At 45.5% G+C, this 71,432-nt stretch overlaps 1 protein-coding gene across 4 annotated transcripts; it reads left to right on the top strand.

Moving 5' to 3' along the window:
* Positions 1 to 11,971: 11,971 nt before the first annotated feature.
* XPNPEP1 (X-prolyl aminopeptidase 1) lies at positions 11,972 to 65,566 on the top strand (the record flags this gene model as incomplete). 4 transcript variants are annotated; one of them, XM_079703175.1, is made up of 21 exons in its annotated part: positions 11,972 to 12,003; positions 18,262 to 18,350; positions 23,214 to 23,338; positions 35,319 to 35,382; positions 36,585 to 36,689; positions 40,401 to 40,493; positions 40,747 to 40,890; positions 43,116 to 43,211; positions 45,345 to 45,426; positions 46,995 to 47,205; positions 51,103 to 51,192; positions 51,809 to 51,859; positions 53,062 to 53,120; positions 53,255 to 53,332; positions 55,225 to 55,296; positions 57,025 to 57,085; positions 58,573 to 58,642; positions 59,523 to 59,696; positions 60,313 to 60,389; positions 61,603 to 61,701; positions 65,297 to 65,566. In XM_079703175.1, 21 exons carry the CDS (start codon positions 11,972 to 11,974, stop codon positions 65,423 to 65,425), a joined length of 2,001 nt encoding a protein of 666 aa, XP_079559301.1. In that variant the 3' UTR covers positions 65,426 to 65,566. The 4 variants fall into 4 exon arrangements, with proteins under 4 accessions (XP_079559301.1, XP_079559303.1, XP_079559304.1 ...); XM_079703176.1 differs by lacking the exon at positions 11,972 to 12,003 and adding an exon at positions 12,525 to 12,541; XM_079703177.1 differs by lacking the exon at positions 51,809 to 51,859.
* Positions 65,567 to 71,432: the final 5,866 nt, after the last annotated feature.

The following is a 71,432-nucleotide window of genomic DNA, read 5'->3' as shown; positions in this document are numbered from 1 at the left end:
GTCTGTCTGTTGGCTGTGCAGACATAGGAGAAGAAAATCTTAATCATTCTTCACTTGATATTAGAGTCACCAAATGCTAGAGCAGGGACAGGGCTTGGAGGGCATCCATTCTTCCATATTTCAGATAAGGGGATTATGGCCCAGTGGGGACAATGACCCCTGAGGTCACACAGTTCAGCAATTGGCAGAAGCAGGTCTCCTAAGACCCTTTCTCCTTTCAGTTCATCCTGTTGCTTCTCTTGAGAGATCAGCTGGATCCTCTTTTCTTTAGCTCCGTGCCAGTCTCCCCTGCCCCCTAACACACACACACACCTGGGAGCAGAGTTGCTGTTCCAGGGAACCTGCAGCCTCTTAGGGCATTCACAGTGTGCAAAGGTCCTGAGACACAAGGGAAGGTCCCTTTGAGGAACTGGATGGTGAGGCTGGAGCCCAGAGAGAGGGGCATTGGTGAGGTGGAGGGTTGGACAGAGTCTTGCCCAGCATAGCAGCTTAAGGTTTTTAGACTTTTAAAGCCCATTTGCAGTTGACAGGTGATCATGTCATACAACAAAATCTTCTTTAGAGAGCTTTAATCTATTACATTTATTTTTTATTGCTTAACACCCACATGATTCCAATTCCACCTAACTTCAAAGAAAGGAAGAAAGACTTGGCTGGTGATGAGGTCATACAATAGAAACGTTTTGTTTTACTCTCTCTCCGTTGAAGAGCAGTTCCTCCTTTGCTCCTACTTCCTGAAGCCACTCCATGGCTTCTTTGTGCCAAAGAGCTGGGGGAGGCCAGTGGGACGGGCTGTTTTTACAGCTGTGCTGAACTCCAACCTGAGAGCCCTCCATCCCACTCCTCACACACTCGGGCAACTCCAGCAAAGAGGGAAAGGACGTAAATCATGCCCTCCCACATGTGTTCCGAGCTCATTTGTCTCTGAGCCTCACCCAAGGGCCTCTTAAGTCCTGACTGTTAAGGAGTGAGCCAACACTGCCAGGAAAGGTGACTCTCCAGCATAACAGTGAGGCCTACCCCATGGGCAAATGGACCCTGGAGTCTACAGGTGTGCCTTGCTTTACACAATAGAGGCACTGACAAAACCCTAGACTGATGGGACCACACACTGGTCAGGGCCACCACCTCATCTGAGGGAAGAGGAGACTGCTTTTCTCATAAGTTTAGTGAACTAGATGGTCTCCACAACTCCTGCGGTTTTGACAGTCGTGATTCTATGAAGATGTATAGGTATCAGATTTTTAAAATGCACTGTGGGAGTTCACCAGTAATAATAGAACTAACGTTTCTTGTGTTCTTTCTGGACTCCAGACACAGTGCAAACTGCTTGTCTTGTGTTCTTTTGTTTAGTCTTCAGAATCGCCTTTAGGGTCTCAGGTATTCCTTTTCCCCCGGGTCACCAATTAGCAATTGATTAGAAGAGCTGCCATGCTGCACGGCAGAGCAAACTAGATGGCAGTTCCTGGAAACAAGCAAAGCCCAGCACCTCATACCTGGAGAGGTGAAGGGTCCCAGCTCACAAGGCGGCATGCTGTTCCCAGACTTTCTCTTGTGGGGACTTGTGCTATGAGGCTACATGCTGTCTTGATTTCTCTTTGAAATCTGTGGCGGCCTTGCAGCATCTGCTGCTTCTTTTGTGAACTGTGGCTGAAAGGAGGCCCCGCAGAGGCCCAACATCTTCTCCCAGCACTCTGGTGTTCCTGTTTTGATCATCTGCTGCCCTGATAAGCCTTGCAGAGATCTCAGTTGCCCACCAGTACGCGGCCGTCTGTCTGGTGTCTGTCTGCTCTCTTTAACCAGGGCCATACAGAGTGGGAATACTCCTGCAGATAGCAAACGCACCAACGCCTCACCCACGTCTCAGTCATCTGGATCAAGAGCCCTAAATTCAAATACATTCATGAACATGGCATGTGGCCTGATGAGTGGGGCCCACTAGGTGGGCCCTTGGTGGTGCCGCTCAGCTCCAGCCTGTTTGTTGCAAAAATTAAGCAGGAACCACAGGCCCAATGTTAATAGATCTTTGGGGGAGGGGTGAAATCTCTTCATTTTTATGAGTTGGCAACTATTTTATTTTTAAATCTTAAAAAACCATGTAGCCTAAGCTAAACATACCTATGGGCTAGGCTCAGTCCTCAAGTACCCGATTCACAACTTTCGATCTAGGTTTTGACTTGAGTGTTTTTTTTTTTTGTTTTTTTTGTTTTTTTTGCGGTACGTGGGCCTCTCACTGTTGTGGCCTCTCCCGCTGCGGAGCACAGGCTCCGGACGCGCAGGCCCAGCGGCCATGGCTCACGGGCCCAGCCGCTCCGCGGCATGTGGGATCTTCCCGGACTCTGGCACGAACCCGTGTCCCCTGCATCGGCAGGTGGACTCCCAACCACTGCACCACCAGGGAAGCCCCTTGAGTGGCTTTTGTCTGGGAATTATCCAGGAAATCACCTAATTCTTCACTGTGCTTGGTGTGTGTATGGATGCAGCCCTTGCTCTTGAAATTATAACTGCCCCAGTGTTTGCTGAGCTGGGTTTGCTCAGATTACTGAGTGACTGGGTTGCACTGACAAGACCAATAGTAGAGAATCATCAGAGCTGGGTTCCAGTCTTATTCTACAAGAAACCGACTATGTGGCATCGCTCACATGAATCTCCTGGTTTGAGCATCCTCATTTATGAAACGAAATCTTTGGTGGGAGGCTCCTTCCAGTTCCAAAATTCCATAAATCTATGGCTGTAATTTACGTGATTGAATTACTTTCTTTTGTTTGTATCTAAAATATGTAGACTAGGTGCTTAGAGACTCAGGTTTATGGCACACTGTAGAAATAAATCTGATTTACTAGAGTAATGGGGACCTTTGAAGTATACTTTTTCCAATGGCTTCCCTGAAAAGAGAGGCTAAGTAAGGCTTCTCTCTAAAATGAAGTGCCACTTCACTTCCCCAGTGGCAAAAGTCATTTAGAATTTCATTGAAATCTGGGGAAAGTTGATGGAGGAAGGAGGACAAACATATCAATCAAGAATAGTAAGAATAGGGCTTCCCTGGTGGTGCAGTGGTTGAGAGTCCGCCTGCCGATGCAGGGGACACGGGTTCGTGCCCCGGTCCGGGAGGATCCCACATGCCGCGGAGTGGCTGCACCCGTGAGCCATGGCCGCTGGGCCTGCGCGTCTGGAGCCTGTGCTCCGCAGCGGGAGAGGCCACAACAGTGAGAGGCCCGCGTACCACAAAAAAAAAAAAAAAAAAAAAAAGAATAGTAAGCATAGCCAAGGTTGTAGAGGAATTGCAGCTCTTATTCATCACAGGTGGGCATATAAAATGGCACAGACACTTTAGAAAACAGTGTGGAAGTTCCTCAAAATATTAAACATAGAGTTACCGTGTGACCCAGTAATCCACTCCTATATATATAACTAAAAGAAAGGAAAACTTATATCTACCAAAAAAACCTTATACATGAATGTTCATAGCAGCATTATTCATAATAGCCCCAGAGTGGAAACAACCCGCATATTGATTAAAAATTTAATTAATTAATTAATCTTTGACAAAGAAAAATTATATATACTTAAGACGTACAATGTGATGTTTTGATATATGTATACATTGTGAAATGATTACAACAATCAAACTAACATATCTATCACCACCAATAGTTACCTTTTTTGGTGGTAATAACACTTGAGATCTATCTTCTCAGCAAATTTCAACTGTATAATACATTATTATTAGCTATATTCATCATGCTGTATATTAGGCCTCTAGAACTTATTTATCTTATAACTAAGATACCCTTTGATCAATGTATCCTCTTTTCCCTACCCACCAGCCTCTGGTAACCACTATTCTATTCTGTTACTATGAACTTGACTTAAAAAAAATTCCACGTATTAGTGAGATCATGTGATATTTGTTTTTCTGTGTCTGGTTTATTTCACCTAACATAATGTCCTTCAGATTCATCCATGTCTCAAGTGGGAGCACTTCCTTCTTTTTTGAAGACTGAATAATATTCTATTGTGTGTATATACCACATTTTCTTGATCCATTCATTCGTCAGTGGATGCTTAGGTTGTTTCCATATCTTGTCTATTATGAACAATGCTATAATGAACAATGCTATAATAAACATGGGAGTGAAGATTTTCTTTGAGATTGTGATTTTATTTCTTTTGGCTATACACCCAGAAGTGAGATTGCTGGATCACATGGTAGTTCTATTTTTAACTTTTTGAGGAACCTCCACACTATTTTCCAAAATGGCTGTAACAATTTACATTCCTACCAACAGGGTACAAAGTTTCCCTTTTCTCTATATCTTTGCCAACATTTGTTATCTTTTTAATTTTTTAAAATCATAGCCATCATAACAGGTGTGAGGTGATATCTCATTGTAGTTTTGTTTTGTATTTTCCTGATGATTAGTAATATTGAATACCTTTTCATATATCTGTTGGCTATTTGTATGTCTTCTTTGGAAAAATCTCTATTCAGGTCCTTTGCCCAATTTTTAATTGGATTATGATGATGATGATGATGATGATGATGGTGATGCTCCTGCTGCTGCTGCTATTGGTTTGTATGAGTTTCTTATATATCCCAAATGTCCATTTGAATGGATAAATAAAATGTGGCATATCCACACAATGGAATATTATTCTGCAATAAAAAGGAATGAAGCACTGATAAGTGCTACAAAATGGATGAACATTGAAAGCATTATGCTAAATGAAAGAAGCCAGACACAAAAGATGTCATATTGTGTGATTTCATTTATATGAAATGCTCAGCAGAGGCAACTCTACTAAGACAGAAAACAGATTAGTGGTCTCCCAGGGCTGGGGAAAATGGGAGAAATGAGGACTGATGCTAAAAGATAAGAGGTTTCTTTTTGGGGTGATGAAAATGTTCTGGAATTAGATAGTGTTGACGGTTGCACAGCTCTGTGAATATAATAAAAACCACTTATTTGTACACATTAAATGGGTGAATTGTATTGTATGTGAATTATATCTCAATAAAACTGTTTTAAAAAAGAATAGTAAGGATAAACATATTTAAATGAAGGAATGGATGAGTAAAGAGTTAAACAAAGTTTGATGAGAAACAGGGGAAAAGAATGTTATATGACTAGGTTAAGTTACTAATACATCTCTTTAGAGATTCTCATTTTATTCTAAGAGGGGGCTGCTTTTGGAAGGCAAATTATGATTAGGGAAAGGGATGGTCAACAGTCAGAAATTGTGATTTTCACTCCTGGCTATTGTCTTAAGCACAAAATTGTTTTTCTGGTATTTTTAGGCAGTACTTTGAAGCTCAGGCAGCGTGTTATTGTATTTTTCAACTCCATTTGTTTGAGTTTAACTGATTTGAGTTAGTAATGAGGATGCATTATGGCAAAAGGGACACTCATAACATCAGCACCAACAGGGCTGCCAAAACCTTGGAGGCCTTGCCAAGCCCCAATGAGTTGCCTCACACCTTACAAAATCCAAATCACAAAACAGGAAGAGAGGGGGACTTGCTTGTTTGTGCTAAGTTTGGGGGAGTCTGTGTTTAAGTGCCAAAGGTGAAAACATTCTAGCAAGAAGTAGTTGATTCAACTCAATTACCAGGGCAATTTCAGTGGAGTGGAAATTCAGTCCGTGCTTTGTCAAATTCTCTAGGAGAAGGAACCACAAACTGGGATGTGTACAGAGGCCTAGCAGGTAAAACAGAAAAGACAACGTGGTCAAATGGAGGGCTCCCTGTCCCATCTCAAGGGAGTAGCCCCTGCTCCATTCATGCTGGTGTTGCTGAAACAACCAGCAACAAGAAGGAAGGACCAGTGTGGCTAAAACCAAACTTCTGGTCTTCCAGAAGAAACTGAAGATGTGGATTCTTATTTTTATTTGTTTTTTAATGAATTTACATCTTTTTTTTTTGGCCGCTGCGCCACATGGCTTGTGGGATCTTAGTTCCCCCACCAGGGATCAAACCCGGCCCTCGGCAGTGGAAGTGTGGAGTCCTAACCACCGGACAACCAGGGAATTCCCAAGATGTGGATTTTTAAATAGCGAACATCTCCTTTTTAAATGTTGCTGTCTCATTAGAATAAAAAAAGCAACGACCCACAGAATGGGAGAAAATATTTCTAAGTCATATATCTGATGAGGGACTTCCATCTAGAATATATAAAGAATGCTTAGAACTCAATAATAATAATCCAATTTAAAAATGGGCAAAGCATCTGAATAGATATTTCTCCATCAAAGATATACAAATGGCCAAAAAAGCACATGAAATGCAGCTCAACATCATTAACTACCAGGGAAATGCAAATCAAAACCACAGTCAGATACCATTTCATATCCACTAAAATGGCCAGAATCAATAAGAAAAATAATAACGCATGTTGGTGGGGATCTGGAGAAACTGAAATCCTCATACACTGCTGTTAGGAATGTAAAATGCGTAGCCACATTGGAAAACAGTTCAGCAGTTTCTCAAAATGTTGAACATAGACTGATCATATGACTCAATATTTCCATAGGTATATAATCATGAGAAATGAAAACATATGTCTACAAAAAAACTTATACATGAATGTTCATAGCAGCATTATTCACAATATCCCAAAAGTGGAAACAACCCATGTGTGCATCAACTAAAGAATGGATAAACATTATAGGGAATATTATTTGGCAATAAAAAGGAATCAAGTTGATACATACGACACCATAGATAAACCTTGAAAACAATATGCTAAGTGAAAGAGGCCAATCACAAAAGACCGTATATTATGATTCCATTTATATGACATGTCCAGAAGAGGCAAATCTACAGAGACAGAAAGTGGATTCGTGCTTGCCTAGAATGGAGAGGATGAAGGGAATTGGGGAGTGATGCTAAAGGGTGTAGGTTTCTTTTTGCTGTGATGAAAATGTTCTAAAATTGATTGTGGTGATGGATGCACAACTCTATGAATATACTAAAGAACTGCATATTTTAAAGAGGTGAATTGTATGGTATGTGAATTATATACCCATAAAGCTATTATGAAAAAAGAATACAGTGAGGACCACACAAAACTTATCTGCCAGGCTGCCAACTTCAAGTCCTCTTATTAAGGCTTGATCAAATGCATAGCAGGTCTGGAAGGGGCTGGTCCAAGCCAAATTCTTAGGAAACCAGAGAAGAGGGTGCTCTGCTAGTTCTAAAGTCACATGACTTTTCAATGGCTGAGCCAGGGCCAGAACTTGTCTCTTGACCTTGACCTCTAGGCCATGCTACCTCTATCCAAAGCCTAGGTTTTAGGGCATAGCCAGGAAGGGACTGTGAGAAGTCAACATCAGGAACAGCTGGATATACTCTCTTTCTTTTGCTACATTTTACAAAGGTCCCTCAAAGACTTCTTGAGAAAGGGATAAAATATGGTAAAAAGGAATCCTCTTTAAGGGAAGAGACAAACATAGTGCTTCCCTGAGTGCTACGTTTTTTGTATAGCATGGGAGGGGGTGCGTGTTTTAGATTCCCTTACTCTGTATGTTTCTGATTCATTTACACTTAGCTCATCAATATGTTGTTTGTGCAAGAAACTTTTGATGTCCAAGAAAACCTCTGGGCCTCCTGAGGTTTTTTTTTTTTTTGAACCAGAGAACTGAACTTTGCCAAGAGTAAATGGAACTCAGATATCAAAGGTCTGAGTTCAGTTTTCATTGAATACAAAGGGTGAGTGGATTCTGAACTGAGCCAAATGCATTCTCCCACCCTTAATTTACAGTACATTGTTTTGGCAGACTCTACAATCCTGAAAGTTGGCTTTTCTTCTCTGATTCCTTTCTAGGGTGTAACCACAAGCCTATCTTTCAGTTAACTTTACAGAAAATAAGACCATATTATAACCATTTATGAGAGCCTCACTCATCACTGTTCCTGTAACTATCAATTTTATTAGAACAGATTGAAATGTTTGAAAAGGTTAAAACCATCCTCTGAAGTTTGTAATTGTGTTTGATAGCTTACAGGAATCTCTCTTTTTTCAGTCCTCTCATCTGGGTGTTTACGAAAAAGGATGTTGCCCCTCGCCGCAATCATTGGTCCAGGCATCCACCAGTTATCAAGTTGAATATTGAAGGACTACTATTGCTTGTGGTGCTCAGATTTGAAGGATGGAACAGGCTCCCCATTCTCTCGTCAAAGTTGAAAAGCTCAGAGAAATGATTAGTACTTTGAATTTCTTTTCAATTAAAAAATAAATCTCACAAAAAACCAAAGATGCAGAGCAAAATTAAGATCATCTCAAATTCTGCCACCTTGAGATAAGCATTATTAATATTTTGTGGATCGTTTTCTTTTTATTCTAAAAAATAAATCTATATCAGTATTGACATATTTATATAAAATTATAAAAATGGGATAGTACATTGTTTTACAATCTATCAATACTTGTTCCATTTCTTAGTTTAAAATGATCAATATTAATACAATTATATCTACTTCATGCATAAAATCCAGTTGTATAGATGAAACATAATTTACTTAAATGATTCAGTGAGGAGTCTTTTGATTGCAAGTGACAGAAAATCCATATCAAACTGACTTAAACACAAAAGGAAATTTTTTGGCTGACATCTGAAAAGTCTAGTGGGAGATCTGGTTTAAGGCATGGCAGGATTCAGGGATCAAATGATGTTATGAGGTTTCCGCTTCTCTTTCTCTTTGCTCTGCTTTCTGCTGCTTTGGTGCCATCCACATGCTGCACATAGAGGCAGCAGTTCCAGAGTGGATACATCCAGGTTTTTGCCTGGCAAAGGCAAACAAGGCTCTCTTCCAGCACTCACCATGGAAATTATGTTGCACCGGTCCCAAAGCAATTTCTGAGCCTATCCCTGTGGCTTGTGCCTGGAATCCAAGTGTTTCACCAAATAACACAGACTGAGAATGAGAGAGGGAGGGATGGAAGAAAAGATGGGTCCTTAGAGGGAAATAGGAGGAGGGTTACCAGAAGAATAATGGATGAATGTTGTGTGGCCAAAATAACAGTTCTGCAATTCATACACTTGAACATTTAGAAGTCATCTTGCATTGTTTCCTACGGCTTTTGTAACAAACTACCACAAACTAGGTGGCTCAAACAGAAATTTATTGTCTCACAGCTCTGGAGGCTGGAAGTCCAAGATCAGGGTATCCTCAGTGTTGGTTCCTTCTGAGGGCCAGGATGGAAAATCTGTTTCATGTCTCTCTCCTAGCTTCTGGTGGTTTGCTGGCAGTCTTTGGAGTTCTTTGGCTTGTAGATGCATTGCCCTGATTTTTGTTTTCATCTTCACATGGCATTTTCTCTCCAAATTCCCTCTTTTTATAAGGACATCAGTAATTTGGATTAGGGGTCCACTCTGCCCCAGTACAACCTTATCTTTACTAATTACATCTACAACAACCCTATTTCCAAATAGTGTCACATTTTGAGGTATAGGGGGTTGAGGCTTCAACATATGAATTTTGGGAGGACACAATTCAACCCATAACATGTTTCCACACAATGTTTCTGGCTACATTTAAAACCCATCCAGTCTGAGTTTGAATGATGAATCCAGTTGCCTCCCGTTTTCCACTGTGTAGACTAGGAGGTTGGATGAGGTGACCTCTAGGGTCCCTTCCATATAATTTAGTGATGATTAAGTGTTTGGGGGCTAGGAATCCATCCTGCTGCCTGAATGTATACAACACTCCAACCACTTACTAGCTTGCGGACTTTGGACAAGTGACTCAACCACTGTAAATCTGTCTCCTCAACCAGTAAAATGAGGATTACAGTCCTTTGCTCATTGGGTTGTTGTGGGCTAGGCACATAGCACTCAGTAAATGTTAGTGTGACTGTTCTACCTCTTCAAACATGTGAGGACTGCAGAGATAGGAGAAAAGCCTGACATAACCTCAGTGTTCTCACCCTCTGCTGATAATTCGGCTCAATAATTTCTCCCTGAGGCTCTCCTGAAAGAAATTCAAGAAGGGGAGGGATGCTTTGTTATCCTGCAAACAGAAATTCAAATCCAGTTCAGAGAACACAAAGTATTTCTCTTTCTCACCTAAAGCCAGATGCGATAAATCTTGAGCAGCCTCCTCTTAGGCGATGTGATTACGAAATACCTGTTCCCTTTAGGTCCCACTTATCTGTCTCTCAGACATCTCCTTTCTTTCCGTACAACTTGATCTTTCCCACCATCTTTTAGATGTGGGCTGGAACCAGTCATTATATTTACATTCTTTTTTTTTTTTTGGCTCCATAAATTTGGGGAAATGAAGCAGACGGTCTGCTGCTTTCCAAGGTGCCACATCTTTTAGTTCTTTTATACTTTTTCTACAGGGTCTAATTTAGCTTGTCTAAATGTTGATTGAATAACAACTAGAACTCTAAGCTCTTGCAGGCAGCATAACCTACTTGTGATACAGGTGTATGAGGGGTTCACCAAGGTCAAAGCAAGAGGTGCAGATAGCTTTTAAAAATGTGGTCACTTTCATTTAGCAAGTATTTCTGAAGTGCTGACTCTGTTCTGGGAGCTGTTCTAAGCACCAGGGTCTAACAATGAACAAGAGAGCGACCATCCCTACCCTTGAGTACTGCACATTCTGGGGACATTCACTGATGCAGAAAATATGTAATGAGAACTTACGGCATGTCAGGTATTGTTCATCATTAAACAACACAGATACCATTCCTGCACTGATGGCTATGGGGTGTGTGTGTGTGTGTGTGTGTAAAGTAGGGGGCAGAATACAATACATATAAATACATTTTTTAAATCATGTTAAATGATAATAAGTGCTACAGTAAAAAACTGAGCAGGTTAAGGGGGATTAGGAATGTTGGGGGTGGTTTACAATTTTAAATAGGGCGATCAGGGTAGGTCTGTTGAGAAGGTGATACTTTGAGCAAAGATTAGAAGGCAAGGGGAGGGAAAGGTGAGGAAGGGACCCTGGATTTGGGGGAAGAGCAAGTCCAAGGGCCCTGGGGCATGAGTGTGCCTGGCTTTTTCAAGGAAAGCAAGGAGGTCAGATTCACTGGAGCAGAGTGATCAGTGTGAGAACAGCAGGAAATGGTTAGGGGCAAATCAAGCAGAGATTTTAGCCTGAGTGAAATGAGGAACCATCGGAAAGTGCTAAGCAGAGCAGGGACAAGATCTCAGAGTTAAAGGACTGAGCTGGCTGCTGTGCTTAGACTAGACTGTGCAGGTGCCCGTGGCATTAGGGAAGCCTGAGTAATCAATCACAAGGGTGAGAAGGTAGTGACGCAGACCTAGAGGGCGGACAGGTGTGGGTAGTGAGGAGCGGTTGGATTAGGGATCTGTTTTGAAGACACGGCCGACACGATTTTCTGACAGACTGGACGTGAGGTGTGAAAGAGGAGGCAGGGGTGACTCCAAGATCTAGCCACTGATTGTTTGGTGGAGCACAGTTTTGTTTTGGTGCATTGGGCCAGGAGTGCCGTTCGGACATTGTAAGTTTGAGGAGCCTATTGGCTATCCAAGTGGAGTGAGCAGCTGGATTTTGCCTGTGTAAGTGATCTGGGGGGTATAGTAAAGCTTCAGGAAGTGAGGTCGTGCTGAGGTACTTCCAGAACCGGCCACGTCCTCCTAAAAGCTAGAACATCCCTGAAGGGCAGCTCATCGCGCCGCAGCCCCTTTAGCCGACAAAGCCCTTCTTCTTCCTCTTTGGGGAATGGCGAGAAAAATGAACAGAACTGACGCGCCGCGGCACAGCCTCCACTCTCTCGCTCGCCGCAAGGAAAGACGCGATGCGGGTTGGGATGGGAACGCAGTCGGGTCCCGGGGGGTGGGGCGGTCTGGGGGGCGGGGGGGGGGCTGAGGGTGGGCGGGACCGCAGCGCGGGTGCACGTCACGGAGGGGGCGTGGCCGGCCTCCTTCCCTCCCGCAGGTCCACGGGAGATCAGCTGGTCTGCGCTGCCGTGACGTGGGCCGGGCACGTCACCGCCGAATGGCAGCCTCCAGAAAGGCACCGCGAGTAAGGTGAGGGCACTCTGCCGCGGAGCCGGTGTCCGGGCAGCGCGCGCCACCCCCGGCCCCGAGCGCGCATGTTGCACTCGGGAGGGCAGGGACGAGCGGGTGAGGAGCGGCGGGCTGCCCACCGCAGTCGGGCGCCGGCCGGGGCTGAGCGGAGTCCAGCGAGCGAGGCCACGGGGAGGGAGCCATGCAGCCGGGCAAGTTCCGGTTCGTTTCCGGCGGGGTCGCGGGCACCCCCGGGCAGCCCGAACCTGGTGCCCGGACGAGTGTGTGTGCGGAGATACGGCGCTCGGCTTGAGGGGGCAGTGGCCATCGCCGCCCCCTCCCCGGCCCGGCCAGAGGCCCCGCTGTGGCAGGAAGTGAACCCCTCCTGGCCCCTCCCGGGGTTCGGGGAGGCGGGCGAGCCCCTGCCCTCGCCCCTCTACCCTGGGAATCTAATTCTCAAATTACAGTATGACAGTATGACACCTGCAGTTCGTCTTCCTGATCTGTCACTAGGATCGGCAGCTGCTGCCCTTCCCACCCAGATGGTTTCAGAGGCTGTGTACGGGAATACTTGGGCATAATCTCCAGGAAGATCCCACCAGTAACCTGCCCTGGGTTCTCCCTGGATTCAGGGAGGTGAGAAGGATAATCCCCTGGTTTCACATTAAACAGCGTTCAGCCTGTGCTTCCGCCACAACCAGGGTATACTTACCAGAGCAGCTGACAAAATGGGAGACTGAGAGATACGTTGAGAGGTCACAAAGGCCAGAAGCCAAACTCCCTGGCAATCCACACGGGATCAGCTGCCCTCTGACCAGTTGCAGCTTGAATGAAGAGGCTGGACAGCATGGCCAGACTCACTTGCTGAACACAGACCATGGCTTGTGCTTGCGTTTGTGAGTGGACAGATCCCAAGCTGACCTTGACTTGGACTTGGCCTTGCCACAGCATTTTGGGGATGAGTAGAGGACCTTCCCGCTCGGTGGAAGGATGTCTGATGTGCGGCTAACCTGCATGGGGAAGGAGCTGCCTATGTGTTAAGTGCTGGAAGTGGGGTCTGGCAAGTGGATAATGAGTTCTCTTTCTAGAAACTTCTAGGCCGAGAAGGAGCCTTTGAGGACCAAGTTGGTCTTTGCTGGATTCATAGAATCACAACATTTTAAGGGTAGGAGGGTCTTTCAGCATCAGCTGAGAGAGCCTCCTTACCTCACACAAGAGGCAATTGAGAGGCTGAGAGAAGGGAGGCCATTTGCCCCAGGCACCTCCCATAATGGCAGGATTTGAGTGCCATTCAGTGTAAACATGACTTAGTTTAGGTGATGGAAACTAAACTCAAATTGACTTATGTAAGGGGGTGAGCTGGCTTCTAGTGCAGCTGAGTCCATGAGACCACACTGGCATCAGACTTGGCTTCTCTCTTACACCTCTTGGCTCTGATTTCTTCAGTGTTGGCTTCATTCTCAGGCAGACTTTCTCCTTTGGCAGGTTATGACAGTTCTAGTCTGACAGCCCCCGCAAAAATAGGGCCCTTTTACCCAATGGTTGGAGCAGAAATTCCAGATGTGATCCTCACTGGACTGATTTGATCCTTATGTCCATCCCTGAACCGATCATTGTGATTTGGAGGGATGGATTGAGCAGGTCTGGGTCCCAGTACTTGGTGAGTGAGCGGGTGAGACTCATTCCAACTCTGTGGACTGAAAGTGGAGAAGAGACGTTCTCGGAAGGAAAACCTAGGTGCTCTGATCAAAAGAAGGAGGGTTGGATTCTGGGTAGGCAAAATAACATTGCCCACTTCTTCATCCTAGAACTTGTTCCATTCTACCCTTGTCTCACCTCACAGGGCACGATTGAGCATTTTGGTCCTTGTTTTGCCCCATCCTGAGTGATATACATGTACGATTCTCATCATGGACTGGGGGAAGGGGGAGGGTAACAACACTGCTGGGATTTCTTTAAAAAGAGAGAGGGAGAAAAATGTGCCATAACCATCTTATAGACAGATTGAATAGGAAGTTCTCTGCATGCGTTTCTTTCTTCTTACCCATCTCATGGCACATCATGACACTGAGAAGGTGTAGGCTGAAGAAGTCCTGGGCAGAAGAGCACTGAGCTGGAAGTTGGGAGGCCTGGACCCCAGTTCTAGCTGTGTCATCCTGTAGCCCTGAGGCCTTGAGCCAATTGTTGGATCTCTGTTTCTCAGTTTCTTTCTAGAGGGGGGAGCTGAGCTGGATCATCCCTGAGGTATATTCTAGCTCTAACATTTAATGATAGCCCTGCTTTGACTGAGAGTCTGAGAATGTGTCTGTCCAAGTCAGTGAAGGGTAGATGGATCTTGGACTCTACAGAGACCAGGGTATGACAGGAGCATGACCATTTTCACGTTTAGCTGCTTTGTGGCTCTTTTGATCCTTACAGGCAGGTGGAGGTGGTGATGCTGACAGAGAGAGCTTAAACTCAAGTCCTCTGTGAGCATCAGCTGTCAGACCTGATTTCTGGTCTTGGCTTTGCAGCTCCTGATGTGTATGGCCTGTGGCAAGTTATCTTTGTTTCTTCTCTTGTGAAGTGAATGAATAGGGCTACTTCTGAATAACCTCCCTCCAGCTCTCTTGTCCTGTGTCTGAAGCAGTCACTGGCACCAGTTAAATTTGAATAGATAGAGAAATTGACTTCCTTGGCTCACCATCTTGTAAATGTGCCTAAGTCAAGGGAGATCAGGTGAGAATGTGACTTGTATCGCCGTCCAAGAAAAGGAGGTTTCTTACTTTGTAAAATATAACAGCTTTATTGAGATATAATTCATGTACCACACAATTCACCAATTAAAAAGTACAATTCAGTGGTTTTGAGAATATTCCCAGAGTTGTACAGCCATTACCACGGTCAATTTTTAGAGCATTTGAATCCTCCCCAGAAGAAACCCTGTACACATTGCAGTCACTCCTCATTTCCCCAACTCTACCGCAGCCCTAGGCAACCATTAATCTACTTTCTGTCTCTATGGATTTGCCCATTCTGGACACTGAATATGGAATCAAACAATATATGGTCTTCTTTGACTGGCTTTTTTCCACTTAGCATAAAATGTTTTCCAGGTTTACTGTGATGTAGCATGTATCAGTAATTATTCCTTTTTATTGCCAAATAATATTCCATTGTGTGTTTAGACCAGTTTTATTTATCCATCAATTGATGGACGTTTGGGTTGTTTCTACTTTTTGGCCATTATGAATAATGCTTCTATGAACATATGTGTGTAAGCTTTTTTTTTTAAGTTTCATTTTTGGCATTTTAACATGGAGACAAAGGTGGTAACAATAGCAAAGCAAAAAAAAAAATAATAAAAAAGACCAATATTTAACTTTCCCATCACCCAAGTCTCACACTGAAGTTCTATTTCCGTGTCCCCCATAAGCACCACTGAACTAAAAAATCTATTTTAAAGCACCCAAACCCTCTCAAAACCAAGTCCAGACCCTCTCGAAACCAAGAGCCCCAGCCAGAGCTGTCGCCTCTCTTGGGTCCAAGCGAGAGGAAGGTTCCGGGAAAGGCACCTCATAACTTACGCAGCGCAACACAAGGGACGGGTTCGGGCACAGGGCACTTGGCGGAGAGCTGGGGTGGCAGTCACAGCCTCTGTGCTGACACACAGGGAAGGGGACTTCTTCCGTGATCCCAACTATTTGGTTACACAGCCAAGCAAACGTGACTAGAGAGTTGGGTTAGCGGAACAGGAACCCGGGCCTCAGAAACAGACTGGGCCCCTTCCAGCAGGATCCAGTGGGGGGAAGGGGGTTGGAATACAGACAGAAGCACAAAGGCGATAAAGGCTGGTTGTGTGTAAGCTTTTATGTGGACTTAGTTTTCTTCGGTACGCACTTAGGAGTGGAATTGCTGGGTCATAGGCTAATTCTGTATTTAATCTTTTCAGGAATGCTAGACAGTTTTCCAAAGCTATTATACCATTGTACATTCCCACCAGCAATGTCTGGGTGTTCCAATTTTTCCACATCCTTGCCCATACTTGTTACTGTCTGTTTTTTTTTGTTGTTGTTTGTTTTTAATTATAATCTTCCTAGTGGATGTGAAGTGGTATCTCATTGTGGTTTTGATTTTCATTTCCCTAATGAATGATGATGTTGAAAATCTTTTCATGTGATTATTGGCCATTTGTATATCTTCTTAGGAGAAATATCTATTAAAACCTTTGACCATTTAAAAATTGTAATATTTGTCTTTTTATTTTTGAGTTGTAATAGTTCTTTATATACTCTGGATACTAGAATCTTATCATATATATGAGTTGCAAATATTTTCTCTCATTTTATGGGTTGTCTTTTCACTTTCTTTATGGTATCCTTTGAAGCATAAAAGTCTTTAGTGAAGTCCAGTCTATTTATTTTTCTTTTGGGGCATGTGCTTTTGATGTCATATCTAAGAAAGCATTGCCTAACTCAAGGTCAGGCAGATTTATGCCTGTGTTTTCTTCTAAAAAAACATTTATGTCTGTGTGATCCATTTTGAGTTAATTTTTGTATATAGTGTGAGGATAGACGTTCAACTTGGTTCTTTTACATGTGAATATCCAGGTGTCCCATCATCATTTGTTGAAGAGACTATATTTTTTCTCCGTTGAATGGTACCCTTGTAAAAAATTGACAGTAAATGTGACGGTTTATTTCTGAATTCCATTTCTTTGATCTATAAGTCTATCCTTTTGCCAGTACCACACTGTCTTGATTACTGTAGTTTTATTAGTTTTGAAATCAGGAAGGGTGAATCCTTCAACTTTGTTCTTTTTCATGATTGTTTTGGTTATTCTGGATTCCTTGCATTTCCATATGAATTTAGGATCTGCTTGTAAATTTCTACATAGAAGCTAGCCGGAATTTGATAGGAATTGCATTGAATCTGTAGATTATTTGGGGGAGTATTGCCATTTTAACAATATTGTCTTCCAACCCATGAACATGGAAAGTCTTTCCATTTATTTAGGTCTTCTTTAATTTCTTTCAAAATGCTTTGTAGTTTTCAGAGTATAGGTTTTTTACCTCTTCTGTTAAATTTATTCCTAGGTATTTATTGGTTTGATGCTGTCATAAATGAACTTTTCTTAATTTCATTTTTGCATTGTCCATTGCAAGTAGGTAGAAATACAATTGATTTTTTTATATTGATTTAGTATACTGCATTCTTCTTCTTTTTTTTTGGCCACGTTACATGACATGCGGGATCTTAGTTCCCCAACTAGGGATCGAACCCGTGCCCCTGCAGTGGAAGCGTGGAGTCCTAACCACTGGACCACCAGGGAATGCCCTGTATCCTGCATTCTCTTTTTTGTTTGTTTTTTTGGGGTTTTTTTTTTTTTTTGTGGTACGCGGGCCTCTCACTGTTGTGGCCTCTCCCGTTGCGGAGCACAGGCTCCGGACGCGCAGGCCCAGCGGCCATGGCTCACGGGCCCAGCCGCTCCGGCGGAATGGCCTTGAAAGAAAGAGAAATCCTCAGGTGCCAGAAATGTAGGGGAGCTTAAAGCCTGCATGGCAGCTGGTAAGCTGAGCCTTGAGGGATTATACATGCTGTAGGCCTTCGTAGTTGGGGTCCACGGCACCGGACTATCCTTGTATGAGGACAGGACACTTGTATGTAAATCTCCTTGCTAAGAAGTTAAAGTGAAAATTAATCTCAGAAGCAAACAACAGTGACAGCAGTGCTTGTACAATCCAGGATACGTCCATTCACGTAGACAAAATAGTCTGTGAGTCTATAAGAAAAAGAATGACCCACCAAGAGGGAGCCAGCAGACCGAGCAAACTTGAGGATTACTATTCCAAGACCTTCTAATGGAGGGTCTGAAATGAATTTTAAAATAAGGGCCCCAAATAATTAAAGCTAAGAGAAGGAATAGAAACCATAGTGAAGGAATATGACACCATGAAGAAAGGACAAGCAAATTTGAAAAAGAACCAAACAGAACTGTACATGTGAAAAATATAGTCATTGCAAATAAAATATTTTTAGACTAGTTAAATAGGAGATTAGACATAGCTGAAGAGAATTCATGAATTAGAGATTGGGACTGAGAAGGTTTACATGCCAATGGTGGTATTGTATCTGCAAGTTTTATCTGAAACTTATTTATTTCATCACTGATACTGGGGTGAGAGTCTTTCTGACTCACGAAGGAAAACGGCTGAGTCAAGTTGATGTTCCTCTCTGACTAAGCCTTGCCACGTTTACTAAGGTCAAAGTCTGCAATATCCTGTTCTTTCTCTTCCTTAGGGCAAACTACCAGGATTTTCAGCTGAAAAATCTAAGAATAATTGAACCTAACGAGGCGACACACTCAGGAGACCCAGGTGTAGAAACAGGTAATAATTTTGTCTCTTACTGAGATGGAACATCTCAAAAGGATTTTGGGTTCCCTCACCCCAACACCAAGTTGGGAGAGAAGAGAGGGTAAGGGATTAATAATTGATCATGAGTGGGGATGAAGGGATATATATCTGGAAATTAAAAACCATTTTGTCTTTTGGTTTCCCGGGTTATTGGTTATTGTGTGTGTGTGTGTGTGTGTGTGTGTGTGTGTGTGTGTGTGTGTGTGTGTATAGCTATTTTTCAGTAGAAAGTTAGAGTTATGGTTTTTGCATTTCCTGTTCTTGGGATGGTGGTGATGGTGGTGGTAGTGGTAGAGACAGGTTGTTATTGAAAAAGTCCTATTCTGATTTTTCTAATTTCTAATATAATCCTTTATTGACCACCTTAGAGATTAGCTTTCAGTTTTCATCATAAGACTATGAAATAAGAAAAGTTTGTGGTGTATTATTGTGCTTTATAAATTGAATGGGCATTCAGGAAAATCTTTTTGGGAAAATTTTCTGGAACCATATCCTCTTCCCAGGACTGGTTAGTTATATTATTGGGTTGCCAGAAACCTGAATTCTGAAAAGTGGTGTATTTCTATATTTCTGGCCCATGTAAACTGGTGCTTTTCTGTGGACTACCCAGGAGAACTATAGTGTTTCCTTCTAGTTGACTGAAAAAATCAATCTGTGAAGCACATTAGAAACCATAACGGATCTCTCTTTGGAAGGTCAATGCTGCAACTACATGCAATTTTAGGTCCTTTTTCTTTAAAAATGTAGATGTATCCCACACATTTTGGGCCGTGTTAGGAGGGAGGAGAGGAAGGAATGGGGAAAAGAGGAAGTAGGAAAGGGAAAAGTGATAGAATAATTGAATTTAGAGTTTGAAGAGAACTTACCTTTCTTTTTATTACATTTGAAGAAATAGAGGCTCTGGGAGCTTCAGTTGTCTGAGGTTGTAAATCCCAGCTGGAAACTGGAACCCACTTGTTTCGATTCCTTTGGTCTTAGAATGCTTTAAGAGAGCCTCTGTTATGTTCCCTAGATAATATGATCTAATAGAGCATGCACTTGGTAATTGGATAGAGCTTGGGTCCTGGTCCTGATGACCCAGTTGATTTGGGCAAGGATTTAACTCCTGTTTATTTATCTGTAAAATGGGAATAGTGAAATCTCCCTGGGGGGGATTATTGTGAGAATTAACCACTAATGTATGTAAAGCCCTTGGCCCTTGCTCAGCAGTGGGACAGAGAAACAAACCACCATCTCTAAATGCTGGAAAAGCAGCTTGGCATCTGTGCAAATGTTAAGATGCTGAAATTGGAGTAAACTAGTCCCTTCTCTTCTTATAACAAGGCATGTAGGAATCCCAGCTGGTGCTTCAGATTCAGATTCAAATAATATTTCTTGAGCTTCTACAATGTATCAGATGCTGTGCATGGAGCTTTCACACATGCTGTCATGTTAAATTCTTCTAGCCACCCAGTGAGGTAAATAGGGTGTGCTCTTCATATACTTCCAAGCAGTGAAAAGTCTTCTGTTTGTGATAAAGGCTGAAGGTTTAGGAGCTTATGTCTAAAAGCAGACCCACATATGCAAGAGACTTTCAAATGAGTCATTCTTTTTAAAGCATGATTTAAAAATACCTGGCAATGTATGGGCTAATTTTACATCATGGCCTAGGTTTGTTGTTCTTGGCTCCCCCCTTCCCTGCACACCCTGATTAGCTCTTGGCTGCTTCTAATGTTTCTGAAAAGTAATGGGATATGGAATGAGCAGATGCTATTATACAGCATCTTCTAGGATCCTAGCTTTCTTTCACTGAAGATTCATTACTGTTATGCTGAGTCTGAAAAGATCATAGACACAAAGTTGTGATATTCATTCAGCCATCTTTGAGTGAGTGTATGCGTATGTTAGGTGCTTGGCTAGATACATGGATTCAGAGATGAAGATGACATGGTCCCTGCCTTAAGGGGAAGCAATATATACACCTAATGCACCATTTATCACATTGCTTTCATAGTTAGTTAATTGTGTATCTACCTCTAGTAATTGCAAACACCACATTTACTATATGCCAGGCACTGTTTCTAAGTGCTTTGTATATAGTAGCCCATTTAATCCTCATAAAAATTACCCTATGAGGATCACCAGCCATAATTTTCACCTCCGCCATCTTGACTCATTTCAACTGCTGCCACCTCAGTGGCTGGGTCTTATAATTATACCTGCTTTGTCTCCTCCTCAGCTCTAGCTGCTCACCCATTCAGTCACTTTTAAGGCCTGTTGGCCTGTGGCTGCCTCTCCCTCAGCCACCTTTGCCCATTGTATCCTCCTCCTTGATAAGTGCTTCCACTGCCACAGCCCATTCGTTGCCTCAGCCACTGCCCCTTATCACATCTTATCTGTTAGGTGTGGTATTGGGAGTTCTTTCATTGGGTCTGATATAGGTGACAAGTGGCTGCATTAGACTCAGGACACCGACCAAATATGAAGGGCATGAAGGATGAGGAAGGAAGGCGCAGGGGAGATGTTAATAGTGGTGAGGAGGGCAGGTGGCATTGTGGAGGGAAGTGTGAAGATGCCACTGTAGTGGAGTGGAGCTGAGGATGCTGGTGATCCTGGGGAGGCCAGTCAAGAGGAGGCATGTAATGATGAGGCAAGAGATGGTGATGAAGGTCAGAATGTGGTGTTGAGGAGGCCGGTTGTGGTGACCAGGAAGCAGAGGATGTCTTTGACCGGCTCCATTTTGCCTTTGATGGTTTTCAGCTTGTAATTGAGGATTTTGTGCTTGCCATTAGTTCTGTTGACTTCATTGATGAAGTCAGTAACATAATACTGATCCATACTACAGTCAGGGCTATAAACACCCAGTCGGTGCCATCAAAATCTGCACATCAGGATGTGCCCAAATAGAAGCCAAATTCTATGAGAAAATTAATGATCTTGAAAGAAAATATACTGGCTGCTGTCATATAGTTGCTTTTTAAAATTCCAGATGCTCAGGCTGTACTCCAGACTAACTAAATAAGTTCCCCAGGTAGTTCTCATGTGCAGCCAAGGTTGGAATACTGCTCCAAAGGATGTCTACGTTTTTGCTTGACTTTTAAAAATGTTAGATTGCTCAGAAATATGGCTCGGAAACACAGATTTATTCTGAAGCTCCTGAAAGACGTCATAATAAAGTTTTCAGATGCCGGCAAGCTTATGAGGTCATAATAGGCTTCATTTTGAACCCAATGGAGGTATTGACATATAAATTTAGGTCAGATTAGATACTTCTGATCCCTCTTTTTCAAGTACATGAGAAATTATAGGCTCAGTAGGTCAGATAAAAGGAAAGGATGTCCCTCTGAAAAGTATTCAAAAGTATCTGTAGGGCTTCCCTGGTGGCGCAGTGGTTGAGAGTCCGCCTGCCGATGCAGGGGACACGGGTTCGTGCCCCGGTCCGGGAGGATCCCACGTGCCGCGGAGCGGCTGGGCCCGTGAGCCATGGCCGCTGAGCCTGCGCGTCCGGAGCCTGTGCTCCGCAACGGGAGAGGCCACAACAGTGAGAGGCCCGCGTACTGCAAAAAAAAAAAAAAAAAAAGTATCTGTAATGCAGGGATCATGGACATGTTTGAATCATGAATAGGACCATTTCCATTGTCTCTATCTTTGAGTACTTCTGTCTTTCGGAGACTTCTGAGTGGGAGCCCTGAGGCCAGCAGCTGAAGCTGCCCTTGCAGATTATGAATAAAATGGGGCACTTTTTCAGTGAGTCCCAAGAGTAGTAGTATGGTACCTCGTAGGGGAATCTATTGGAGATAACCATAAAGACTGAGGCTTTTATAGCCTAAGGTGCTGGTGATGATGGAGAAGCAGCAGATAAAAATGCTAAAGAAAAAAAAAAACAAAAAAAGGATCTATACCTAGCAGAGTACAAGCCACAGTGAGCCAGAGTGTAAATTCTTGAAGATAACCTGTAGTACAATAGCCTCAACGTAAATTACTTAGAGCATTGTACATTAGGATGTTTTTGGTTAAGTCAGGTATTTTTTATTTGTTTAAAAAAAGGGTTAGCAAAATCCAAAAGTCTGACAACACCAAATGGTGGCTAGGATGTGGACCAGCAGGAACTTGCATTCATTAATGGTGGGAATACAAAATGGTACAGCCACTTTAGAAGACATTTTGGTAGTTCCTTACAAAACCAAATATACTCTTACCATATGATCCAGCAATCATGTGCCTTGGTATTTATCCAAAGGAATTGAAAACTTACGTCTACAGAAAAACCTGCAACATGGATGTTTTATTTCTATTCATAATCACCAAAACTTGGGAGCAACCAAGGTGTCCTTCAGTTTGTGAATGAATAAACAAACTGTGGTACATCCAGACCATGGAATATTATTCAGCAATGAAAAGAGATGAACTATTAATCCATGAAGAGACATGGAGGAATCTTAAATGCATATTGCTAAGTGAAAGAAGCCTATCTGAAAAGGCTATATACTGTAAGATTACAACACTATGACTTTCTGGAAAAGGCAAAACTATGGAGACAGTAAAAAGATTAGTCATACCAATGGATTGGGGGGAGGGGAAAGAGGGATGAATAGACTGAGCAGAGAGGATTTTTAGGGCAATGAAAACTATTAAACTATTAAATCATAATGACGGATACATGTCATTATACATTTGTCAAAACCCATAGAGTGTACAGCACCAACAGTGAACCCTAATGTAAACTGTGGACTTTGGGGGATCATGATGTGTCAATATAGATCATCAATTATAACGAATGTACCACTCTGGTACTTAACTAGTCATTGAGTGGCGTGGAGCCGTCTGGTTTTGGTACAAACTCTCCTGTTGTTGCAGACAGCAGAATGCCTCCAAAGGTAACTTCGGAGCTGCTTCGGCAGCTGAGACAAGCCATGAGGAACCTGGAGTATGTGACAGAACCAATCCAGGCCTACATCATCCCGTCGGGAGATGCCCACCAGGTACTGAATGGAGATGGGCTGGTGATGGAACTCGTCAGCCCCTCGTTTCTTTTTATTCCTTTCCCTCAGCCCCAATGTGTTTGTAGGATTCAAGTTGTCAACCCACATCTAAGCATGTTCTCCAGGGCTAAGCACAGGGACCTGTGTCCAGTAGAGTCTCACTGAATGCTTATTGATTTGGCCCTGGCTTCCTTATTTCCAATGTAGATAGCTAGCTTTCCATAAATTGTGGAAGAATTAGGAGATAAATGAACGGGCAGAAGTCTGGACCTTTCTGTTGCTGACGCACTTTACCCCATCTCCTTTGCCACACCACGTCCCCAGCAGAATTGTCTGTCCTGCCTCCCTTCTCCCCATCCAGACTGTCCTGTTCCACTGGCACAGCCAGAAGGGCAGCCAGAAATTCATCGTGGATCTCCACTCTAGCAGGTTTTAGAGATGGTTCTGTATATTACCCCCATCATCCCCCCAGCCACCACCTTTGGTGGAAGCATTTCAATAAGTGCCCTCTATATCTGAGAACACGAGTGATTTAATTATGGGAGAGCCGGGTTTAGAGAGGTGGAGACTGCATGTGATGGGGCTGAAAAGCAGAGGACGAAAGGATTCTAGGATTTACTTTTTTAGGTCATTGAGTCAGCAGGTATTTGGATGCCTACACCATGGTCATGGTACTGCAGGGTTACAAAGACGAATTTAAATTTGCATTCCTGCCCTCCCCGTGTTTACGGTTTAGTAGAGACCTGAGACGGTATACAAAGTGCTATTCTTCCATCGAGTCATCTACACATATACTTTTTACAGCCTTTGTTTATGTGCACTGCCTTAGGTATGGCACATGACACAAAGATGAGAATGGTCCTGGTCTCAAGAAGCAGACAGTTTAGTATTGGAGTTAAGATATGCATACACATGTCTATATTGCAAGGTAGAATGTGGACGTGCCATCAAGAAAACCTGGGCAGAGGGCTGTGGATGTTTGAGGGTGAGAGGGGAGGGTGATGGAAGGCTTCATGGGCAGGGGAGGCATGTGAACTTGGCCTTGAAGGACGCATAGAGTTGGGTAAATAGAGAAGGGGGAAGGGATTCTAGATAGAAGGATTAGTAGGAGCAAAGGCAGAGAAGCCGGGAAGCTTAGAGTGCTTTTCAGAAACAAGGTGGTAAGTTCCTCTGGCAAAAGCCTAAGGAAGTAAAAAGCAATAGTCAGAAATACTGGTGTTCTAGAATTCTTTAGTTGCAGGCAATAGAAACCACCTTGAAGTACTTTGAGCAATAAAAATGCTGCTTTATAAGGATTTAGGGGCAGGGCCACTGCACTGGCACAACTCCAGGTTGTGAATGGTACTCTCTGGAGTTGTGCCTCAGGTAGGATGTCCCGTGGAACCTGAGGGCAAGGTGCAGCTGGCCCTCTAGGAGGACTGGAATGGGAGGGGTTTCAGCTCTTGCTGCAGATAAGTTTCTTTCTGTCTCAGACAACAAGGTAGATAGTGACTAGATGGCCACCCCACAGTTTCTGCATATATATCTCTTTATCTGTTACTTTCAAGATACCAGATTGAGCCAGAACCTTAATTCCAAATCCGGAGTCCTGGGTGAGAACTTGATTGGTGTAGTAGCTTGGTGTTTACCCTTGGTCACTGTGAGTGTATAAGTACGTATGTGTGCGTGCGTGCTCGCTCACGTGAGATCACGTGTGGCACTGACATGACTGGTGAGGGTCTGCCATGAGGGAGGGGGTGACAGATAAGGGTGTTACTGTAGGCTGAAGCAAAGTTCCCGACAGAGGTCTACGCTAGCTGACCTCCCTTCCGCCCCTCCTCCAACGGTGGCAAACCATGTGGTCATGACAATATCAAGCCAGTGTTAACCTGGGGACAGCATCAAGACTGGACCCCTGCTTGGAGGCACAGGAGATTTCCTGGCCTCAGGAGCAAATGAAGGGCTGAAATGAATAACCAAAGGGATTGGATGATTTGAGGCAACAGCATGACATTCAGGATATTTTGATGTTTAGAACAGAGTTTCCCAAACCATATTTTACAGCATTCCTGTTGTGTTTTGTAAGCTGTTCTGCAACAATGTAGTCAGGGGTCAAGAAAATAGTGAAATGAGCTGAACAGTTTCTTTTTTTTTTTATTGTGGTAAAAAACCTTAACATTTAACCATTTTTCACACCACTGTACAATGCATCAGTGTTAACTGTGTGCACATAATTGTACAGCAGATCTCTAGAACTTTTTCATCTTGCAAACCTGAAACTACAGCCACTGAACACCTCTCCCTGTCCCCGCCAACTGCCATCCTACTTTCTAAGAATTTGACCACCTTAGGTGCCTCATCTAAGTGGAATCATGCAGTATTGTCTTTTGGTAACTGGCTTAATTTCACTTAGTGTAATGTCCTCAAGGTTCATCCATGTTGTAGCTTATGACGGGATTTCCTTCTTTTTTAAGGCTAAATAATAATCCATTGTATGCATAGACTACATTTTCTTTAGTCATTTGTTTATGAACATTCAGGTTGCTTCCACCTCTTGGCTCTTGTGAATAATGCTGCACTGAACATGGATCTGTAAATGTCTCTTTGAGATCTTGTTCAATTCTTTTGGATATATACCTGAAGTGGGATTGCTGGATCCTATAGTAATTCTATTTTTAATTTTTTCAGGAACCTCCATACTGTTTCCCACGGTGGCCATGCCATTTTACATTTACCCCAACAGTGCACAAGAATTCCAATTTCTTTACATCCTTGCCGACACTTGTTATTTCTTTTTTTTGATGGTGGTGTCCTAATGGATATGAGGTAATATCTCGTGGTTTTGACTTGTATTTCCCTGATGATTAGTGATGTTGAGCATCTTTTCATATGCTTGTTGGCCATTTGTGTATCTTCTTTGGAGAAGTGTCTATTCAAGTCCTTTGCCCATTTGAACAGTTTCTTAACTGTAGGATTTCTCAGGGCCTTTAATATATGAGTGTGCACTGTACAACTCTAAGGAACAGATGAAGTATTCAGCACTTTTCAGATTTAAATGTCCATGGAATTTCCACAGTCATCTCAGGAGTGGGGTAGGGGACTCTGTTCCATGCAATTCCTTAGTCTGTTGATCTTCAGTAGCACTTTTTGTACCACAGTGGGTTTGAACTTGCTCCTTGAAGACGTGAGAGGAAGGGGAGGTGTAAAGAGGAGAGGGCCCTGAAGATGAGGGTTTGGCAAGTGGGAGTGGTTGAAGGGGTGAAGGGGGAGGTGGGAGAACAATGTGTAAGTGTAGGAGAAGCAGCAGATCAGGCCGGAAAGGGGCTGTTGGCATGTGAGAAAGCCGAGGTGGCCGTGTACTGTAATGTTAAATTTAGTAGGCGGGGGAGGTAAGGAGAGACTGGTGGCGTTTAGGGTGGGGCTTTGGTAACACAATTCTTCCATTCACTTCTGTTCTCTAGATGAACAAGGTTCACCAACTTCATAGGAACCAAAGTTTCATCTTGACTAAGGGCTGGATGAGTAGGTAGGGTAGCCAACATAGCTTGGACCTGAGGAGGTGTAAGTAGCAGAGGAACTGGGCATCCCACCATTTAAGAAGGGCAGACCTTGGCCTTGTCTTCAAGGAACTCCTTTTTTCTTCTCCTGCCTGGGTACCTCTGATGGGCTCTTCCTTGCCTCCTGTCAGCCCCAGGCTTCAGCCTTTGGACTTGGGCTTCCTGTCACATGGATTCTCTGCTGGATTCACCAGTGGTGTTTTTCATTCTCTGCCTTTCAACTGATTGGATGCAGCCCATGTGTATCGGTGAGGGCGATCTTTATTGGGTCTACCGATAAAAATGTTAATCTTTTCCAGAAACAACCTCACAGACACACCGAGAAATAATGTTTTACCAGCTGGCTATCTGGGAATCCCTTAGCAAGTCAAGTTGACACATAACATTAACCCTCATAGCACTAGCACACTGTTGTCCGAAACTGGGTCTCTCCTTTGAAAGGGTCTCACAGGCTGTCGTGGAGCAGCAGCCAAACTCCTACTAGTTCTGCTTTATTTATGAACCTTCACCTCCAGGTGAGGCCTCACTGTATGGAAAGATTTGACCTGTGAGTATTACTTGCAGTAACCTTTGAAGGTTTCCAGTTAAGGGTGTGCTGGAAGCTTTGTAGTGTTGGTATTTTAGTTTCAGTTTTCTTTTGCCTGGAGTTAGGATAAAATCTGTGTTTACTGGTAGGGGACGTTCTTGTAGCCAAGCCAAGTTTATCTTGATGTTCTTGGTCCTGGGTGCTGTTCCTGAGCCAACTTTTTTTGGTATCATAATGCTGGTTTTTGGTCTAATACCCTGATGGATTTTTTAAAATTCTGTCTTTGACATTAGGTGTGACCTAATAGACCCAAAGCAATTTCTTATTCAGCTTTGGGAATGGCAGCGACACTGGCCAAACCCCAGTGATGTTCCAGGTTTTCCCTCAGTGTTTCACCTCCTGCTAATGGATCTGGAATATCAGAATTGGATGGCTCCTCCCTAAATGAGGAAGTTGAAGGTCTAATCCTGGAAAAATGTGTTTTCCAGCAACATCCTGAAAACACAAAAAGTTAAGCCTGCTTGATATGAGCTGTCACGTTTATTGCAGAAGTCCAATTTTTTAGGCTTCACAAACTTACATTCTTGTACTCTTGCTGTCCTCTTCTCTCTCACCTCCCTCCCCACTACCCCCCTCCCCATTTTTCTTTTATAATCTTTGGTTATCATTTCTATTGCTGTAGCTTAGCCATCTGCCTTACAAGGCGGGAGAAGTTGTGTTTTGCTTGTCTGGTGCATATTTCCTGACTACCATATCAGGGCTAAGTATTGGGACAAATGTAAAAGGCAAGCAGTTAGCATATAGGTAAGCGTATGGGCTCTAGAAACTGTCTGGGTTCAGGTGGCAGATTTACCACTTAACTAAGCTGCTTGACCTCAAGTAAGTTACCTCAAACTCCTAAGTGTCAGGTAAACTCTCTGCATCTCAGTTTCCCCACCAGCAAAAATGGGACAGTGACATATCTATCTCTTAGGGCTGTTGTTAGGATCAAATGAGTTAATAGATACAAATGCTTAAAGTATGTCTGTCACCTAATAAGTCTCATTATATTAGCTGCTATTTCTGTTGTTGTTATTATTACTATTATAGAAATACATGAGGGAAAATATTCCCTTAAAGAGGTTAAAGAGTAGATAGCCCCAGTCACAAATCTAACACAAGATGCGACTAGTAAATGTCATAGGAAAGAACTTAATCAGCACTGTCCAGTAGAAATATATGAGGCACATATGTAGTTTTAACTATTCTAATAGCCATAGTAAAAAAAAAAAAAAAAGTAAAAAGAAACAGTGAAATTATTTTTAGTAATACATTTTTTTTTTTTTTGCGGTACGCAGGCCTCTCACTGTTGTGGCCTCTCCCGTTGCGGAGCACAGGCTCCGGATGCGCAGTCTCAGCGGCCATGGCTCACGGGCCTAGCCGCTCCGCGGCATGTGGGATCTTACCGGACCGGGGCACGAACCCATGTCCCTTGCATCAGCAGGCGGAGTCCCAACCGCTGCGCCACCAGGGAAGCCCAATAATATATTTTATTTACCCCAGTATGTCCAAAATATTATCATTTCATCACATCATCAGTATTAAAAATCATTAATGAGATAGTTTACATTTCTTTTTTTATACTGAGTCTTCAATTCTGGTATGTATTTCATTACAAAACATCTCAAGTTGAATGTGGAATGTTTATTGGAAATATTTGATCTGTATTTAGATTTCATAAAATTTACAGTTGAAGAAGTGGCCTTACATACCAGAGTTGTTCTAAACATATTTAAAAAGTTTTGTAATAACTGAGCCTTGAGCATCAGTTTTAAAATTTATATTTAAATTAGTTGAAATAAAATCAGACATTTAGTTTCTCAGTCACATTGGCCACGTTTCAAGTGCTTGGTAGCTACATGTGTCTGGTGGCTACTCTAATGCTAAGCGCAGATTTAAAGTGTGGACTGAACTCATAGGTGAAAGGGAATATTTTAAGCTGGCAGGTTCAAGGAAGGCTTCATGATGGAAATGCATTTAAATTGGAATGTGAACAGGTAGAATTTGGGTGCTTATAGGTAGAGAGGTGCAAGAAATACCATGGGCAAATCCATGGAATAGGAGAACATGAATGATGATAACCCTAAAGAAGAAAGAATAATAGGGTCTGGTCAAGGCCACTCAGAAGCCACCAGAGTCGGGAGTTTAGGTTTCTGTTAGACGGCAGGGACCCACTGAAGGTCTTTGAATAAGAGAGTGACCCGATCAGTCAACGGGAGCAGTGTTCAGCGTGGATTGGAGAAGGAGACACTGGGAACTGAGAAGCCTGTTCCGAGGCCAGTGCAGGATCCCAGAGTCGGGGTACAGAGGGCCTGGACTTGGGTGCTGGTCTTAGGAGCAGAGAAGGAGGGAAGGATTTGGAGGAGAAGCGGTAGATAGATTGAGCGAGGACCTTGCAGGCAGGTGACCGAGGGAACTGGGAAGTTAGGAAGCTGAGAGGGTTTGTGGCGTCATCCACAGAAAGAAATGAGAAGCCCCACGTTCCTTGTTTCAGCTCCTGTGGAGAGCAGGGCCCTCGTTGGGCTGACTGTTAAGTGGGACTCTGGGTCCTTGCCAGGACTGTGAGGACAGGGAGGAAGTGCTGGCTTTGTGTGTGACCTGCCGCAGGAGCCTCCTCCCTCAGTAATAGAGAGGCTGCTGTGCTCTGGGGCTCTTGTTCCTGTTTCGTTTCAGGCTGGATTCAGGGTTGATGGAATTTCTCCTACGGGTTGGGGAGGGAGGGTGTTAGTGTACTTTGTGTACTTTCCAAAGCACAAACACACACACCCACACACTGTTGCATGCTGGAGACAACACGCACCCCGGATATGTAATTGTGCGAGGACTTGGCGCTCCAGGGGTCTGCTCCTCTCTGTCCTTTTCCACTCTAAGGGTTTTTTCTTTTAGACTCAGAACAACGGTTGTAGTATTAATGAGTTTGGGCCCGGGGGGACTTTTTCAGCGAGGAAGTGTCCATTCTCTCTTGTAATCTGGGTGTTTTCTTGTACCTTCTAAGCCAAATGTTGGGATTTGCGGGCACGACTGGCCCCAAACCAGGAGAATCATTGGCTGGGGCCAGAACTGCACTGGCCCCACCTTTGAGAAATCCGAACTCTTCATCCTCCCCTTCTGTGAGGCCCCTCGTCTGCTTTTGGGCTCGGCTTAGTCCACAGATCCCATCCTTGTGGGAGCGGCTCTGCCACCTTGAGCTTTTGCCTGTGTTTATGGTTCCTCCGTCTGGAAGACATGACTCCGATTTTCCGAAACTCTTTTTGATTCTACTCCCATTCCTCCAGGAGCTGGCTTCCTGTTTTTATTTCTTAAATAGGCTTTCTCCTGGGGTGGAGGTAGTGATTTTTATCCCAGAGTGATTTTCTTCACCGTATTAATTAGAGTAACGCTAGCTGTGGTAACACATCTCAAAGTTCCAGTGACTCTGTATTGCAGAGCCTTATTTCTTGTTCATGTAGCAGTCCAGAGTGAGTGTTCCTGGTTGGTGGCTGACTTTCTTTCACTAGGAAGAAGAGTGATTCAGGGATCCAGGCACTTTCCATCCTGATGCCACCGTTCCAGCTGGCGGAAGGGAAGGAGTATGGAGAGGGTGCGTCCATCTTTAACTGCCCTGACTCAGATATCACTTCCCACCCACTTTCCATTGGTGAGAACTAGTCATGTGATCCCGCCTAGATGCAAGGGGGCCTGGGAAATGAAGACCTGGATGGGAAACCAACCGCTCTTCAGTGACTTTACAGTAAGGAAAGGGCGTGAATCTTTGGGCAGCTATCCGTTTTTCCCACATACCTTGGCTTGGTTTCATTTAAGAGACAAGAAAGCCAGTAAGTGGGGGAGCCAGGCTTGAACATAGGTTTGATTCCTGCATGTAGGAGACATCTGTCATGTGGTTGATGAAGGTAGAGGTGAATGGGGGGCAGTTGCTTGGCAGTGTGGCAAAGGCATGGGCTTTTGGAAGTCAGACCTGAGATCAGATCTCAGCTCTGCCACTTAGAGCAGTGGTGTCTTGGTTGTGGGGTGGTGGTAAGTAAGTAACTTACTTCTCTGAGCTGCTGATTCTTCTTCTTCTTCTTTTTTTTTTAATCTGTAAATGGGAAGAATGCTACCTTCCAGAGCTGCTGTTGGGGTTAGAATTAGGGGAAATGAAGATAGTTATTGGCAAGTAGTCAGTCTTATCCAGTATTATTTGTTATCATCACCCAAGGTGGGGAGCATGGATAAATGCCATTGTGGATGGTTTGGTAAAATTCAGAGGTGTGGGAGATCTCTGAAAGCTGGATGGGTCAGAAAGCTTTGTGGAAGAGGGCGTGTTTGAGCTGGATTTTGAGACATGGCTGAGGCTTTTTTTTTTTCTGTAGTTTACTGATATGCTTTATTTGGCTGTGTGTTATTTAAATTGTTTGAATTAGATGCCAACGTTTAAAAATTGAGTGACCTCTCACGAACATACATATATTTAGCTTTTCCTGAAATATTGAAGGTTGGCAACACGTGGTTCACATTCCAGCATGACAGGAATCAGAGCTGAGTGGGAGCTGCTCTCTCTAGAAGAGACAGCCTCTTGTCCTGCTTTACTCATTTAGTTTACCTGCCTGTACCCTAGGGCTTTTGAGTTTGAAACCCCAGTTATAATCCCTTCTGGCCTTTTTCCTGTTGGATAAAGCATTAGTTTCCTGTTGCTGCTGTGACAAACTTAGTGGCTTACAACCACACAAATTTATTATCTTACGGTTCTGGAGGGCTGGAGCCTGCAGTGGTCAGCAGGGCTAAAGTGACTTCTGGAGGCTCTGGGGAGAATCCATTTCCTTGTCTTTTCCGGTTTCTAGAGGGCACCTGCATTTCTTGGCTTGTAGCCCTTTCTCTGTCTTCAAAGAGGTGGCTGAGGTCTTAACTACGGAGAAAGGTTCATCTCTCCTCCTGCTGTTCCTTTATTCTGCCAGTATTGGTTGCGGGCCTAGTGTGTGTCACCTGTGCCCTGTACAGGGACAGTGACAAACAAGACAGACAAACACCCTGATCTCATGGGACTTACATTCTGGGGAGCAGGACAATAACAGTGTAAAAGAGTCATTAAGAAGAGAAACATCTAGAAGAATGCACTGTACAGAGAGGTAGAAGAGGCTGAGTGGCTACTGTAGCTGGATAGTCTAGGCAAGCCTCTCTGGGGAGGTGACATCTGACCTGAAATATAATGATGGGAAGGAGCCTGCCATGCCACGACCAGAGGGAGACTTTTATAGGCACAAGGAAAAGCATGTGCAAAGGCCTTGAAGCAGGAATGAGATTGGCAAGCGCAAGGAGCAGAAAGCAGGCGGTGTGGCTGGAGCACTGTGAGTGGGAGGACTGTGGGAGGAGAGCAGGGCCGGACCAGGCTATGCCTTGGGGACTGGCCTGGGGTTTGGATTCTATCCTAAGTGTGATGGGAAGTCACTGGAGGATTTTAAGCTGGATGCTAACATGATATCTACACATTTTGAAAAGCTCACTCTGAGTGTGTGTGAAGAGTGGATTGTAGGGACAGTGGTCCAGGTAGAGATGGGGGAGGCTTGGACGGGGACAATTAGAGATGGAGAGAAATGGACAGTTCCGGAGAAAAAAGCCAACGGCTGTGTTTCTTTGCGGCTTTTTCCTAGTATGCCAAGACTTTGGCTTGTTTTAGGCCTTTTGCTGTTCTCTAGGGAGAATGTTCCCGGGCTTTTCCAGCTTCATGGCTGGGGGAAGAGTGGGAGGCCCGGGCCCAGTGCTTGTCTGGCCTCTGCTTAGCCTGTTGATGTGGAGGTGACAGCTTTGGTCAGTGATGTCTTTCTGGCATGTTGACCACTTAGGTCATGTCTAGACGTTCTTGCTCCACCCTCATCTCGATCCCAAACCAAACACATCCACCTGCTGTTAATTCCATCTCCCTTTGGAGAAACTCTTCTGCCTTTGCTGAGAGGCAGCTCCAGGTAACCCCTGTGGGGACGTGAGCCTCGGCCCCGGCTTCCCCAGGTAGGGGTGGGGCACTCCTCGAGAGCTGTGTCCCTGCGTGCCAGAGCCCAGCCAGGCCGAGCCCGTCCCCTGCCTCCCCACTGTGCGTCGGGTGGGAGAGCACCCAGCCAGGGGGACCTCCTTGTTGGTCCAGAGTGCCCCCTCTGTATTTTCCCCATTGTGTACTCTGATTTTTAGCACAAGGTTTTTTTTTCTTAACTGAGTTTTCCCAGCCTCTTAGCTGCTTTTTCACCACTCAGGAGGAAGAGATTAATATCGTCTCTTCTGTTGCATATACACAGCACTCCCAGGTTTCTGGTGAGTTGTTTTGAACATTCACTTACTGTTCCTCACAACAGAACTAGGAGAAGGGTAGGAACAGACTCTCCCCCTTTTGGCCTTTTTTTTTTTCAGTCTTGCACCATTAATTCCTGGGTCAGTAAACAAGGGGAGGGCTCTACAGTTCATAAGTGATGCTGGAGGCCACTTCTTTTTATGTCCTTAGTGCTGTCTGGTCAATGTTCCCTTGTGTTTTCGGGATCAAACATTTGCTTGCCATTGCGTTCAGCAATCTGAAATGACCCGTTGTAGAAATGAGGAACTGAGGCTGAGAGAGGTGAGGAGACTTGTTGCAGACCACGTAGCTGGGCCTGCTAGAGGGCAGGTGCGACCCAGAGCTCCTTCATCCTGCCATCATGATTCTTTCTGCTGACCCTTCCAGCACCTCTGTGGGTCATGGTCTTGTGACTGGTCTGAGGCTGCGATTGTGGCTGCCTTGGTGAAAGGGGCAGCTCTCATCCACATGGCAGGACTAAAACCTGGGAGCCGTTTTCCCCTACATCGTGTTGACTGTCCCAAAATGCCTTGGGGTCCAGCCAGCAGCCCCCTTCTCTATCCTAAGCATTCTTAACCCTGCCAAGTCCTTTAGCTCAGGATAAACCTGCTTAACAGGAGAAGGAGCAGTGGCTCTGGTCTCAAGTAGACCAGATCCTGTCCCTGCTATTGACGTGTTAGTTACTTAAAGATTCTGTGTTTGAACCTCAGTTTTCTCATTTGCAATTGGTCTTATCCTGGAGAGTTATTTTGAGGATGGGATACGATATGTTTTATGGGGGCAGCATGACACAGGGCTTCAGAGTTGAGGCTCTGAAACCGCCCAGGTTCAAATCCTGCCTCTGCTACTTATTAGCTGTGTGACTTTGGACAAGTTACTTGGCTCTCTGTGCCTCACTGGCTATTACCAGAAGTTACACAATGTGGCCTCGTACCCTTTCCCCAGGAATGGGAACCTCTTACCTTCTTAGCCCTAATCCCATTCCATTCAGAGGCAAGGGATTATCGGCTGGGAAGGACCTGGATTTGAACATGATGTTTTATTTTGCTGAAGCCTCCTGGGTTAGAGGAAGCATTTCCCTTTGTTCCCTAACAGGAAGGGACAGGGTCTGCGTGGGAGAGATTGGTGACACTGCTTTGGATGGGGGATACAAACAGGAAGTTCAGAAATAAGCTGGTATCTAAAGAGACCAGCATTATTGGCACATAAAACAGAAATTTGGGCTTTTGAGAAAAATAACAGATGCCTAAATGTCAGTGGCAAGGAAGGGAGAAGGCTATTGGTTTGTTTTCTGAGTAACATCTCCGTGAGGAAAGAGCAATTTTGATCTGTTTCTCTTGACTTGCTTTGTTCTCCAGATGAAAAAATTGAGATTAAAGGGAACAGCCCTTTAGCCCATAATTAAATAGGGTCTTCTGTAATGTGCACTAATTAAAAAAAAAATGTTCAGCTTACCTTTTCAGCTAGATTGGCAGTTCCTTGAAGGCAGGTGCCCAGCTTTTGCCAGCCTTTGCAGTCCTGCTGGGCTGAGCAGGAGTCGGCATGTGACTGATCAAGGTCCAATTCCTTGTCCTTTTTGTTTTCCAGAGCGAGTACATTGCTCCGTGTGATTGTCGGCGGGCCTTTGTCTCTGGATTTGATGGCTCTGCAGGTGAGTTTCTAAATTCTGTCTTTGTTCTTTTGGTACTTTTGTTTGCCTCTCAAAAATAACTAGACCCAGTTTCAGCCTGTGATATAGAACCAAAAAAAAAAAAAATGCAAACCAGACGTCCCCACTGAGCCTCTGCAGAGGGGATGTGGTCCCGGCATCCCCAGCTCCTAAGCTTACATTTTAGTGTCTCTTTTCTCTGTGCCTTTGCTTTTCAAATCTTAAAAAATGTTACTTAAAAAATATTTTTGAACTTTTTATTAACTGTGACATACATACAGAAAAGTGTATCAATTAACCTGAATATCCCTGTGTAACTAGCACTCCAAATAAGAAGTGGGACACTAATAGCATCCTTAAAAACCCCCTCCTTAGCCTATTGGTCCTGTGTAATTGTCTAAGTGCTTGACTTTTGGTTTCTCTGTTTTCAGTTTCAGCTTAAATAACAAAGATGAATGTTGAGCTACATTGTTGCTCTGCCCTAACTTTCCCAAAGCTGTTGTGCCCTTGAGTTTTAGGATGGGTTCCCCGCATCAGACTCCCATCCTTCAAGCTGCTAGACTTGGTGCGAGCCCCCCTCCTCGCAGTTAGCGCACTGCTTCCGTTGATGTAAAAGGCACTTTAGGATTGGTTTTGGCTGACACCTCTGCTGAAAGCCCTGAGTTCTGCTGGGCCTGTGGGAACTGAGGGCAGATAGAGGTGGGAGGCGTAAACTCCCGGCTGGTGACCAGCTGCTGCATCACAGTGAACACTGACAGCATCCAGGTGGTCTCTCTTGGGGAAGGTGAAACACCTCCTTTAGGGTGTCTGGTGGAACAGATGGCTGTGATCACTGAACAGATCCACCACTATCTTGTTAATTACGAGACCCTTGTGGCCGCAGGTCCACAGACCTCTTTCTATTGGCCTTGACTCATGCCGTACAAGTGGGGTCCTTTCTGTGCAGGGACCAATACCCAGGCTGATTCAAGACTGTTTCTTTCAGAGCTTGGCCCACAGCTGGTTTTCAGTGGTATCATCTTCTCTTGCCTGGAGGTTCTCTTGGAGTTGAAGGCCCCGCTGCCCCACCAGAGGCCCCACCGGAGCGGTGGTGAGGCCACACGGGATCTGGTGCCCCTCACCGTGCTTGCCTGCCTGCTGCCGTTTTGTGCAGCTTCTAGGTGGTGCTCAGAAACCTTTCTCATCTCTTTGCTCCCCTGTTGTAGGCACAGCCATCGTCACAGAAGAACATGCGGCCATGTGGACTGATGGGCGCTACTTCCTCCAGGCTGCCAAGCAGATGGACAGCAACTGGACGCTCATGAAGATGGGTACGTAGGGGCACAGCCACCTCAACTGTAGTTGGCCAGCTCTGGCAGGGGACCCTAGGGCTCCTCAGGGCTTCTGGATCTTACCCCTTTTATGGGGCCACGGGCCCCTTTTAGAATCCAAGGTGTCTTAGTCTGCTCAGGCTACCAAAACAAAATACCATAGACTGGGTGGCTTAAGCAACAGAAATTTACTTTTTCGTTTCTGGTGGCTGGAGGTCTGAAATCAGGGTGTATTGTGGTCAGGTTCTGGTGAGAGCTCTCTTCCTGGCGTGCAGACAGCCTCCTTCTCACTGTATCCTTACATGGCTATCTCTCTCTGTTCCTCTGCTTAGAAGGCCACCAGTCCTCCTGGGTTAGAATTCTACCTTATGACTTCATTTAACCTTCATTACCTCCTAAACCCCCTGTCTCCAAATACAGTTATATTCAATGTATGAATTTTGAGGGGACACAGTCCAGTTCATGGCACAAGGAAAACCAAGAAAATGACATGCTGATATACACATACCATTACATGCTCAATTTTGGAAGATCCTGGTTCAGGATACTCATTTCAGTGAAGAGAAACTGAGGGCCAGAGAGGACAGTTGCTTTGCTGCAGCTCACATAGCTTGCTGTGCATTTGATTCATGCACTGGGGCCTTTCCATTGCTCCTTGCTGCCTCATGATTCAAAGTGAGATAAAGGTAAGGGGCCACTGGCAACTGAAGCTAGGAAGCTCTCCGTCTGAGGATCCTGACTTGGTTCTGGCAGCTCAGCCATAGGGCAAGAGCATGGGTCTGGAACTTTCCTGGGCAAGTTGCTTCACCTTCAGTGCTTCAGTTTCCTCATATGTAAGGTGGAATAGTAATAGTAAGTACCACATAAAATGGTGAGGGTTAAAGAAATAATATATGGGAAGCATAGAGCTCAGTGTTTATTGGATAATGATTGTGTGTGTGTGTGTGTGTGTGTGTGTACAGTCTTGTTTTTTCATTTAATTTTGTGCTGTATGTTTCCTTGTCACTATAATAGTCTTTTGAAACATGATTTTAGTGGTTGTACAAAGGTCTCTGCCTGCTGAATTTTCAACTTGGACAATAGAAGGAGGGAAAAGGGGCTACCAGGGCTGAGTGAGGAAGAGAAGATGAGGCCAAATCCCTGATATTTCTTGTTTGTAGTTGGAAGTAACGAGGAAATCAGGTTGTTACCAGACTCGTGGTTCACGGAACAGAGGGCTGTTGACACTGAGTTGAGTCGAGTTGACTCCAAGATCCAAGCAGTTAGCCTACTAAGGGGGTGTGTGTGTGTGTGTGTGTGTGTATGTGTGTGTGTATGTGTGTGTGTGTATGTATGTGTGTTTCACACACTCTCCACATATATAAGTGTTGTTTGTCTTAGGGAGGGAGGAATTAGGAACGTTTTTATCCTGGCAGTGGATTTATTTTAAATTTCCGTTTCTCAAAAGTCTTTTTAAAAATATAGAAACATCAGGGCTTCCCTGGTGGTACAGTGGTTGAGAGTCCGCCTGCCGATGCAGGGGACACGGGTTGGTGCCCCGGTCTGGGAGGATCCCACATGCCGCGGAGCGGCTGGGCCCGTGAGCCATGGCCGCTGAGCCTGTGCGTCCAGAGCCTGTGCTCCGCAACGGGAGAGGCCACAGCAGTGAGAGGCCCGCGTACCGCAAAAAAAAAAAAAAAAAAAAAAAAATATATATATATATATATAGACATCAAAGCTACAGGTGGTTGCCCCAGTTGTTCTCCCTCTTCTCTCTCTCTCTCTCTCTCTCTCTCTCTCTCTCTCTCTCACACACACACACACACACACACACACACACACACACAGAGGCACTTGGGGTTGTAGGGCCATTATAAATGGATAGGCCACTAGGCCTTTAAACTTTTTGATTACATGCCTCTGTTGACGGTATATGTACCCAGTCCATCTGTATTTCAAATACAAGCAAAGATTAATATCTTATTTTTTAAGAAAAATTACAAATGGAAGTCCTAATGCTTTTTGCTTGTACCCCAGTGGATCATTCAGTGTGCCTCTGGGGGGTGGGCATCTCTCTTTGGGGCCTAAACTCCAGGTGTTAGATAAGTCAGCGCTTTGGGGGTCAGAGTGTCAGAGGAGCGAATACTGTCTGCCTGTCCTCTAGAACAGCCCCAGTGGATGAGTCCTTCTCCCTTCCAAGCCCCTCTCTAGTTTCTGCCCTAAGCCCACCTCCTCACTGTCTCTCCTGTGTAGGGAGATTCTGGTGGGTGTAGTTGGGGAGTGGTTCATCCCTGGGATTTTTGCCAAATATCTGTCTTCTAGGAGATGATATGACTTCATCCTGTGAAAGTTATACTAGGGGCATTAAAGAAACTTTGTTAGTAAGTGGCTTGTTTAGCGGTTTGAAAAAAATAGGAAAGAATCAAATAGCAAAATAACAGCTCAGTGCCAGCCTCTAGGCAGTTTTTTAGAACAGATTCATGAGCTCATTTCTTTTTCTTTTTTTTAAAAAATATTTATTTATTTGTTTGCTTTTTTTGGCTGCATTGGGTCTTAGTTGCGGCACGCGGGCTCTTTGTTGCAGCATGCGGGCTCTTTGTTGCAGCGTGCGGGCTTCTCTAGTTGTGGCGCTCAGGCTCCAAAGCGTGTGGGCTCTGTAGTTTGCGGCACACAGTTTCTCTAGTTGAGGTGTGCGGGCTCGGTGGTTGTGGCGCTTGGGCTTAGTTGGCATCGAGGTGGCTGAGGCACGTGGGATCTTAGTTCCCAGACCAGGGATCGAACTCACGTCCCCTGCATTGGAAGGCGGATTCTTAACCACTGGACCACCAGGGAAGTCCCATGAGCTCATTTCTTTACAAACCTTTGAACTTCCCTTCTGTGGTTATGTGTTTTTCAGTACTCGCTAGGGAGAATAGTAAAACAGTACTATTTCAGAATATGTGAACTCTCACTCTTAATATTTTACCAAAATGTTAGTTGTTTAGCAAAAATTTGATGAAAAAAGTATACATCTGAAACATACAAGATATTGGGTCGAATTAAAGAAAAACGGGGATATAAAAATAACTTTAGTTCCTTTTTTGAAGCTTATTTGGTGTCCTATGACTGTTTGCTCTTGGTAGTTGGGAAGCCCAGGGAGCCAGTTAAAGACACGATGTTGGGTTCCTGTGTGTCCCTCTTAGAGTCTTTGGATACATTTTTCTGCTGCCAGTCAGGCCTGGTTGTCTGGCGGCGGCCTTCACTCTGCAATGCTGCCTTACAGATCAGGGGAGTGCACTGTGGTGTGTGTTCCCCTTAGCTGGTGTGCGATGTAAGGGAGGCTCCCAGCTCCAGCCTTCACCATATCACCACCCACCCTCTCATCAGTGGTAAAGTGACTGAAGGCTGTTACAAGACGACCTTCACGATGACACCATGTACCTGTATTGCAGCGATTCCTGGGATGCCTTTTACCAGGGGTCTAATGAAAATCCTGTTTCTTTTTTTTTTCTGTCTCACCCATTCCTTATATACCATCTTACTTTAAGTTTTCCTTTTATAGCATCTTGCACTTTTCATAGCCTTCCAGGATTAAGGGAAGTTCAGATTTTCCAAGTGCTGTCAATTCTCTTTGAAGAAGGTGCTTTAATAAAGACCCTGCTATCACGATGTTGGTGAATTGCCTCCTTCTGGATAGGACAATGAGCTCGGGTCCCCCTGGGAATTGTTTCTCATCAGTTCTTCCCTCTGTAGGTCTGAAGGACACACCAACTCAGGAAGACTGGCTGGTGAGCATACTTCCTGAAGGATCCAGGGTTGGTGTGGACCCACTGATCATTCCTACAGGTGAGTAAGCATAGGCCCTTTCACCTTGGGTGAGGAAGTGAGTTCTAGAGGCCTCTCCATCCTCCCTGTTTGCTTGTGGGTTGTGGAACATCTGGGGGCTCAGCATGATTTGATGTCACAACAAAGGTCAAGGTGAGGAGAAGAGTTAGCACAGGGCCGCGGGTTAGCCTTTCAGAAGGTGCCAGGCTCTCAAAGCCCTGCTGCCTGTAAAGGGTGTTCAGTTCATAGCTAGACCACGTGTGTTTCTCCTCAGATTACTGGAAGAAGATGGCCAAGGTTCTGAGAAGCGCTGGCCACCACCTCATTCCTGTCAAGGAGAACCTTGTGGACAAGATCTGGACAGACCGTCCTGAGCGTCCGTGCAAGCCCCTCATCACACTGGGCCTGGATTACACAGGTCAGAACCACGGCTGTGCCCAGAAGGCCCCTGACCATTGGCCCCTTCACCGAAATGAAAGTCCTCTGAATCCAGGTTGAGCTTGAGCTGATTGGAGGATTTTGCCCCGCCCTGGCACATGGGGCATTTGACGCAGCAGGAGTTCAGTTTGTTTCCACAGTTGCCACCTACTTGCCACCTACTTTGGCATAGTTTATTCTTGCAAAGCTCTTCTGGGCAGACCTGTGGGTGCTGCTGAGATGGCTTTTTTACCATTCAGTTGCTAACTGCCCCTCTTAACATGTCTAATATTGGAAACAGACTAGAGGTTTCTTTTCTTTTTTTGATTTAGTCACCTTGAGAGTTTTATTTCTTTATTTAAATTTTTTTTCCTTCTCACATATTTTTTAATCCACAATGAGTGTCAACAGCTGATCGGGTTGTATACACACCCCAGCCTTAGCAGATTGTCTTTTGTTTTGTTTTTTAAATTAATTTTTATTGGACTGTAGTGAGCCTAGAGGTTTCTAGATTCCATTTCCTTTTCTTCTGTCAGCATTTGTAGGTTTACCTTCCCAGGCGCCCTCCTTCTGTCTGTCCTCTGCTTTAGTAGCTTTGGGGTGTGGGTGGGTTTCTTTGGCTTGTGTGATAGTGGTGAGTGAGGCGCAAGTTCTGTGAACGTTTTGTGGGAGATGAAAGTGTGATTTATGCCAGAGTGAGGAGTGCAGAGGGAAAGGCCTGGGAGGTGGGGCTGCAGGGGAGGGAGCCTTGCTGTGGAAACGGCAGAGGAGAGGTGCAGGGGGGATGTCTGGAATGTAGGCACATTGCCCAGAGGGGTCCTGGGAAGAAAGCAGTACAGCCCAGACTCTCAGTCAAGTTTTAAACAGCATTCCCGAGCTGGTCTTCAAAGCAGCGTTTAGTTGTGGGGACAGCCCCCAGCTTGCTTTCCTTGTGACACCCTCACCTGAGGGTATGACAGATCAGGGGGATGGGTCCAGTGAGTGGCCCAGGGTCAGCTAAACATTTTCCATCAGCGTGTTTTGAGTTTTGTTCAACTGAAGCAGAGGCTCTGACCTATTGCTTATAGAAGGGGGGAGAGCAGGTGTGGCTGGTAAAACTTCTGTTCAGCAGACACATGAGTGCCTGCTGTGTACAGGACACTGCTAGGTGCTGGGCGAATAAGACAGATGCCTGCCATGTTCACAGGTGGCTGTGCCCTGCGTTACATGTGCTGTTTCATGGTTGGTGGTGGTGGTGGTGGTGGTGATGGGGTGAGCTCCTCTAGGACCCCAGTTTCATCCTGGGGAGAGCAGGGAGGCCGTGGCTGTGTCTGACAGTGCAAGTGTGATTTGGAAGTGGTTGTCACACTGAGTCAGACTGTAGAGAATTCCTCGGTCTTAGCACTGAAAGGCAAGTCTCGTATCTCCAGGAATGTAAAGTGGTAGGTGATATTCCCCTGACTTCTAAGACTCGGTGAGTTCTCTCTGCTGGGTAGTGTGTTCTCAAAGCTCCCTGTACAGAAGTGTAACTAATTGCTTGTTTTTTTGGGTTTTTAAAAAAGATTATTTATTTTATTTTTGGCTGTGTTGGATCTTCATTGCCTTGTGCAGGCTTTCTCTAGTTGCGGCGAGCGGGGGCTACTCTTCATTGCGGTGCGCAGGCTTCTCATTGCAGTGGCTTCTTTTGTTGCAGAGCACGGGCTCTAGGTGTGCGGGCTGCATTAGTTGTGGCACACGGGCTCAGTAGTTGTGGCTCGCGGGCTTAGTTGCTCCAAGGCATGTGGCATCTTCCCAGACCAGGGAACGAACCCATGTCCCCTGCATTGGCAGGTGGATTCTTAACCACTGTGCCACCAGGGAAGTCCCACTAATTGCTGGTTTAATTGTCTGTCTTCCCTTCTAGATTGTAAGCCCCATGAGCGCAAGGACTGCATGTAGCTCAGAGCTGTAACCACAGTGACCAGCATGGTATCTATGCCTGGGAAGTGTAGATGCTTCATAGACATTTGTTGGATGAACAAATGAATTACTTTTTCTTTGAGGTAGTCAGGGCTCTTGACAGTCAACTAGCTTAGAGTCACTTCTCATGGATGGGGCTTGAATCTGGGCCTTCTGTCTGCTCAGATAACATGCTCCCTGGGATATGGTGCTGGTTAAAAATGTTTGGAATGGGTTCTTTCACTTGGCTTCTGCAGGTCCCTGGGACCAGACCAGGGCTGAAGTCGCAAGTACATTTGTTTCTTGCAGGCATCTCCTGGAAGGACAAGGTTGTAGATCTTCGGTTGAAAATGGCTGAGAGGAACGTCGTGTGGTTTGTGGTCACTGCCCTGGATGAGATTGCATGTGAGTGCTCTGGTTTCACTGTTGGGGTGTGTTACCCAGTCTCTGCATTGGTTCTCTGGGAATCTGTGTGTTCATGCAATTCAGCTTTCAGAGTGGCCAGGGAATAAGCAAAAGACTGTCACCAGTGGGGTATATGATATGCCGAGTAGGATGGAGAAGTAATTATAGGGAGTCGGGGAGGGGAATGTAGCTTGGTCTGGAGCTGTATTACAGCCAGGGGCTGATGTTAAATCTGTGATGATGTCCCCCTCTGGCCAGTCTACTCAGGACTGTGACACCTCTGAGGAGGGACATTTCCAACAAACTTTTGGTGCCTGTCAACATTCGTGTGTCTCTATGGGTATAGAAATAAGATCATAGGAGATATTTTTTTCTTTATCCTTTTCCTGTATATCCCCAAGTTCTTCACAATGAGGATGCTCTAGAAATATTTCTACTTCAGAAAACTCAGGAACTGAAAGTTCTTCAACAAGCCTTTTGGTACAATAGCAGTTTTTTAATCTTTAGACCTTAAACTGTCCCCATGGAATTGTTCAGTGCCTTCTAGAGCCTGAAGGAATCTTCTTATTGTCTGCTATTTTCTGACTGGATTTGACCCAGGGTACCTGAGACAAGGCACTGCCTTATCCTTTGATTTTTCTCACTAGAGAAAGAAAGCTTACTGCACAGTGTCCTAGCTCTCTAATCCCCAGGTCCAAACTTTGTCAAGAGTGTCAGTGATTTATATCCCTAGTTAACTAAATAACTTTAACGTCAGAGAAAATAACATATAAAGCTAATTTCTCTCTTTTATTATTAAAAAGACACACATTTCCATTGCGGAAAACCTGGAAAGTGCAGAGGAAGTAGAAAGAAGAAAAAAAATCACCTATAATTTTCTTACACCCAGAGAATTACAGTTAACATTCTGCACATATGTAATTTTGTAGCTAGATTTTTTCCAGTGTATCGGGATACTCTAAGCATACATAAGCATAATTTTAAGTGAATATGAAATATCTCATCATATGGTTGTATCATAATTTACTTAGCCATTCCCCTACATATGCCCTTTGAGTAATTTCCAATTTTCTCGTGATTTTGTTACATCCATCAGAGTCTTGGTGCATCACAATCCACGTCTTAGTTTCTGATAATTTTCTTCCAACTTCTGGTTGGCTTTAGAGGTGGTGTTATGGATTAGAGGGTGTATGCATGGCAGGGCTTTTGACCATTTTGCCATGTACCTGCCGGAAAGGTTGCACAGCGGTGTATGAGTACACCCCTCTTGCTACACCCTCGCCAGCTCCAGGTGCTGTCATTTTGAAAGAGTGCTAGTTTGGTCTGATAGGTAAAACATGTTGCCTCATTGCTTTACTTTGCGAAGCCATGATTTTAAAACAGAGGCAGTGCTTTTTACGCCAGGGTCTTCTCTGCACTCTGATCCTCAGTAGAGCAAGCATTAGGCAGCTGGAAGTCCTCGGACGAGAGCTGTGCTCTCTGCTGGTCCCTCTAGTTTCTCCAACACTCCGTGACCTCACTAGACCCCCTGACACTGGCCAAGGCAGGTCCTCCACCCAGCTGTGGTTCCGGGTGGGCCGCAGGCTCGGGTTTCATTTGTGGGCTGGAGCACCGCTGACTCACTGCTTTTGTTCCTCTGCCGGGAAGCCCCGCCTTCCTGGGGCTCTTGACCCTCGCACAGAGGGCCTCATCTGGCCTCCCTCATGGGTGGGCCTCAGTTTTTCTACTCTAGGTCGTTCCCCTCAGAAGGGAGCGAGTGCTTGGCTCCCTCCCCTGTATTTGGGAGTGCCAGAGCATTTTTCTGTGGCACGTCAGGCCTGCTAGGCCTGGCAGGTCACCGCCAGGTGGACCATTTCAACTCTTGTCTGGAGGGCATTTGTTGGGTTTTCTGACTAATAACTCTTCCATCCCCTTCTCGGGATGGTGATGTGGTAGTGTAAGAAACAGTTCTGGTGCCATCATTTGGCAGATATGAGCAACTGCAGCTCAGAGGTGGGACCAGGAAGTGAGGCTCCCAGCTTCTCTGAGAGATGCCACCCAGTCCTTCCCTAGCGAGTGGAAGCTCTTCCCTTGCTCTACAACCTACCCCTTAAACTCTCACTCAGGCAGGTGACAGGATTTTTTTTTTTTCAGGGCTGTTCAATCTCCGAGGATCAGATGTGGAGCACAATCCAGTATTTTTCTCCTATGCAATCATAGGACTAGAGACCATCATGTGAGTGCTGGCCCTGCGCCTGAAAGTCCTTCCCCACAGCTCCTCGGAGCCCCAGTCGCCCCCTTCTGGCCCGGGCCCGCCAGTCTCGGCCTGACGTGCGCTAGTACGCTGCTTTTCTCCTGCCCTTTCCCTTTCCTGCCTCTCTTCCTTCCCCTTCTTGTCTTCCTTAACAATAGATATTTATTTATATCCTGCCTCTCTTTTAATCCTGAAAATGATTTGAAATCTCTGAAAGTCTCTGTAGTACTAGGAGATAAAAAAAAATAGGTGGTCGAGGACATCAGAACAAAACTGGAGAGAGTGAGGTTAGTTCACAGAATTCCTGCTGCAAAGTCTTGTTCAGGCCGTACATTTGATTTCAGGTTTCCTAGCAGCCAATGCCAAGGGGAATATGGGCTCTGTTATACAATCCTGGGTCCACGATGCAAATAGACCCAGTCATTTGGAAGGTCAGAAGTGACACAGAAAACCCCCCTGAGCTGTGCCTTGTCAGTTTATCTTTTAAACTGCTGCTTGTGGCCAACCTGCCATTGCTCTTCTTACTTGGATGGCTTTCTGCATTCAGACAACATATTTATTGAGTGCCTGTTATGTGCTGGGGTCTCTGTTAGGTATTGGGGTGAATGAGACAGACAGGGTCCTGGGTTAGAGTTGCAGAGATGAGAGGTTTCCTGAGGGCATTTGGGCACATAATGGGCACTAACTTGTCATTGGGGTGGGTACGGGTGTTATTGGAGGGGTCTGACCTGGTCAGAGGAGGCTTTTGGGGAAAGTAATATTGAGTCAGAGATTAAGGGTGCATGTGGGTTAGCTAGGTGAGTGGGGGGCGAGGAGGAAGAGGAACGGTGATCTAAGCAGGGGAAGCAGCATTTTCAGAGGCTCTGGGCAGGAGAGAGCACAGTGTGCGTGGAGGACCCAGAGTGGTCCAGTGTGGTTGGAACCTGGAGTGGGAAGCTGGCAGGTGGGCAGGGCCCCCATAAGGAAGGCCTTGTGAGCCAGGTTCAGGAGCTTGGGGCTCTTGTCCTGAGGATGCTGCGGAGCTATTGAATGAGTTTTTCACACGGAACTACATGGTCAGGCTTGTAAATCATAAAGGATGTTATGATTGGAGTGAAATTACGGGGTGAATTATGATTGCTGCAAAAGATAGGGTGGATAGGGAAGACTGGAGGCAGGGAGGCCAGTTAGGAGGCTGTGGCACTGATCCAAGTGAGAGACGGTAGTGACCTGAACCTGGGCAGCGACTGGGCCAGGCTACAGTGAGAGCTGGAGAGGTTTGAGGGGTGTTTAGGCTATAGGTTCAAAGATCTCAGTGTAGGAGGGAAGGAGGAACATCAAGGGGGACAGTGCCCAGGCCCTGGCTTGGGGGGTGGGGTGGAAGGTGACAGCACACACAGGGCAGGGAACACAGTTTGGGGAGCAGGATTTGGGAAAGGCATGGAGGAAAGAGAAACTGCCTGGTTTGGATGCCGGGAGGTAGAGCCTGTTGCTTGTGTGTGGGTCTGTGTTCTCGTCCTCTCACTCCTGTGCCTGCCTTTCCTGTCACCTCACCTCTGGCCCCTCTGCAGGCTCTTCATTGATGGCGACCGCACAGACGCCCCCAGCGTGAAGGAGCACCTGCTGCTTGACTTGGGCCTGGAAGCTGAGTACAGAATCCAGGTGCTTCCCTACAAGTCCATCCTGAGCGAGCTCAAGACCCTGTGTGCCAGCCTCTCCCCGAGGGAGAAGGTGTGGGTCAGCGACAAGGCCAGCTATGCCGTGAGCGAAGCCATCCCCAAGGTTGGTAGCCCCAGAGACCCGTCTAAACCTGGCGCTCCAGCTGCCAGGCCCTTTCCAGTCCTGGCATCGTGCGGCTTGTCTTTGAAGCAGAGGTTGTTCAGGCAGATTTCCAGGACTGGCTGTTGGGTCAGAGGTGTCGTCTCCCTGGATGAGCCCTTTGGGCTGGAGTGTGAGGCTTTTAGAACCCATTGAGTTCTGTGTTTTCCAAAACGTGACATGAGAGATGATTTTAGGTGGTACACATTCATACTTAGGTTTATTTAAATGTCTCTGTTTTAAAAGCGTTTTAACAGTCACAGAGAATGAACTAGTGGTTACCAGTGGGGAGAGGGAAGAGGGTAGGGGCAAGATAGAGATATGGAATTAAGAGGTACAGACTACTATGTATAACATAAATAAACTACAAGGATATATTGTATAGCACAGGGAATATAGCCAGTATTTTATAATAACTTTGAATGGAATTTAACCTTTAAAAATTATGAATCACTATGTTGTATACCTTGCACTTATATAATACTCTATATCAACTATAAAAAAGTGTTTTAGTGTGTACTAGAAAAAAATATAATTAGCATATGAGACCATATATTATAAAAATTGTTTCTTAAGAGAGAGTTGAGTTCAGTAACCTATGTTGATTCAAAGATAGTCTAAAGAAAAGTCTTAGTAAATAAGGGTCCAGGGGGTAGCAGCTAGGGTAAGACCTGTGCAGGTGGTATGAGAGTATCTGGAGTTTGGGAGACACTACTCTACACCCATCTCTCCCACCACATTTCATAGTTAAGGAGACATGAGGCCCAGGGAGGCTTTAGGAGTTGGGGATTTGTCAAAGATCAAATGATACTGATAGCCCTGCCCTTGACTGAGCCCCTGCTGGGCGGGGCTAAGCAGCTGACACCTTCACACTCATTTTAACTGAGGCCTGGCACAGGAGTTCAAGGCACCTTAGTTGTAGCCTTTTTTTTTTTTTTTTTTTTAACATCTTTATTGGAGTATAATTTCTTTACAGTGGTGTGTTAGTTTCTGCTTTATAACAAAGTGAATCAGTTATACATATACATATGTTACCACATCTCTTCCCTCTTGCGTCTCCCTCCCTCCCACCCTCCCTATCCCACCCCTCTAGGTGGACACAAAGCACCGAGCTGATCTCCCTGTGCTATGCGGCTGCTTCCCACTAGCTAGCTATTTTACGTTTGGTAGTGTATATATGTCCATGCCATTCTCTCACTTTGTCACAGCTTACCTTTCCCCCTCCATGTTCTAGTAGGTCTGTGTCTTTATTCCCATCTTACCCCTAGGTACTTCATGACCTTTTTTTTTTTCCCTTAGATTCCATATATATGTGTTAGCATATGGTATTTGATTTTCTTTCTGACTTACTTCACTCTGTATGACAGACTCTAGGTCCATCCACCTCACTACAAATAACTCAATTTCGTTTCTTTTTATGGCTGAGTAATATTCCATTGTATATATGTGCCACATCTTCTTTATCCATTCATCTGTTGATGGACACTGAGGTTGTTTCCATGTCCTGGCTATTGTTAATAGAGCTGCAATGAACATTTTGGTACATGACTTTTTGAATTGTGGTTTTCTCAGGGTATATGACCAGTAGTGGGATTGCTGGGTCATATGGTAGTTCTATTTGTAGTTTTTTAAGGAACCTCCATACTGTTCTCCATAGTGGCTGTATCAATTTACATTCTCAACAACAGTGCAAGAGTGTTCCCTTTTCTCCACACCCTCTCCAGCATTTATTGTTTCTAGATTTTTTGATGATGGCCATTCTGACTGGTGTGAGATGATATCTCACTGTAGTTTTGATTTGCATTTCTCTAATGATTAATGATGTTGAGCATTCTTTCATGTGTTTGTTGGCAATCTGTATATCTTCTTTGGAGAAATGTCTGTTTAGGTCTTCTGCCCATTTTTGGATTGGGTTGTTTGTTTTTTTGTTATTGAGCTGCATGAGCTGCTTGTAAATTTTGGAGATTAATCCTTTGTCAGTTGCTTCATCTGCAAATATTTTCTCCCATTCTGAGGGCTGTCTTTTGGTCTTGTTTATGGTTTCCTTTGCTGTGCAAAAGCTTTTAAGTTTCATTAGGTCCCATTTGTTTATTTTTGTTTTTATTTCCATTTCTCTAGGAGGTGGGTCAAAATGGATCTTGCTGTGATTTATGTCATAGAGCGTTCTGCCTATGTTTTCCTCTAAGAGTTTGATAGTGTCTGGCCTTATATTTAGGTCTTTAATCCATTTTGAGTTTATTTTTGTGTATGGTGTTAGGGAGTGTTCTAATTTCATACTTTTACATGTACCTGTCTAGTTTTACCAGCACCACTTATTGAAGAGGCTGTCTTTTCTCCACTGTATATTCTTGCCTCCTTTATCAAAGATAAGGTGACCATATGTGCATGGGTTTATCTCTGGGCTTTCTATCCTGTTCCATTGATCTATATTTCTGTTTTTGTGCCAGTACCACACTGTCTTGATTACTGTAGCTTTGTAATATAGTCTGAAGTCAGGGAGCCTGATTCCTCCAGCTCCATTTTTCGTTCTCAAGATTGCTTTTGCTATTCGGGATCTCTTGTGTTTCCATACAAATTGTGAAATTTTTTGTTCTAGTTCTGTGAAAAATGCCAGTGGTAGTTTGATAGGGATTGCATTGAATCGGTAGATTGCTTTGGGTAGTAGAGTCATTTGCACAATGTTGATTCTTCCAATCCAAGAACGTGGTATATCTCTCCATCTATTTGTGTCATCTTTAATTTCTTTCATCAGCGTCTTATAATTTTCCGCATACAGGTCGATGACATGATAATATACATAGAGAATCCTAAAGATGCTACCAGAAAACTACTAGAGCTAATCAATGAATTTGGTAAAGTAGCAGGATACAAAATTAATGCACAGAAATCTCTGGCATTCTTATACACTAATGATGAAAAATCTGAAAGTGAAATTAAGAAAACACTCCCATTTACCATTGCAACAAAAAGAATAAAATATCTAGGAATAAACCTACCGAAGGAGTTGTAGCCTTTTTGACTGTCCTGCCCTGGGCCTCTCTCCTCCACTAAGCAGTGGGCCATCCTGGGAGGAGCCCAGGCCTCGCCTGCCATTGCACCCGTCACTGTCACACTGCATGACATAGTTACTCAGAGCTTTACCTTCTTGGGGGTCATGCCTGCTTTTGTCTCATGATGGGTAGGTATCTCAGAGAGAGAGAGCAAGGAGAGTGGAGAAAGAGAAAGCCCTTTGAGAAGCTCTGTGCTAGTGTAAGTGCAAGGTGGTGCAAAATCCCTCCCCCCTTCCCTGTAACACAGGGCTGGATTTTAACTTGTTTTCAAATTGGGAAGGCTCTTCCCCGGCCCTTTAAGGCCCTTTAAGATCAGACCCTTAACAGTAGCTGATCCCTGAGCAGGAGGCGGGAAGGAGCAGGAGCCTCCCCTCCCCCCTCATCTGTCATGTGCGTCCCTAGACAGTGGGAAAAAGCCTCCTTTGTGCAGCCAGAAAGGGGTTGTTTCGGTCAAGCTTTGATCTGTTAGTGAACTCTGACCATGACCTTGGAGGTTTGAAAAGCAGTATCTCTCTGATGGCTGGCAGCCAGCAGTCTCAGAAAGCTACGGGGTGGGGGATAGACGAGAAATAACTTGTTTTATGTTTTTACTTTATCTTTTTGGATGAGCTCAAGCACCTTTCGCCATGCTCAGAGTCACCAACCAAAAAGGGCAGGTCTTCGGGCCCCAGGGGACAGCTGGGTGGGTCCTGAGTGGGAGCTCTTCCAATGATTTGTCTTAAGTGTGCTGTGCTGGGTGGAGAGGCGATAGCCTTGGTCTTGGGTGAGTGGAGCCAGACTCAATTTCGCATATGACTGCCTTTCGCCCCAGGATCATCGCTGCTGTATGCCTTACACCCCCATCTGCATCGCCAAAGCTGTGAAGAATTCTGCTGAATCAGAAGGCATGAGGAGAGCTCACGTGAGTAAAGCAGCCTATGCAGAAGAGAGGATGCATGGTGGTCAGAAGGCCCAGCTCCCTCACCTGCTGTGTGGCCTTGAGCCTGGCACAAGGTGGGAACTTCTCTGAGCTTTCCAGAGTTAATGAGAGAATGAAATACAATACTGGATGGGCTAGATCTTTACATAATATAACATAAAACACAAAAGGAGGTTGATGATGATAGTGTAGGTGATGGTGATGATGAAGGTGAAGCCTCTGAAGAGGCCTAGATTTGTGTTTCAAGGCTGGCAGTGGATCTAGAAAGATTTGGGGCCCAGAGACAGCTTTTGACAGTGGCCTGTCTTTCCTGCTCCAGTAGTACAGGAATGACCCCTCTGAGGGTGCTCCTGTGTGCTCTGAGGTGGGCCCCTTCCTGATTGTGCCTGAATTACTCAACAGCAGGGGAGCCTTTTCCCCCATAGTGGAAATTGCTGCACACTTGTTCACAGGAAATGCCTGCATGTAAAGCCCTGATTGCTGATGGTTTGTAGCCCTGTAAGTGCAGCCCTCTCAGTATCACATTAGGACTGGGCTTTGAATCTGCCCATCTGATTTTCAGTAATAACTTTAAAAAATGTCTCTGTTATTTGCACAGATTAAAGATGCTGTTGCCCTCTGTGAACTCTTTAACTGGCTGGAGAAAGAGGTTTGTTCTTAGTCTTTGTTTAACACATGGATATAGATTATTCAGAAATTATCTACATGTGATTCGAACTGTGGCTCTGGTTGACCACGAGGTCTAAGATCTTGATCTAATTTTAGTACTCTGTTTTAATAGTTCTTTGTGGAAATTTGGTGTGTGTGTATTTAAAAATTCTTTAATTATAGACAGTAGTAACAAAGATGAAGAAAGAAATTCCTTAACAGAATGGATCCTTTCTGGCTAAGGAATTGTCTTATAACTAAGTGGAGTTTCATTATAAGAAAAAATGACTCTTACGATATTACAGGCAAGCTGGCTGTGTTAAGAGAAAAAAGATCTTTGTGTATGTTTTGAACTTTAAGCCATAAAACTTTTTATATTAAATTGATTCCTGGGCATTAGTTTCTTGCCCTTTCACTCCTTGTAGTTGACAGGAAGGTGATTGCTTCGTGCTCTTATTAAACAATATCATATTCCCTTTAAATATTATATAAACAACTCTTTTAAAGTAGCTTAAATTGGAAGAAGAAAATATCGCCCTGATTCCCACTGGTGTAACAGTTTTTTCCTCTTTGGCAATTGTTCATCTGTGTACATTGTTTTTTCAACATAAATCATTTTTACATGTCTCTCACTGTACAGCTACGATTTTGTATTTTGTTTATTGTATTTACTTATCATAGTGTGAGCATTTTCCATGTGCTTTGAGGTCTTTAAAAAAATGATTCAAATAGAGACTGTGTTTAATACCTAGACTGATTTATTTACCCATTCCTTCTATTTTCAAATGTCTTAGATTGTTTTAAATTTTTTTTGCACTTACTAAACACCTTGTAATAATATCTTTGCATTTATCTTTTTTATTTATTTAGGATCACTTTCTTAGGATGATATCCTAGGTGGGGATGCTTTTTAATTTTTAAATTTAGGCATATTAAGTTTTGGGAGTTTTCAGGATATAACACTGAGGGAAATAGTTGGTTGAAAAATTAAATGTATAGAAATGCTTCTACTTTTAGATGGCTTTGGTAAGAGCCTTTGGAAATTCCCTCCTTGTAAAGATGAGACATATGCTGTGTCCTATAGATTGGACAGTTGGGACATGGGGATTGAGGAAAAAGTAAGCTTTTAATGCACCTCCTATAATATGTAGGAGACGGATGAATTTATCACACCCCAGTGGTTTATAAGCAACTTCCTTATAGGTGCCCAAAGGTGGCGTGACGGAGATCTCAGCTGCTGACAAAGCTGAGGAATTCCGCAGGTAAGGATCACTTTGGGGGCCCACGAACCTTGTGCTCATTTCCTTGGCAAGTTAAATGAAGCCGGGAGGGCCCTGACTGTTGGCACAGTAAAAACCTTTAAGCCACTCTGCTCTTGTGTGTCTTTCTGTTCCAGGCAGCAGGCTGACTTTGTGGACCTGAGCTTCCCAACAATTTCCAGTACGGGACCCAACGGCGCCATCATTCACTACGCGTAAGGCATGCGGAGGAGCACGCTGCCCGGCTTTGCTGCTGCTTCTGCACAGGAGCCTGAGCAGGGGAGAGACATTATTCTACCAGAGGCCCTGGTGCCCACCTCCGTGTGTCTGTTGAGATTGTTCTTATATGGGAAATAGGACCTTGGAGGTCTTATTTTCTCTTCTTTGCTCTAAATCCCCAAGCCTCTGCCTGTTGGGAGCCAACTCTTAGGCACAGAGGTTTCGCATTGACATTCTCGCGATGTCAGACGGGTTGTCCCTCTTTCCTTTGAGGCTGCAGTATCTGTATTCATAATCCCTGAATCTTAGTAGTTAGAATTTTTAGTGTTTTTCTTTTCTGACAGTGGCAGCCTTCTTGATGCACTAGTCCAAACGTCCTGTGAGCTCCATCACCTCCATACCAAAAAAGCTTATCACTAGGCTGCGGAGCACCCTGCTATGGTTGAAGAGATAATCTGTAACCTCTCTTTCCTCCCCAGCCTATGGGGATTTGTACCACATGACCTACAAGAGCCCATGGACCCACAGAGCTGCGCATCCCTGCACTGTGAGACAAAGGGGTGCTGATGAATTTAGGACTGCTAGACCTGACTGTAGAGATGGTGGGAAGTGGGGCTCTAGCTTCAGCTTCGCCTGGCTTACACGGTTCTGCCTCGTGTGGGCATCTTGAGTCCTTTGCTCTCCACCTGTGATGTGCATAGTGAAGGAACACTTGGCTGTCTCACTGTGCTGCAGTGCTGTACGTGGGCACAAATTCCTACCCCCCGCCTTTTTAATCACTTCTAGAGTTTTTAGTCTTGGGACAAATTTTGAAGCTGTTGTGTGGGAGACAGTTACAGATACGTGACTGCACAGTTCTCTCACATTAATGCCTCTGTTCCAACATTAAAATAGCAAAAGGACTTCAGTTTTGTCTTATATTTAATGCAGGTGATGAATTTCCTGGCTGGATACTACTCTAGAATTTTGCATATAATTAACACAATAAATAATTTCAGACCAAGGGGGGAGAATTTTGCTTCTCCTTTGGTGTCTCTTCATTGTGGCTGTTGGAAGCCTGTTGACAGGAGGGTGCTGAAACTGGGCCCATGTCTGGTTGTCTTTTCTGCCAGTTGGGCTCGAGTGCCCACTTTCACCCTCATTGCCTGGAAGTGAAGGAGAACCTCTCTGAGAACCTCTCTCGGCTGCAGGATGGAGACTTGGAATGCTCGTGTCCCTTGTAGCTTTTCCCAGTGCAGCATATTGTCTGGAAAAAGGCATGGAGAAATCAGATTACTTTAAAAAATACCTGATGTTCATTTGAAAAAAGCTCTAGCATAAGAGCATCATGGTCCATTCCTTTCCCCAGCAAAAATCCCGTTAGGTTTTCTCACAGACTGAGACACTGACCTTCTGCCTGTCTGGTGGTCTGGGAAGCAAGTGGGGAGGCACCTGATGGGATTAGGACTGAGGGAGGGAAGTGGAGGCTGAGGCAGGGGCCTGGACTGCCTCCCCCCCCCCCCCAAAAAAAGACAAATGATTGCGGCTGCTCTCTTCCCACTTCCCAGCTTGGTCCTATTGCTTCTATTGATTATTATTTTTGTAGCTTTTACAATTATCTGATGAACACTTGTTTTCTTCCAGTCACAAATGGAGGAAGATACAAAGAAATATGTTATTTCCTTCTCCTGAGCTCTTTATATGTTGGGGAGATAGGTTGACTGGGTCTTTGAATAGTAGAAGGTTAATATTAGTTGAAATAATTAACCTATTGGGTAACTTTAGTGTGATATAATTTAAGGCTTACATAAATCATTGGCATGGTACAAAGAACTCTTGTATTCCTTCCTCCCAGATTCAGGAAGCATTTACATTTGTGGAATAATTAATTTTTAATTAACTTTCTTAGGCCCGTCCCCGAGACGAATAGGACCTTGTCTCTGGATGAGGTGTACCTCATTGACTCGGGCGCTCAATACAAGTAAGTGAATCGGGGCTGTGTAGAGCCTGACTCCACTGAATCAAGGCAGTTGAGTAGGTGGACAAGCCAGGCTCCAGCCGAGATTGCTCAGCTGGTCATCTCATGCTGCGCCAGCCACTGATGGAATTGTTTCCATGTCTTGTCCTTTTTTTCACCCCTTGTTGAAATAGCCCAGTTGTGATCCTGTTCCCACAAAAGCCTGTTTGATAGAAATGTTTAGTCCTTGGCTGGAAGCTGTTAAACACTAAATAAATAACTGAAAGTCAGCTTTCAGCACCATGGGGAAGTCTTCTGCTCCAGCCCATACAACCACCTGGCAGCTCCCCAGGGCCTTGTGAGGGGAGGGTTTAATTTTGAATGAATGAGAAACAAGGGTTGTCCCTGAATTTCTGAATTTCCTTCTTCATGCCTTGCTGCTTTCGCAGTCATCATCTAGAATAGTTGCTCAGAGAAACCAAAGTTTGGTTGGGTCTTGATGTGGAACCCACGAGGAGGAGCGGGAATAGGTGTTGTCTGCACTGAGAGAGCACGAGCACGGCCTTTTACTACTCCTTGCTCCACTGACATTGGGACTTTGGCTGGTGGAGATGGAAGCCACAACCTAGCCTTGGGACGTGTGGGTGGGAGTTAATAAAAGCCTAGAGCTAAGGGTATTTGGATTTCTTGGGTAATGGTGTAACTTTGGTCCACTTCTATATTTTAGCAGGATTCTAGAAGTTACTCTTTCTGTGTCAAGGGGTGGATTAGGGTGTTCTAAAAGATGCATTTGAGTCTTTTTAGGGTCCAGTAAACTGCTTGCCATCCTGACAGGAGGAATTAGAGTTTGACCTTCTTTTGCTAGAAACAGGTTCCTATTTACTTTGTCCACCTCCCTTTCATCCATAATCCCAGGGATGGAGTCTTCCGTGAAACAGTCCTCACATTGTAGACCAAGAGTGTGTGTGTCAGGGCCTGACTGAGTTTACTCCCACTACACTGGGCCATCCTTGCATTCACACTTTGTCTCTTTTTTTTTTTTTTTTTAACAATTTCATTAAAATATAATTCAGCTTACTCATTTGAAGTGTACAATTAATGGTTTTTAGTTTATTCATGGAATTGTACAACTGTCACCACAATCAATTTTAGAATATTTTCAACACCTCAAAAAAGAAACACCATTCCTGTTAGCAGTCACTTCTCACTTTCCCCTACCCAGGGAACCACTAGTATACTTTCTGTCTGTATGGATTTGCCTATTCTGGACATTTCATATAAATGGAATTATAGGGCCTCAGTGGCTGAATTCCGTCACTTAGTGTAATGTCTTCCAGGTTCATCCAGGTTATAGTGTGTATCAGTACTTCATTCCTTTTTATTGCTGAATAGCATTTCATAGTACGTGTATACTACATTTTGTTTACTCATCAGTTGATGGGCATTTAGGTTGTTTCTACGTTTTGGGTATTATGAGTAATGCTGCTATGAACATTTCGTGTACAAGTTTTTGTGTGGACATACGTTTTCAGTTCTCTTGGGGGTTTACCTAGGAGTGGAATTGCTGGGTCCTAGGGTAGCTCCATGTTTAACCTTTTAAGGAACTGTAAACTGTTTTCCAAAGTGGCTCTACTATTTTATATGTCTACCAGCAGTGCATGAGGGTTCTAATTTCTCCACATCCTCATCTGTCTCACATTTGAGCAAAAGCTTATTCTGAGTGAAAACTAATTTGTCCTTCCTTTTGGAAAGGGATGGAACCACAGATGTGACTCGTACCATGCATTTTGGAACCCCTACGGCCTATGAGAAGGTAAGAGAAAACTCGAGAGGCTCTCTCTGCTCTTTGACAGTTCTCTCTTGTGAAAAGGATTGTATACGTAAGTAAAAATTATATGTGGGACAGTGAAATAGCTCATTACTGTGGAATCAGGCTTATCTGCTTTATGACATCCATTTAATTAATTATTGGAGAGATTTTAAAAGCATTCTGTCTTCTAAGGTCAGAGTGGCTCAGATTCAAGTTTTAATAGCTTTGGCCTTCTCTTCAGTCAGGAAGTTTCTTTGGGGAAGGGAGTGGGGTAGTGAAATATATGCCTTTTTACGAACAGTGTCTAGATTTCATTCTGAAAGCTACCCCCGTTCTTTTTTCAAGTTCAGCATTCCTATTTATAGGCTGAACTCTCTAGGAACCCTCTGAAATGACATGCACTGCTCAGTTTCTGGTCTGTCTGGCATGGAAAAGAGGAAACAGCTGTAAGGTAGAGAGATGTGTACCATGAGTTTGGAGACTGGGCTTCAGATCTTCTCTGCTGTTTACAGACTCCATGACCTTAACCTCAACACTTAGACCATCCATAAAAACGGCGAGAAGAGTACTCACCTCCAAGGCTGGCTGTGAAGGTTCCATGAGCCCAGCAGGTTCTTGGATGATAGTCACTGCTTGGCAAATACTGGTTGAATCTCTGAGTATACCTCTTTCTCCAGGGAGCTCCTTCAGGAAGCTTGTCCAGGGAAGAGGGCTTTATGGGATAGAGCAGGGCAGACTTCCCAGTGTTGGTCCCTTGTGTCATTCATTTGTAGGCACCAGCAAATGAAGAAGGGTTTGACCTTGGGTCCAGATACCTACCTTTGGTGTGACTCTTCTTGTACTGTGTTCAATCCAGACCAGATTGAACAGTGTGGGGTTTAGTCCTGACTCTCCACCTTACTGGCAAGCCACTACCCTTCCAAACAGCACTTTCCTTGTCCAGGCAGTAGGGACTAAACCCTAAGTATAGATGGTGGTGAGGTGCACAGAGGTCGAAGCAGGACTGCCTGGCTCCAAGGCCACATGCTGCCACTTATGAACTGCGCGACCTGGCATTCATCTCTCTATGAAGTGGGGATGGCGAGAGTGCCTCCCACAGGAAGTGTGGGATTAAACCTACAGTGCTGTACGTATCACGCCTGGCACAGAGGAGTAGCTCAGTAAGCGTTAGCTAGTGTCATCAGTGCTTTCCCCCAGTCTTTCTGAGGCTCAGATGGCAGAGACTGTGGCAGAATGTTCATTACAAGGGGAAGACTGGTGGGGTCATCTCTCAGTTCTCTTTTATTAAATCGAATTTCAAGATTTTCTGGAAAATTGGTACCAAGGCCAAGGTTTTTCTCCACCACCAAATTTTTTTCCTTTTTCCTCTGATTTTCTCTGTGGTATTGCTACAGAACCTTCAGAGGCAAGGTTTTCAGAACTACCTGAAAACTATAGGATTAAAACATCTGTGCCAGTCCTGAACATGCCCTCTGGGTTTTCTTTGGCAGGAATGCTTCACATGTGTCCTCAAGGGCCACATAGCTGTGAGTGCAGCTGTTTTCCCGACTGGAACCAAAGGTAGGTGATTCCTTCAATCATATGGCAGGCTTTTTCTTGTTCAGGCATCAGACGTGTCTAAGTTTGGGCGGAAGAACACATCCTTCCCTCGCCGTACCAGCCCCCAGCCTACTTCAGGCCCATCCTGGGCAAATGGGGGTGCTGCATGGACTGAGCTGAGAGGACCTCCAGGGAGCCAGGCTTCGGACTGGGCCCAGGGTCAGGTGTGAACCTCCCTCCTGACCAATTATGGTGTCGGGTGACCCATGTGGGTGGCTCCCAGGAGAGGGCAGCAGGGCATGAAGGCCTCAGGGCCCCAGTGGAAGTCGGCGCAGCCTCCTGTCTGCCCTTCAGTGCTGGGCCGGTGCCTCCTTTCAGGACCCTCATTGGGATTTATTTTACTGAGAACCTGACTTGAGACATATACCTTTTTGCATGAGGATGGGTGGGTGGGCCGTTGCACAGGGAGTTGACAAGACCTGGGCCTTGAGTCTGCTTAGGCTGGGCCGGCACTCATCTCCCTGGGCACCGCTTTCCTCATGCTTGCAGTCTGGTTAGAATCTTAACTTGTAATTCTGAAACTGTAGGGTCCCAGCGCTAGGAAGGGAGCGTCCATGTCATCTACTGCAGCCCTTACCTGCTACAGGTGACCATTCCTCACCAGCATCCTCCAGCTTCAGACTGAGCTCTCACTGGTGGGGGAGCTGCCCTCCTCAGGAGCTCTGACTGTTAGAAAGTTCTTCTTTGTGCTGGGCTGAAACCTGAATCCTCCAGTAACTTTTACCCGCTGGTTTCTGTTTCACCTTCTGGAGCCAAACATAACAAATGTAATCTCCAAAGTGCTTTGCAAGTTGAAAAGTACTGTACAAAATCACCAAGTGGTTCTTAATATGTCTTTCAGGCCACCTTCTTGACTCCTTTGCCCGCTCAGCTTTATGGGATTCTGGCCTGGATTACCTGCACGGGACGGGACACGGTGTTGGGTCTTTTCTGAATGTTCACGAGGGTCCTTGTGGCATCAGTTATAAAACATTCTCTGATGAGCCCTTGGAGGCCGGCATGATTGTCACTGATGGTAGGTGTCCCTCACCTAGAGGGTGTGCATGGGTCCTCTGGCCTTTCTGAAAGCTCTTTGTTGTTTCTTATATTTTCATTATTATAAAGTAAATTGGAAATAATTTCCCCTTCCTGAATTAAACAACAACAACCAACAACCTTTTTTGATTATAAAAGTGATAAATATTCATTGTAGAAGAAGTGAGACTATGGAACGGTATAAAGAAGAAAATGAAAATCATTTGTAATCCAGATACCCAGGGGAAACATGACTTAATATTTTGCTATGTTAGCTTCTTGTCTTTTCCCATATCGTTACCACATTTTTGTGAATGTACTTTACTGCCTGCATCATTGCGTCTTATGGATATGCCCCATAATTTATTTGGCGGATCCTCTGTTACTGTACTCCCTACCCTGCAGCCAGTTCTCAGGAACTTCTGAGCCTTTTTCTGTCTGGACCTCAAGTGCCTATTAAAAGTGCCCCACGGGAGGAGGCGTCTCTGGGCTCTTACACCCAGATTGAGTGGCCCTTCATCTGTTTCTTGGGAAGCGCTGTCATCCCAGGAGTGCAAGCTTCTCTGTACTTATCTTCATGGTGGGCTGCTTCTCATTTTGGGGTTTGGTTTGTTTAGAGCCAGGGTATTATGAAGACGGGGCTTTCGGAATTCGCATTGAGAATGTTGTCCTGGTGGTGCCTGTGAAGACCAAGGTGAGTAATTATGTTTTTGTTTTTAAAATTCCCTTATTCCTTAATGGGGGAGGATGAGGACTTTTGTCCTGGGAACTAAGAGCATGTCATTCTGGGGCCAGAATGGAGCCTCCTTCCCCTGATAGTGGTGTCTCTCCTGGAATTCATTCTCCTCTGCAAAGCCAGAAGGAAAATCCTTAGTGAACTGGGACCCTGAATTGGACCTCACGGAGCCCCAGGCAGCCCCCTGCTTGCTGTTAGTTGGGGCTCCGAGTTTACTGGAGGCAGCTTCTTGTTGTGAAGCCTCCTCTGCTGTGAGGGAGGGGTGCTCGCTTAAAGGCCCCTTCCAGACACTGAAGCAGAATCTCCAGGGCTGGGGCTCAGGAACTATTTTCAACAAATGCCCCAGATGATTTTTATCAGGTAAAGCTGAGGAGGCCTGAGTTACCCCCTGGGTCGGGCCCCACAGGTGTGGTACCCTCTGGAAGACAGGTGTGTCACCCTCTCCCCATCACATTACCAAGAGGTCGCAGGCTTTAGGTGCTGGACTTGACCTAGAAGACCTGTTTGCTTCTCCTCCATGGGTAATTTTGGAAATGGAACCGTTGGGGGGAGGTGGCTTCCTAAGTCTTCAGGGAAGCTGACTGCAGGGTCTGCTCTCTGCTTGCACACCGATGTCACTCTTGAGAGTGGCCTCTCCCCTCACTCCCACAGGCCCCGCCAGGAACAGAGACCTAGCGTGCCCTGTGTGCCCCGGCCATTGCATGCCACGTGCACTGGACAGACCTGTTACCTGTCACCTGATGTGCCTGGCTGGGTCAAGGCAGGCTGCATGGTTGATGTCAAAAAAAGGGATGTGCTGGGGGACTTATGCCTTAGCCGGGGCTCGAGAACCAAAACCAGAGATGCCCCTGCTTCCAGACACCCTCTGTGCCTCTTCTCCATCACAGCAGGCAGGAGTCTTGCGGACCTGCTGCTGGGAGCCCCTCAGCACTCTTTGGCTTTTCCTGGTGGCACAGGCTGTTGTTTGCACAGTGGAGCAGCTCTTGGAAAGTGGCATCCGCTGTGTTCATCGTGTCTCCCGTGTCTGTTAAAAATGGTGACCAGCTAACCACGTCTCGATTCCTAGTTACACCCGGCTCTGAGGGACAGTCCTGTCTGGTGGGAGTGACCTCGTGGCGGGTCATTGTGGTAAAGAGGAGTAAAAGCTTCTGTTTTCTTCCTTCTCCCACAGTATAACTTCAGTAACCGGGGAAGCCTGACCTTTGACCCTCTAACTTTGGTTCCGATACAGACCAAAATGATAGATGTGGATTCTCTTACAGACAAAGAGGTAACGAGGAAGCCTTGGGGGAGGGCAGAAGCGTGTGGGGTGGAGAGCTGCCCTACGTTCTCCCCTCCGCCGTCACTTTTTTTGTTGTTGACAGTTTGCTTTATTTATTTATTTATTTATGGCTGTGTTGGGTCTTCGTTTCTGTGTGAGGGCTTTCTCTAGTTGTGGCAAGCGGGGGCCACTCTTCATCGCGGTGCGCGGGCCTCTCACTATCGCGGCCTCTCTTGTCGCGGAGCACAGGCTCCAGACGCGCAGGCTCAGTAATTGTGGCTCATGGGCCCAGTTGCTCCGCGGCATGTGGGATCTTCCCAGACCAGGGCTCGAACCCGTGTCCCCTGCACTGGCAGGTGGACTCTCAACCACTGCGCCACCAGGGAAGCCCCGCTATCACTTTTAAGTTAGAGCCTAGGCCAGCTGAGTTGGAAAATCCTAGGTTTCCTGAGGACTGGAGGTGCTTTTCCTGTATTTTTGGGTCTCGAGGTAGATATAGCCCTGCTCTCCTCACTGTTGGGGATGGTAGGGCTTCACAGGTGGGAATGAATAGTGTGCTGTTGCTTTCCAGGAGGGCCACAGCCATAGCTGCCCTGAGGCGTGTTTAGCAAACATGGGCATGTGTCTTCCCTGCATTTTTGTGGGTGGGTGGGGCCATTGCACACGCCAGATTGTTTTCTTGTGTTGCGTGAAATGTTAAGGAACTGAGAAGCAAACGCTATTACCATATGCCGAGTTTTGTCACAGGCAGGGAGAGAGGTTGTTGCTCTGGGCTCTGAAACCCGTCACAGAGCAGACGCACAGCAGTGCTCACCTGTCAGGCTCAGAGGGTGACAGGTCTTGGAACCCCTGCAAATCCCAGCACGGCTCCCCAGGCTCATGAGGCCAGGTGAGGCGGCAGGCCCAGGAACCTGGAGTAAGGCTTGAGGGATCAGGCAGGTGATCAGGGTCAGAGCAGGGACAAGGGTCAAAATTGGGTGGAAACAACACCACCCTGTCTGTCTGCTGTGAAGTGGTCAGGCCCAAGCCAGGAAGACAGAAGCCAGAAGGACACAAATTCCAGAGCAAGGCAGGCAGGCAGAAGTCCAGCAGAAAGCAAATGCCTAGCAGAAGCCAAAGGCAGGACAAGCGTGGTGCATCACTCTAGGAATAAGAAGTTTTTGTTACCAGAGGCAGCCGCTGGCCTCATCCCAGGGGCTTTTGAGGCAGAAACGTACCCTCAGTGGAGCCTGTGTGGGCCCTGTGCTTGGCACTGGAGGAAAGCGCCTCTGAGGGCTGAGGAGCCCCCTTCTGTAGGGCCGTGGAATGGGCTCCTCCCAGCCAGAAGCTCCCTCTCTGCCCCATCCAGCTCACAGATGGGTGACAGAGGAAGGTCATCCACTTGCTGCTTCGATTGCCTCCGTGCTTGGGCACCTCATCTTGACCGCCAGTGCCGCGATTCAGCCAAATGTTCCCGCTCACAGCGGGAACCCAAACAAGCCCTGCTGATGCTGGTTTATTCAGGCTGTAGATGGATACAGAACAGGCAGCAGCCTGTCAGCAGCACAGTGTCAGGTGTGTCTTTTCAGCGGGAAGAGTTTCTCCTGCGGCCCTGGGCCTCTTCTCCGGGCCCCACAGTGCTGGCTTAGGTGAGAGGGGATGACAGCACAGAAGTGAGCATGGCAGCCACCCTGCTTACAGCCCTCTGCCCAAGGAGCCAGTCTCTTCTTGTGGCCCTCGAGCACAGCTTCCAGGGTCTTAGCAAGGGACCCTCTACTAATAAGTCACTTTGCCCTCTTGGAAGCCCAAGGCTGTGGCTTCTGCCAAGTGATTCCAGGTCATGTGGGCCTTGCTGTCCGCATGAAGTGTACCAGTCAGGAGCCATTTCTCCCACGTGACCTTCCACTTTATCCAGGGAAATAGTGCATGAGGAAGGTTTAGCGAGGCCATTTTTCCTTGAGGGAGAGAGTCTTCTTAACCTGTGACTCCCCCATGACACTGGACAAAGACCAGTGCTCTCTGCCTGGTCCAGTCTTCATTACTATACCTTACATACCCCAATCACTGAACTGTTCTTTTAGCCAATTAGTTTTTATAGGACAGATAATTATCTTCTTACCTTGGAATCATTAGCAAGTTTCCACAAATTACAAGTAGAGGACAGTATTTAATATTCCAAGCAGAGTGTATTTATTAACTCTTTTAGCAAAAGTGTTCATTTCCCATATACCACTCAGTAAATCTGGGGCTTCATTCTGTCTTAAGGCATAGTAATACCCCACAGCAGGATGCTGTCCATTGGGCTTTTAAAGCACCAGTCATTGCCCTTTACCGTCTCCCAGTCTTAGTAGAAACTTTAGGGAGTTTTTGGGTTAGGTCTGCATTCCCATCGATTTGTCACCAGGTGGCAGCAGAGGATTTTGGTTGGATATGAATGTGGGTGCTGCAGGCTGCCAAGGCCTTTGTGACGTTGCTCCAGCCCCCTGCGGGTGCCCCAGCTTGCCCCAACCAAAAGGGTCTTGGGAGTGTCTCTGTGGCCCCAGGCTTGCTCCTGTCTGCACTGTTGAGCTGCTTTGGACGGCAGGCTGCCTTACAGCCCTGCTTGGCCTTGCTGCTGACATGCAGCCGTTTGCTTGCGTTTGATATCTCACCCCTCTTCCCCACCTCCCAGAAAGACTAGGAGGCTTTTATCAGTGGGCACAGGAGCACCAGTTGGGTCAAAGTCATAGGCAACACACCCCGTCTGTCTGATGTGATGTGGTCAGGCCCCCTTCGGGGCAGTGGAGAGCGTGGGTTGTCGTCCTCTTGGCAGAATGTGCTTCCCTCCAGCCCTCATCCTCCCTCCCTCCTCACCCGGAGGAGACTGGCAGAACCCTTGTCATCAGGTTCAGCGCATCAGTGCCCCCCGCCCCATCCCAACAGACAGACACAGACACACACACCCCAAGTCCCATCAGCCTCCATACTTTTACCTCTTTTTTATCTCCTGGTGTGGTGGCCCCATTCATTTGAGCCTCTGAAAGTCAAGCTTACTCCCAACCCCACCCTGCAGCAGCACAGGCCTTGACCTCCAAAGGCTTTGGGCGCATCTAGACGGCCACACTCACAAGACCCTCACTGGCTTGACTGATCCTAGTTTATTCAGCTTTGTAGGCGGATACGGGATAGGAAACTCAGCACATTGGCAGGACAGCCTCAGGTGTGTCTTCACAGCAGTGAGGCAACCAGGGTGGGTGCAGAAGCTGTGAGACCCCTGCCCCCACTCTCTCGTCATGGCTTCCAGGGGTGCTGTCGAGGGGGACACCCGGTTACAAGTTACTCTGCATTCAGGGGAGCCCAGAGCCACAGCTTGCCGTCAGGCACTCGTGGTTCCCTCACAGTCACTCCAGTCCACATGCAGTAGATGGTTCCAGGAGCATTTTCACCATCGGCCGTGTGGCCTCGTCCCATCTATTTCCAGGGAGGTAGGACACATGGACATGCTTGTCCATGAGCAGGGAGAAAAGGTTTTGTGCTCCTTTACTCTCATCCTGTGATCTCAGCACATGGGGCCTCACTGCTCGCTGCGCAGCCTTTGGTGAAGGTGCGATGGTGAGACCACGTCTGTATTCCTTCCCTCTTGCAGTGCGACTGGCTCAACAACTACCACCTGACCTGCAGGGACGTGATCGGGAAGGAACTGCAAAAACAGGGCCGCCAGGAAGCCCTCGAGTGGCTCATCAGAGAGACGCAGCCCATCTCCAAACAGCATTAATACCTCCCGGTTTTGTTTTGTTTTTCAAAACGCTCTGGGGAAAGGAAGAAGCCTGGCCCACCCCTGACATCTTTTCCCTTTCTCTCCTTCTTCCTTACCTTCCCGTTTTACTTTTAGACTCTGAGAAGAACTGAAAATCTTCTTATCCTCTTTGATATTTTCTTGCAAACACTCGATCTTTTATGAATTTTTTAAAAATTGTTGAGAATGAGCCAAGAATAAATTGCTGCCCCAGAAGGAGGATCGCCACAAAGCCCAAAGCTTGATCGGGGGTGCGCCCCGCCCCCCCCGGGCAGCTGCAGGGAGTCCTCCGGCCAGTGATGGTGAAGCGGTGAGCGCTCTGTGACAGTCACGTTCCAGGTGCTAGTCCCTTGTTCATGACCCCCTTCATGCGCACGAGACTGTATTTATGACCAGTGAATAAAATGTCAGAACGTGCTTCATCTCCGCCGTCTCTCTTCTTCCGGCACCATCCACCCAGTGTGTGGGGTGGGCTCACGTCCAGGGCACGTTTTCTAGGTGGAAGGACCCCTTTGAGGAGAGATTCCCTGGCCTCCCTGCATATTTTCTGACTTAATTTCAAGCCTCTTAAGTCTTTTCTCTAGAAAACCTAATATTTTGTTGAGTATTCTTATTATAAGTTTTTCTTTCCTGATTTTAAAATGTCATTGATATAAAAAAAAAAAATCATGTCGAAAGTGGCAGTCTACTATGCTCTACCCTACAGTGGACGGTGCAGGCGTCTCATTGTCTCACTACTTATAGACAGTGGTCTTTGGCAGGTACCTGCTACTCCCTATCCTCGGGCTTTCTCTGGACTTGCACACGTGGGGCAGCCTGAAGGGCCGGCAGAGCTAATGCCTCTGAGGCCTCAGACCATGATGGCTGGGCATGGGAAAACGGACTCCTCTTCCCTTGGCTGGGATGTCCGAGGCGTGGTCTGCACTGCCTCCTGGGGTTTCTCAGTGGGACTGAGCCCTCCTTGCTTATAACGCACCCTTTATTTGCTTCCTTCCCTCTGCGTCTTACTTTCCCTTTCTCCCACTAGTGTTTCCTGGAGCCATCTCCCATTAAACCACTTACATGCAAATCCTTGTCTTTGGGTCTGCTTCTTTAGGAACCCAAGTCATACCCCATAGGTATAACCACTATTTGCTGTGTATTTTTGCCAATTTCTTTCTTTGTATTTAGCATTCAGTAATATATAGAAAAAGTATGTGTGCATGGATAAAAGAATATGCACACATGCACATCATATGCACAGACATTGGGCCCTTCTGTACATAGGCAATTTCCTTTTTTAACTTGGCACTATATCCAAGTTATTTTTTCATATTGGTCCCTATAGATCCAATTATTTTTAATGACTGTAGACTATTCTATTGCATGACTGTCTTCTTTTTAAAACCAGTCTCATTAAATCTCAGACCACATCTTTGATTTGGATGGCTGTGAAAGGTAAGTAGAAGCATACTTTGGCCTTTCACCAAAGCACAGTTGGCAAGGTTCAATGCTCATTACTTTCTCCACCTGGGGAGCAGCAAATGAAGTGAACTAACCTGTATTTACCATCAGATCCAGGGTAGCAGCAAAGACAACTTCACTGGTAGGGTGAGCCTAAATTGACAAGAGTACCTAAAACTGGACTTGTCAACATTTACACCGCCCCTCCTGCCTTCTTTCAGGGACCATTGATTCCAGCTTGCTATGTGGGAGGAAGCAAGAGAGACAGCTAGTACTCAGGTTATATTTGTAACAAGGCCAGGAAGACAGAGGAGCAGTGCCTCACAATAACATGTATTTTGATCCACCAAAGATCAATCCGTGAATGCCTTTGGTTCACCCTTGCTCATATTTCTAATGTGTTCCCTAAGATTGGACTTAAAAGAGACATTTCTCCTCAGATGGTAGAACTTACTCATCGTGTTTCTTATCCATCAACTCTCTAAAAGGCAGAGGCCCTCCCCTTGCGGACTCAGACCGTCTTCTCCTGTGACATCCGGAAGCTTCCCCTTTCTCAGGAAATGGGAGCCGTGAATTGCAGCTGACCTGGAGTTTAAACAGACTGTAACTCAAGTGTGACGGCAACTCCAGTGTTTGTTCACCAGGCTGTTAATCCTGTCATTTCCCAAGGCAGCCTCAGAGCAAAGTTTGATTTAATTGGCTCAAGCTTGAAAAGCAAAGTTTCCTGGTGCCGAAGCTTCCTGCCTGGACTTGCATGTCTTGGCATGAGGTCCAAGAGCCCTGAACTAGGTGAGATGGCCCCAGAAAGACCGAGGACCAAAATAAAACTGTAATGTGCAAGAGCTCAGGGGATGATGGGGAGATACAAATGTGGATCAAAAGAATCACTCTTTTTTTTTTTTTTTTTTTTTTTTTTTTTTTTTTGCGATACGCGGGCCTCTCACTGTTGTGGCCTCTCCCGTTGCGGAGCACAGCCTCCGGAGGCAAGGGCTCAGCGGCCATGGCTCACGGGCCCAGCCGCTCCGCGGCATGTGGGATCTTCCCAGACCGGGGCACAAACCCATGTCCCCTGCATCGGCAGGCGGACTCTCAACCACTGCGCCACCAGGGAAGCCCCTCACTCTTCTTTAAATAAATGATTAAAAAAAAAAGTTTGGGTGCAAAAGCATGCATTATGCTAAATTTGTGGAGGAATTCCAGGGAAGCTGCTCTTGTGTCTTTGTCTTGCTTACTTTATCCTCTCTTGAAGTTTCATGTACAAGATAGGATTCAAAAAAGGGTACGGATGTGGAGCCTCTACCGTGAATGCCCCAGGTGCTGACTTCCAGAAGCTTGCTCACCCTCTGGTAAGAAATCCATCTGTGTCGCTTGTCCTGTGATGAGAGGGGCCTGTCCCACCATCCTCGCTCTCAGCCCTTGTCTGGCCTGAGGGCCGTGCCCGGCATCTAAGCCACCCAGCAATAGCAATCATTTCTTATCAGATAGGAGGGGTGGTTGTGAAAGGAGCCATCCTTGTACTCACAAGCTGTGAGGGAGGGTTTGCCCTTGGTGTTTCCCAGCAGCTGGGGATTTATACCAGCAATGACATGAAGACTCACATGCAGCCCTTTGTGACACCTTTCAAGTGACATCTTTCAAGCAACAGCTTGAGCACTGTTGGCTCCTAGGGGGAGACAGAAGCAGGTAACGGGAGGGCTGGGAGAGGGCAGGAGGGGTGCTTGGCAATGTTAATGCCTGTACCGTGGTTGCTGGTTCCTGAAAGCAGTTGGGAGTGCACAGAGTGAGAAATACATAGGATCAGAATTTGAAAACAAAATGCAGAATCTGGCAAGGTGGTGGCCGTTGTGTCATAGCTTTTGAATCTCTTCAAATCACTCCATAAAACACAGAGAAGCCGGGATAGCAAACTAAAACTCATGGATGAGGTTTATACCAAATATAGGGGACAAGTATCCATTCCCACAAACTCTTAATGTGAGCCGGTCCAGGGTATGACTGTGTTGTCAGCAGCTGTGCAGGAGGAAACTAAAGGAAGCAATGGGGTGTGTGATGGACCTGAGAACCCCAAAATAAGCATCAGAAAAAAGTATTGTACTTTAAAGAAAAAAATCCTTTAGTAGTCAGGATAGTAGAAAAAGTATAAGATTGCCATTCGTTTTCACAGCAACATTTCAGGGCAGAAGAAATGGAATAACAAGGGGCTGTGGTTACAAGCGTGTTTGTTATAGTTCATTAAAGCCTCTAATTTCTTTCATGTGTTTTGTATCCGTGCTAGATTTAACAATAATTAAGTTAAAAAAACTAACAGTGGCCAGGTGGGCAAGGTTAGAGCTGATGGGATTGGACCATGATGGTGGGGGAGGGGAGAGGCGGTACCATCTACAGCTGATTGGCCATGTGATGAAGGCTCTCAGGAGGAGTGTTAAAACATGATTTTAAAGAGGAGCTGAAACTTGTGTGTGTGTGTTGTGTGTGTGTGACATATTCTAGTTTTTAAACATTCATAACCAAAGTAATGCAAAACAAACCAAAACAACAAAGATGGTAGGTCAAGCATAACACGTGTGAGCTGAATTTGGTTCTTGGACAGCAGCTTTGTCTTCCTGGACTGTTAGCTCCTTGAGGACAGGCATGTAGTCTCGACCGGCAGCCTTGAGGCCAGGTGACCACTGCTGAATGAGGGGATGACTGCCTACTGTATGCACCATGAACTCGCTGTGCGTCCTCAGGCAAGAACACAACTTCTCTGAGCCCCCCCTTCCCTCTCTGTAAAGTGAAGTTAGTGGTGGCATCTCCCTGTCATTTGGTTGTGAAGCCTGAACGAGAAAGCTCCTGCAGAGCGTGTCCCCAAACGTTAACTCAGCGTGTACAACCATGTCTTCCAACCCAACTGCTTTTTTTAAGTGGCAGTTTTATTGAGATACAGTTCACATGCCATACAATTCACCTACTGAAAGGGAGACATGTTGGTGCTGGTGCTTTCTTGATCTCTCCAGAAGGTGTCAAAGAAGGTCTTCACACAGAGACATTGTGACTGTAAGATGCATCCTCATTTCTGAGTTGTTAGAATGTGAAACTCCATGTGGATTCTATCCTCTGCAACAGGAAGTATCAATATATGGATAAAGGTTCTCTTCTACAGTGCTGTTTCCTTTTTAAACAAAGGCTTTGTGCTGTGAGATCGCTAGAGGTTTATGTTCACTCGGACCCCAGAATCTTTTTCTGCCCTCACCACGTGTTGTGCTTTGTACTCTGTAGCCTCAGGTAGTCTGTTAGTTCAGTGGTTTGGAGCTCAGCACCGATAAGATCAAAATCCTTTGTTGCAACCCCAGGTGAGCCAGTGGATTTCCTTTGTTCCATGATCGTAGCCAATACCTTTAACCTTGTCGCCACTGTCATGGTGTCCTGGCTTCTCTGCCCCGTCCTCATCCCTTCAGTTCAAAAATGAGGTCCTTTAGCCACTACCTCCAGGGCCAGCTCACCCAGAATCTAGGACCAGGCCCATCCTCAGTCAAGCTGAATACTGAGGTGATTCCAAATCCTTTTTCTGCCAGTCCTGTTTCTCCTTTGTGTCCACTTCTGAGGTAGGGCCTCAGCTTCTGAATGATTCTCCCTGCCCGAGATCCAGCTTTTGTGCTCCTATCTGAGAGGCAAGATCTCCTCTCACTGCTAACCCCCACCGTCTCCTGCACTCCCAACCCTCACCTCTGCTTCCATGCTGCTCTCATGTAGGCAGCTGACGTTTGCAGATTTGGACACACTCCTTGCATGAGCTGGATGTCGTGGGAAGGCTCAGGGAGCTGGGGGGAACACTCTTGGTGATTCTGTTATGGACGAAATTGTATTTGCCACAATCATGGGTCAAGGAATAGCATCTGCAGACACAGATGTAGATGTTCCAGCTGTCCTTTGGCAGGAAGATGACAAAACATGAGGTACCAGTGGGTGTACAAATCCATGTGCATAAAGAGAAGGGGAGGTCATTGTTCTCCACCCCCCCTAGCCCAGTGTGCAAGGGCAGAATTAGAAGACATATGTGTAAGAGACAGACCTGATGCTAACGGGCAGAAATGCTCTCACTGCCTTAAGAAGCAAGTCACTAATTAAAACACAATGTTCACTGTGACTTTGATATTAAATACCTAAGACATCATCTCTCATGAGGAAGACATGAAGTGGAGTTATTTATATTCTTTCACTTTAGTATGTTAACTTACTGTATTATTTAAAACCAAATCCACTCTGGGAGATTTAAGGTGCTTCTACTTGGCCTCTTTTCAGCGAACTTCATACTGTTTTGATACTTTGACTTGTGAGATCATCTATTCTCTTTGTCTTTTTTGACAGTGTCACTCAGCCCTTTCACTGAGCATCTATTTCATTGGTGGAATGGGAAGGGATACGAGAACATGCCTCTACTACTGAAGAACCTACCTATATTGGAATTAGAGTTTATTAGGTGGAGATGGGGGTCACATTAAACGTGTGATAGAAACTGTACCAGCTGGATTCTTGTTTGCAAGAAGCAGAAACTTTGCCCATA

This window comes from Hyperoodon ampullatus, assembly GCF_949752795.1.
Source record: "Hyperoodon ampullatus genome assembly, chromosome: 1".
Taxonomy (NCBI): domain Eukaryota; kingdom Metazoa; phylum Chordata; class Mammalia; order Artiodactyla; family Ziphiidae; genus Hyperoodon; species Hyperoodon ampullatus.
Note: the sequence above shows the minus strand (reverse complement) of the source record. Positions and strands in the feature narration are given on the sequence as shown.